Here is a 70,184-nt window from a genome sequence, read left to right on the forward strand (position 1 = left end):
ACCTCCAGGTGGGTATATCTGCCAGCCCCTCCTCCGAGAAGCCTCTCCAACTGCATTTGCCCAACATAGCTCCTTCCCCTTCGAAACCCCATGTGGAGCAGGCAAAATAATGGCTCCCCAAAGAAATCCGCATTGTAATCCCTGGAACCTGTAAGTGTACTATGTTACAAGGCAAAGAGGATTTACGGTTGCAGATAGAATTAAGGTTGCTAATCAACTGCCCTTAAAATGGGGAGATCGTCCTGGATTATATAAGTGGATCCAGTGTCATCACAAAGGCTCATAAAATGGAAGAGGGAGGCAGAAGAGAAGGTCACCGTGATGCAACATGAGAAGGATTCGACTGCCATCCCTGGTTCTGAGGATGGCCAGCAGTCCAGGAATGCAGGCAGCTGGAAGAGGCGAGGACACAGATTGTCCCCAAAGGGAAGGCAGCCCTGCCAACCTCTCGATGTTAGCCCAAGGATATCCTCATGAGACTTCTGCTCTACGTAATTGTAACATAAGAAGTTTGTATTCTTTAAGCCACTAAAGTCAGCTGTCATTTGTTACAGCAGCGATAGGAAACTAATACACCCACACAGAGAAAACCACACCAGCGCCCTGGGACATCTCGGGAGCCGAATAACCTCTGTAACCTTGCCTCATCCGCAGACGCAGTAGAGGCCAGCCTCCCAGTCTGTCAGGAAAGAAGAGAAATGTTGACCACGGTGTAAGTTCTGTGGCTTGTCTCACCTGCAAGGGGTCACTATCATTTGTGGGAAGACAGGTTTTCTCTCCTCCAGATTAAATATTCCACCTCCCATCTAGCAGTATTCTTTGTGTTTCTGTTTTATAAGCAGGTCTTGTGTCCCCACACAGGCTGTCAGGATCCCTGGGGAGCAACTGCCTTCCCTGTGGCCTTAAAAAAAAAATCATTCTTCTTACTGATAATAACAATAAGTATGATTATTCCAGTGGTTCTCAACCAGGGTTGAGTCTGCCCCCAAGGGACATGTGTCAATATCTGAGGACGTGTTTGGCAGCACAACTGGAAGGTGCTGCTGGCATCTAGTGGGGAGAGGGCAGGGATGCTGCTTAGCTTCCCATGGTTCTCAGGACAGAACCGCAGCAGAGAGCTTGCCGGCCTCAAATGTCAGTGGCGCTGAGGTGGAAAAGCCCTGGCTTATTCAGATGCTCACCACGTACTGGGTTAGTTTTAGACATTTTGTGTCATGAGCTCTTAGCCTTGCAACGACTTTCCGAGGGAGCATAAACATTCAAAGGACAAAATTCAGGCTCAGAAAGGTCAAAGAGTTTGTGTAAAATCACACCGCTGGGAAGAGGCCTTGCCGGGACTCCTCACAGACTCCATAGTCTGCTCTCACAGCCAGGGCGGGCCCTCCTGACTGGTCCGCCTTGTGCAGATTGTGGGGGGTCGTCGCTGGGCTTGGCTTCTGTGAGAAGTCCTTGCTGATTAAGGCCTAGGCACCCTGGCGTGTCCCATAAGATCGGAGCTCACACCTTTGCCTACGGGTGTCCTCCACTTTAAGGGCAAAAACACTGCATAGGAAAGTCTGGCATTTCAAAGATATTTAAAAAAACAAAACCAAAAAACGACCCCAAAACAAACAAACAAAAAAACCCTCTATGTTCTATGAAGTACTTCATTCCGTTAACTGGCTATTCAGTCTGGAAGTCAAGTTTGACTGGGCACCACGTGCCACGCACCATCCAAGCGTCGGAACATACTCTCGTGGGCCTGAGGAGTCCGTGGCCCCTGCCCCTGGGGAGGTGGCAGCAGCACGGCAGGATAGTGACCTGAAGTCAGACGGCCTGAGCTTAAACTTGGCCCCACTAGCCTACTAGTTGGGAGGTCTTGGGCAAGTTCTCCTCCCAGGGCCTCGGATTCCCCAGCTGTAAAATGGGGACCATCATGGGCCTGTTCTCACAGGGTGGTTGTGAGCTGGAGTTGCACAGTACCTGGCACACACACCATAAATGTTAGTTGTGAGCACTGCTCCCCATTAACGAGTAACAGGGACAGGCCAGTATGAATGTGGGGACCCTCCTTGCCTGTGTCCATCCCTCCTGGCTGTCTGAGGACTGAGTCAGCTCTGTGCCCTCCCTGGTATGCGGGATCTGGGCACTAAGCAAAGGGAGAAGAACCCCAAAGGAGCAACTCGTTTGGATCAGCACATTAAAATCCAAGAAGAGGGGCTGGGCAGATGCTGACAAGCAGTTTGGGCTCAGTGTCTGGGGAATTTGGATAGTTAAACAATGAGAATAGGGGAAAGAAAACTACAGTTTACATGGAGAGTACTGAGAAAAAGAGAAAGTGTGTGGGAGAGAGAGTTTCCAAATTTTGCTAGGAATCAGAAATAAATTTCTCCCTGACCCCGACCCTCCTACCCACATTGGGATTTCCTAGACAGACCAAAGTTCTTCCTGGTGGCTAGACTGCTTCTAGGCATGTGTCACCAAGCCAAGGCCAGACTATGGGGAACACAGTTAACGTTGGGTCACATTCTCATCACCCCATTGTACAGATGAGGAAACCGAGTCTTCCAGAAGGGAAGTGCTTGCCTGCCCCCAGGTCACAGAAAAAAACAAGGGCACGGCAGCAGCTCAGACATTGGCCGCCTGACTCCAATATTCCGTGCTCCGAAAGGAGCGTCTGAGTGTCCCTTTCATATAAGTGTTGGTCACAGGAATCAGTTTCTCTGGTGCATTCTCGATAGGATTTGGGTCAGAAAGAAACAGCAGGGCTGACACACTTTGCTTAGAGGAAGAGGCACTAAGGCCTTTCCTGAGCCCAGGCCACCTCAGGAGAGTGCTTGGGAAGGCCACTCGATAAACTTTCCTAACAAACCAGAATACTGGTTCAAGAGGCACCCCCAAAGCCCCAGCTCCCTCCCCAGATCTGTTGGCATTGCTCTGGCATTGTCCTCTCCCTTCCCCATCTGAACCCCTGGAATGAGCTGTCATTAGGAGAAGGTGGCCACCCCTCGCCCCGGAACATGAGAGGGGTGGGCAGCCTGCCCAGAGCCACTGATGGGTGTCTCCTTATGCACCCAACACCTGCTCATGAATTGTGCACACTGCCTCCCTCGGGCTCGCTGTCCTGCAGGCAGCCGCTCTGGGCCCAGTCTCTCTGCACTGTATGCTCCAACCTGGTTTCAAAAAAGGAACGTTCAAGTTCAAGTGTGACTGACAGATCTGAGTTCAAGTTATGTCTCTATCATGACTCGCTGTGCTACTCTGGCCAAGTTGCTCAACTTCTCTGAGCTCAGTGGGAGCCATAACACTGTGGATGCTTTAGGGTCCTCGTGAGGACCTGGTGGCTGGGAAAGGGGCCTGGACTGCACGGCCTTGCACAGGCATGTAACGAGCTCCCTCAGTTCCTGCTGCCCACACCCTGTTCTAGGCCAAGTCAGGGAGTGGGGGAGAAGCTCAGGGGACCCTTTTCTCTTCAGTGACATCTGTTTGTTTAATAGAGGGCAATGACATTCCCCAGAACACTGTCGAGGTGTAAATATTTACCCATCAAGAGCTCTAGGGGGACCCTAGTCCTGGAGTGACGTGAGGTCCTGGACAATGTCCCCCGGCTCGGAGGCTGCAGCAGAGGGAAGCAGGCGACGGGGTGAAGGGAGGTGAAGAGACAAAGAGAATCACTCGCTGAGCACCCACTGGTGGCGGCCTTTTCACGGCCCTGGCCTCCCGTGTGCATTGGAGTCCTGGGGAAGGACGTACGATTCTTGCATTTAACTGATGAGGAAACTGAGGCCCAAAAAGGGGAGCCCGGGCCGGATGAGCTTGAGGCTTCCTGACCTTCAACCCTTCCTGAAGCCTCCCAGCCAGGGCAGTGAGGGCAGGTGTTTCTGGGAGGTAGGGGTAGGTTAGGCTAGAGCAGGGCTGAGGAGAAAAGAGCAGGGGGAGGAGAGGGCAGGGAGCACAGCCCTTCTTTCCACGGAGTCCCCCAGACACCCCATCCTGAATGTCTGCCTCTCTGGGTCCATCTCAGGCTCTGCCCTGCCCCCAAAGACCCCAGGTCTCCCTCCTTCTCTCCGTCTCTGTCTCTGTTACTCTGACTCTCTCGTGCTGTCATTCTCTCCTTCTCTATCTTTTGTCTCCATTGCTGTGTCTCTGTCTCTTTCTGTCTCTATCTCTGTCCCTTAATCCCTCTCCTGTCTCACGGGAGAGCATTAAGACATAGCAGAGGTGACTGAGTTCAGGTCCCAGGCCCTGTGAGACCCTATTTCTGTGGCTGGGGCCCCGGGAGGCTGTGTCTGCAGGGAGGCTGGGCTGCGACCCCACATTGTGTCTGGGGACAACTCGGCAGGCAGCCAGAGGCCTTTAGAGAAAGAAGGAGCAGGAGGCCAAAAAGGACCCAGGGCCAGGGCCAGCCTAGCGCCTTCCCCAGGGAGAAGGGAGCCGTCCCCCCCTCATTTCGGCCTTTGATCCATCACAGTTCACATTTCAGCCCTCAATTTCACCACAAGCAACCCTCGTCACTTCTCCCAGCCTCAGTTTCCTCAGTTGCCTCCCTCTCAGGGCTGGGGAAGGCGCTCAGGGAAATGAAACAAAGGAAGCCACTGGCAGGACGTCACGTCACATGCAGTACAGTGAGGACACGTGTGGTCCCACCCCCTCTCTCAGAGCCAGACTCCAACAGCACATAAATATTTGCTGAATGGGAAGGAATTCCACAACTGACGGAACTATTTAAAAACGTTCTATTTGCACAAGAGTTGGCCATGCCGGCACCACAGCCCGGAGGGTGGGTAAAGGTTGGTATTGAACACAAACACACACGTAGGGCCAATCACGAACTGCAAAGTCGATTAAGAGCTGCGCTTCTACTCCTGATGCTTCTTTCTCACTCCACACACAATCCAGAACGTTAAGAGCAATGGACCGTCGGTGCTGAAGCCCCGCCTGTGCCAGGCGTTTCCAAGTGGCATTTCACCGAACCCCACACCCCAGAGGCAGGTGGATTCTTCATCTCACTCACCGCGGAGGCCCCCGCGACAGCCATCCACCCACACACCCCACACACGCACGGGGCATGCTCAGGCCCTGGCACACTCTAGGCAGAAAGTGGAAGATGAGTGAGACAGCGTTCCCCTCCCCTGGAGATGGACAGTAATGCAGAGAGTGACACCAGTGACACCAGTGGGGAAGGATGGTGGGATCCAGGCTAGTGCGTGAGGTGGGGAAGGGAGGGGTGGCTTAGAGGGAACCTGATCCAGGCAGGGGGCTGGGCAGGTGCAAAGGTTTGGAGACCGAGCTGAGGGAGGTTGGGGGCCAGGGGAAAGGACAGTCGCTGGGACGTCTCTGGCTAAGGGGACAGCGGTGGAGCAGGGCAGGGTGCAATGCGCAGCCCACGGGCAGTGCCTATCGCTGCTGCCAGGATCGAGCCTGATCTGAGTCCAAGGGTTTTACACGAAGGTTACGGGACAGGACTGAAGCAGGAGGGGAGGACAGAGGGCAGAAGCCAGGGGCTGACACTGCCCGGGGCGGATGGTGCCTCATCCCATCTGAGCCACCCCACCAGGGTTTCCCTAGAGGACTAGGTGCTGAAAGAGTATCCCTTGGGGGCTCAGACAGCCCCCCAGAAAACCAAAGGGCCTGAATCCCTCTAAGTGGCCTGTATGTGCCTCAATGGCAGCCTTTCTCCTTACCACCCGCAGGCCTCGGTTTCTCCCACTCGGCAGCTGCAGCGGGCGAAGCCAGGTCTTGGGAGTACTTGCATCGGTGTCGAGAGCCCTCACCTGCTTCTGCAGGGGACAAAGGACAGACCAGCTAACCGAGGGGTGGGGGCCAGTGAGGAGATGACAGAGAGCACAACCAACATGGAGATGAAGGAGGACACAAAAGCCACCCCTTAGAGGCTGAGTCCACGTGGAGCCTGCCCTGCAGGGAAGCCATATCGATCTGTCTCCAACAATGGGCCCCTGGCGCCAGCTCGGGCTGCCTCCCCTCCCTCCCCACCAACACGTACTTCAGTTCTGCGTTGGCAGAACTGCCTGGCAAGGGGACCGAGTCTATCTGACTTGCTAAGGCTAACCTCCCCACACTGAGACCCACCAAGTTTGACTTAAATATCCCGGTTGCTGTGGCAACCTTCTCCACTGGTTCTACCCCTGTCATTCTCTCTAGCAAACCGCAGCAGGAACTTTTTACTTCATTTGAAAACTTATGGTTGCCAAGGCAACCCTCTTACAGCACCCTGAGAATTCAGGTGGGCTGCAGGTGAGGATGGGGACGGCACGGTGGGCAGAGGAGGGGTCCAGGGCAATGATGGGTGGTGAGGTGAAGACAGTTGGGGTAGAACAAGGGGGCAGGGAGTGCTTCTGGAAAGAGAGAACAATGGGCCTCCACAAACGCACACATTCACTCCGCCCCTCACTTGCATGTAAGTCATTCATTCACTCACCTGCACACTCGGTCTCTCTAGCACCTGTTGTGTATTTCTGGCTCTTCTGTTCCCTGCAGGCTAGTTGGACAGAGGACTGGGCAGTGCCCTCCACAGGTGGATAGCCCACCTGGAAAAGCACACACAGAATGAGAGCTGGCTTTGGAGTCAGACAGCCCTGGGTTTTCATTAGACTCCTGTCTCTCTCCTCATTTATAAATGCAACCTTAGAATAGAACCTGCTTCTGAAACACTGCGAGCAGCAAACCACACGAGTCCCCAAAAAAGAATTGAGACAGGTCTTCCCCACTTGAGGAGCATGCAGGCAGCAGCGAAGGCTTCAGGTTGGTTCTCCAGTGTCCGGGAAAGGGCTGAGCCCAGGTGTGGGGCTAGAGGGTGGCAATGGGGAAACAGGGCCTGGGCCAAGATGGAGGGCAAGGCCGGGATATCCTTACCCACTGGAGACAGAGAGACACAGGGCCCAAGTGAGGGAGGGACAGGAAGGAGAGAGAAGTGTGTGACATTCTAGAAGGACCTCCCTGCCAGGGATTTCTAGGCACTGCCTCATTTTATCCCAACAACCTATGAGACAGTTTTCTTTCCCCCTGTTTTGCAGATTAGGAAACTGAGGCTCAGAGAGGTGGAATAAGATTACCTAGAAAGTAAGCACATTGAACCAGAATTTAACCGTGGGCTGCATTCCTTCCAAAATCCCTCATGTAATTCTCCATCAGTTCTAGGAGGCGGATTCCATTATCCCCATTCCGCTGATTTGGAAAACAAAGCTAAGCAAGGTTAGGCAGCTCCCCTGAGGTCACGTGGCTCCTACGGGTGGGAGGGCCTGTGCTCCTTCCCAGCCCCTGCTCAGCCCAAACGCCCAGACCCGGAACCAGAGTTTGCCGTTTCCAGTGCAGAAGTCACCCCTGCAGGAGGGAAGCAGGGGGACTGACACAGACCCATCATTTCTGCTCTGCCCTCAGCCTCCACCAGTCTGGCTTCGTGGGGACCTGGGCCTGGCCAGGGGTCAGGGTGTGGGATGGGGTGAGAGTCTTGGACCGAGGCCACTAAGCTCCTATGGCCACACGGAGGGCGGACACCCGGCTGGGAGGCCAGGCAGGCTGCTGTGACAGGATGGCCCCATTTCCTGCTCCTTCACTCAACTGTCAATTCCTGATGTCCAGGCAGCTCCGAGCAGACCAGAAACCCCTTAGAAGTGTGAGGACTGTAGGTGGCAGAGCAGGAGAAGGAAGGAGGTGACCCTGGGAGGTGGGTAGTTGTGTCCCTCCTTCCAGAAGAGAAACCACAGTGGAAACGTCACGTGACACATCCAGGCTCAGCGACCACAGAATGTGCAGGTCTGAGACTCAGCCCGGGTTTGTAAATCCATATCCAGGGGCCAGAGGGGCCACTTCTGTCTCCTCGTCTCCCTCACTCAGCTGGGCAGCTCCTGGCTGCAGGCCTTCAACTGCAGGTCCTGCCAGCGGCCCTCGTCCTCCTCAAAGCTACCAGGCCTCATCCTCCCCAGGAACTCGGCCCCTGCTCTCCTTCCCTCCCAGAACGTTCTTCCTGCAGATGGCTGCTCACACTCCACCCAGAACTTCGCATATATGTCCCCTCCTCACAGAGGCTTCCTCCGATCAACTTATCTGACACAGCCACCCCCTTCACTTAAAATAATCAGCAGGGGGTCAGGGGGTACCAAACAAATGAGACAAGTCAGCCAAGCTGGGGGATGAGTACCTAGGAGTGCATTGCTCCATTCCCTCTAGCTTTCCACGTTTGAAATGTTCCATAATAAAAGCTTTTAAAATAATAATGGAAATTGACATTGCTTCCACCACTCTCAATCCCATTTCCCCACTTTATTTTCCTCCATAGTATTTAACTCCACCTAATGTTGTATCCGTGTCTATTTGACTATTGGTAGGTGGCCCCGTGTGAGCAGGGGCTTTGTCTCATTCACATCTGTAACCCAAGGGTCTGCCTCAGTGCTGGGCGCATAGTTAGTGCTGAATAAATGTTTGCTGAGTCCACGGAAGAATCAAATGCACCAGTGGAGGTGAGTGGGTCCTAAACAACAGCAGTGCCGTGGTTTGAGGTGTGGGGACCTGGTCCTGTTATAATCATAAGTGTGAAATTGAGAAAAGGACAAACTTACCCTTCGCTTAGTCATTCAACAAATGTTTAAGGACCCCCTTCTTGCCAAGTCCTATGCCCGCACTGAATGTGCCCAGCTTAGTCTCCAACTGCGTTGAGGCGTGCCAGGGGCTGTGGGAACCCTCAGAAGGGCACCTCACCCAGGCGTCACGGAGGGCTTCCTCCAGGAAGTGCTCTCTGAGTTTAATCTTAGGATGAGTCGCACTTATAAAGCCAGAGGAGGGGAAGGGGTGTGGTCAGAGGCCTGGGCTTGGAGGGGACTGTGGGACTTCAGGGTGGGCGGCGCCTGGAGGCCAAGGTGGGAGTTTCAGCGGTGGCCTGGGACTCGGGATGGCCAGGGAAGCCGACAGACTTGAAAGGGGTAAGCCCAAAGCAAAGGCTGATTGAGCCACCTGGAGGCCAGGCTCTCCAGACCACTTATCCAGTAAATCCTCACCACTGCCAGACGAGGCAGGAACTTTGATGGTCCCCATTTCTGAGAAGAGGAAATGAGGCAGAGAGAGAGTCAGTCACCTTCCCAGGCCACGCAGCAAGTGAGCGCAGGCTTCCAACCCAGGCAGTCTGGCCCTGGAGGACTCACGCTGCCCCCCCACACACCTGTTTCCCGTTTCAGAGCAAAGATCACTGGGACCCAGAGACACGCACGGCACTGAGAGTGGCTGAGAAATTCTCCCCAGCCCTTGTGGGAGGAAGAGATGGTTCATCACGGCGGGGGGCAAACCAGGGAAAGAGCGTGGTTGCTTTTGGTGGTTTAATTCAACCTGCTGGGGCATGCCCCTGGGTTGTTTACTGAGCACAAAGGCCGCCTTCCCCGGAATTGCCTGGGGAGAGGCAGAGAGGCTAGGGGCCTCACCAGACCACAGGTGCCCTTTCACTCCATGTACTTTTCCTGGCCCACCCCACCCCCGAAAGCCCCGTGTGGACGGTTCATCCAAAAGAGCTACGACCATGTGTAGACCACCCACTCCCTTCTCCCAGGATTAGAGACAAAGCAGAGAGAAACCCTTAGTGGCAGAATCTCAGGCATCCGTGAGGCCAGGGGGGCAAACTGAGGAGGAAACGGGGGTCTGCGTAGGCAGCAGAAAACTCATCTGGGATCCAATATATGGTGATGGAAGGAGAACTGACTCTGGGTGGTGAACATCCAGTGCGATATACAGATGATGTATTACAGAATTGTACACCTGAAATTATGTAACTTTACTAACCATTGTCACCCCAATAAACTTTAATTATAAAAAAAAAAACTCACCTGGGTTGGGAACCCCCAAACCACCGCAGAGGAGGCATGGAAAGCAACACTTCCATCTGTTCTGCTCTTTGCAGTTTACAAAGCACTTTCCCACACAGCCCTGCGTTCGACCCCCACGGCAACCACACAAGAGGATGCCATCTTCCCACCCACAGATGAGAAGACTGAGGCTTGGTGACGTTCCTGAGCATGCAGCAGCCTTGAAAGACCAGAGCTAGGGTTGCAGCCCCCGGCTCACTGCCTCCACCCCCACCCCGACCCCAGCCTATTCTGCATTCGCCCACCAGGGCTTTGCTCCTTTTGCTGCAGACATTGCGCCCAGTTAAGTTCACATCAGCCCACCAAAGGAGAGCACGATGGCCTTGGCCCTCAGCTTCCAGTGTGGTCTTGGTTTTATTTGTTCCAGTGACCCGGCACAAAGAAGCCACTGTGGAGGTGTTTCCTGAGTGGATACAGATGAATCAGGCTGTCAATACTAGGTGCAAGCCTACTGTGTGCCAGGCACGGGGCGAGGGTAAACCAGACACACCGTCATTCTTTCGCCAACAGACGGGGCTCTCTCCTGCCTCGTCTTGCTCGGCCAGCTGAAGGGAAGGCCAGCACCGAGACACACAAAGCCGGGAGTCGGGGACCAAACAGGAGAACAACAGCTTTCTCAGGGCCCTCCCAGCTGACTTCCACTTACATTTCATTGGCCACAGGTGGGTCACATCGTCACCTGAGCTGCAAAGGAATCTGGGAGGTGGGTGTGTTCACTGGGGTACCCCAAACATACTTGGTTCTTTGGGAAGAAAGAGGGACGGTGGACATGGGTGGTGTCACGCAGGGTACCCTGCTCGCTGCGCCATTTGTCGTGCAGGGTCTCAGGTCCCACTCCCCGCCCAAGAACGCAGGACACGGTAAGGCCAAAAGGAACACTCATGGAGCCATAAGTAGGGGAGTAAAACCAATATATTCTCGCTGGTGGCTGGGCTGGAGACACAGGAAGCGGGATCTACATAATCTGCCTAACAGCAGTCCGCGCTTGCCAGCCACCATCTTCTCGCTAGCCCCCATTCCTTCTTGCTAGCGTAGCCACAGCAGTTATATCAGTGGCCAATGGCCTACGGGTTACAGCTGACGGCCAACTAGCCACAGCTGCTGGCCATCTGATCACAGTTGATGGCCATTTACTACCCGAGCCAGCACCTTTCTATGTGAGGCCGAGAGCCTGGAAACTGTTTTTTGGGGTTTTGTCCACACACTCCACCCCTACAGGGTCTCGCCTCACAATCTACGCAACAAGCGTCTTCTGCGAGGGGCCCTGTGCAAGGAGCCTGGAGGTGAATGCACTATCCTGAACACAGCCAGGCTCTCTGGGCACAGCCAGGGTTTCTCAGGGCACCACCAGTACTTCTGGGCACAGCCAGACTTCCTGGGCTTCTTAGGGTACCACCTGTCTCCCCGGGCACAGCCAGGTTTTCTCAGGGCACCACCACAGTACTTCTGGGCACAGCCAGACTTCCTGGGCTTCTTAGGGTACCACCTGTCTCCCCGGGCACAGCCAGGTTTTCTCAGGGCACCACCACAGTACTTCTGGGCACAGCCAGACTTCCTGGGCTTCTTAGGGTACCACCAGTCTCCCCGGGCACAGCCAGGTTTTCTCAGGGCACTGCCACTCTCTCTGGACACAGCCAGACTTCCTGGACTCAGCCAGGGCCTCAGGGCACTGCCACTCTCTCTGGACACAGCCAGACTTCCTGGACACAGCCAGGGCCTCAGGGCACTGCCACTCTCTCTGGACACAGCCAGACTTCCTGGACACAGCCAGGGCCTCAGGGCACTGCCACTCTCTCTGGACACAGCCAGACTTCCTGGACACAGCCAGGGCCTCAGGGCACTGCCACTCTCTCTGGACACAGCCAGACTTCCTGGACACAGCCAGGGCTCACAGGGCACTGCCACTCTCTCTGGACACAGCCAGACTTCCTGGACTCAGCCAGGGCTCTCAGGGCACTGCCACTCTCTCTCTTGGCCTTTCGGGGTACTGTGCTGGAACAACAGCGGCTCACATCAAGGTGCTTACATATTATCAATGGCGGCCAGTCAAGACACAAAAGCAAACATCCGCCAGTCCCACTACATGATGGTATGTTCCCAAACAGTCAAGCGTCCAATAAATTAGGGATGGAAGGCAATTCCCCATAGTCCATAGTCATTCGCCAGGGCTGTCCTGGGGGTGGGGGATGACCTTGACCTCACCCTCATCTCCCACGGAGGACTCAGCAAGTGTTTCCTCCTGGGACTAAAAGTCCTGCATCCGGGCTGCCTCAGCAAGCAGTTCTCAGCCCACAGGGCGGCAACAACCTTCGCTTTCTCCGCTTTCTCCGGCCTCTGCTGGTTGGGGAACCATCCACATCTTTCCACCCCTCCACGGGGATCGAGCTCTCCGGCAGCTGCTCCTCCTGGTCTTCCTCAGACTGAGCTTTCATTCGCACAAACTGCTCCACTGCCCTTCGGAAAGCTTTGGCCAGCACCGTATCCTGCCGACTACGCCAAGTGTCACGCAGGGTACCCTGCTCGCTGCGCCATTTGTCGTGCAGGGTCTCAGGTCCCACTCCCCGCCCAAGAACGCAGGACACGGTAAGGCCAAAAAGGAACACTCATGGAGCCATAAGTAGGGGAGTAAAACCAATATATTCTCGCTGGTGGCTGGGCTGGAGACACAGGAAGCAGGATCTACATAATCTGCCTAACAGCAGTCCGCGCTTGCCAGCCACCATCTTCTCGCTAGCCCCCATTCCTTCTTGCTAGCGTAGCCACAGCAGTTATATCAGTGGCCAATGGCCTACGGGTTACAGCTGACGGCCAACTAGCCACAGCTGCTGGCCATCTGATCACAGTTGATGGCCATTTACTACCCGAGCCAGCACCTTTCTATGTGAGGCCGAGAGCCTGGAAACTGTTTTTTGGGGTTTTGTCCACACAGGTGGGCACCTTGGCCGTGTCGCCTCGTGTGTGATGATGATGAAGATGATGATGAGCTCTATTCTTACTGTCATTATCATTAGGGCTATTCCTGGCCTATTCCCAGCACAGCCCTGCCCCGTGCCAAGAAGGCACTTTCCCCTACCCCAGCCCGCCATGCAGACACACACACACCCCACAGGAGGGCTCCCTGAGTGCCCCCTGCAGCCACGCAAGGCACAGGTCACAGGGCTCTCTGCCAGGCTCGGAACCACTAGAGCCCAGGGCCCCAGGATGGGTCCAGACCGGGTTCCCAGCCTTCCCCTCCACCAGCCACTGCCAACAGGGACGGATGTTTTGAGAGCAGCTGACTGACAGGTGACACATCGTGACAGAGGAATTCTCACTCGAGCCAGGCGGACTCTGGTGGATGCCCTTTGCTCTCTCTGCCTCCCCCTCTCACCACCTGGCAGCCTTCACTCCCAGGCCTCATGCCCCCTCACCCACAAACCCCTCCCCAACCTCCTGTCTCTCTCTCTCTCTCCCCCCAACCCCGCCTCTCAGTTCTTCCAAAGCCAGCCAGGATTCCCTGAGTCCCCAGCAATGACGAAAGCTCTGATGCTCACACATTGAGCCTTTCCTGTCTGCCAGCACCAGGCTGCCTCTGTTGCACCATCTCATTTCATCATCAGAGCAAGCCTAGGAGGTGTCGCTGTCCCTGACTCATTTACAGGTGCAGAAACTGAGGTGTAGAGAGGTAAGGACCTGGGGACCTGGCCCAAGATCGCAGACCTAGTCACGGCAGAGCAGGATTCAAAGCCAGGTGTTCTGGCTCCTTCACCTCTTCTCCCATGGGCACGTCACTCTCCCCAAGGGCTCGAGGAACAAGGGCCTGAAAAAGGAGCAGCAGCTGCTCTTGAGCTCACTGTCCAGTGGGGAGCAGCAAGGACCCACTGCCTGGGTGGAAATGGGCACACCCTCTGGCCATCACTAGGTTGGCAGCTGCAGGACTGCAAGGGAGAAGCCATTAACTGGAAGAAGAAGAAAGTGGGCAGGAGAGGGCAGCCCAAGGGTGTGACAGGGTCCAGGCAGGGCAAAGGGCACGGCCCTTTGGGTAAGCACTTCCTTAAACCTATGCCCCAAGTGCCCCGCTCACCACCATGGAGATGTGAGGGAGCTCAGGGAGGATGACTTCTGAAGGTGTGGGGAAGGCCGGGGACGAGGGCCAGGAGAACAAAAGCCATTCCTCGGCTGGCCAGATGAGGGTGCAGGGGCCGCTTCGGGAATACCAACCACGGCAGCCCCACCGAAGGGAGCCAAGAAGGCACACCCACCCTCGGTCCCCCCCTCCGTGCGTCTCCAGTGAGCCCTGCCTCACACTGGCCAAACCCGGCAGGAAAACAAAGGGCAGGAAGCCTGTTGATGTGTCTGTGGTGGGTGGAATGATGCTCCCCAAGGTGTCCACGAGGGCACCCCAGAACCTTCCATGGCAAAATGGACTTTGCAGGCGTGATTAAATCAAGGGCCTTGAGATGGGAGATTATCCTGGATTATCCAGGTGGGCCCAGTGGAATCACAAGGGTCATTAAAGAGGGAGGCAGGAGGTCAGAGATAGACAGGTGATATGAGGGTCACAGGGTCAGAGAGAGGGGGGTGGGGAGGCTGGAAGATGCTCCTCTGCTGGCTGAGAAGATACGGGAAGAGGCCAAGAGCCAAGGAACGCAGGCAGCCTCCAGCAGCTGGAAAAGACCAGGAAACAAATTCTCCTTCGAGTCCCCAGAGGAACCAGCCCTGAGGACACCTTGACTTTCGCCCAGAGAGACTGACTTGGGACTTCTAACCTCCAAAACTGTTAAGAGAATAAATCTGTGTTGTTTTAAGTCACTGGGTTTATGGTCAATTGTTACAGCAGCTGCAGGAAACCACTACTCCCTCCACATGGGCCAGCTCGCAGGACCAGGCGCAGGGAGAAAGGGGAAGGGCCGCTCTGGAGGGGGAGGGGGAGTCAGCCAGCAGAGGAGCAAGGCCCAGCGGGGGACAAAAGCGTGAGATGGCAAGCCAGCCACTGTGTCCAGAGCATAAGGCACATGGGGGGTGGGGGGGGGGTGGCTGGCGGGACTAGAACCCAGGCCTCAGATTCCAGTCCAGCCCGGAGTTAGGGAGGCTGGCGGAACGAGGTGGGGAGGGCTGGGATGAAAGCCCCATGGAGCTCCCCACTATCCCTCTGCCTGCCCCTCCAGGCCTGGACATCAGGGGACAGGCCCAAGGGCAGGAGGGCCTGGGACAAAGCTGCTGCTGTGTGGACCGAGCTCTAAAATAAGCCCACTCATAGCGAGTCTAGTCAGCACGGCAACACGAAAATTGCTCTGCAGAAGCGAAATCAAGTACTGCTGTCACTCTCACTGTCACCCTCAGTCATCAGAAGGAGCCTGCCACATCCTGGCCCCGGGATAGGCACTTTTACACACAAGCTATCCCACTACGGTCACCATTGTCATCATCACTCTGCACATAGGAACCCTGGGCTGAGACAAAGGCCCTGGCCAGTCACACACGGCCCAAGGCAGTCTGGCTCCAAGTTGGGAATGGACGGGAATTGGTCGGCCTGGACCCAGACCCCTATCTCCCTGTCTCCCAGCCACCCAGACACCTCATTCCTTCTGAGCCTCAGTTTCCCTCCCCACCCAAAGCACTGTCAGGGGTACATACGGGGATAGTTCTGCGTCACTCCATGTGGTAGTGTTGGAGAACAGGACTCTGAGACTCCAGGAATAATCTCCCAGCCTGGGGGCTTAATCTCCCACTATGGGGGCTTAATCCCATGGACCCCGTGGGATTGGTTACCAGTGCTCCCTCCCCCACCCGTGGCGGGCAGCATCAAACAGACTTGACAGACTTGGCAGCTCAGGCTTTCTGTGCGCTCCAAGCTTTCTCATCCTCTTCTCGGGACAGGCGCTGTCCCCTGAGCACAGTGGCCTGACCCAGCAGAGCCAATCAGAGAGCTCCCCTGGGACTGGTACAAGGATACCATGCTTCCCCCAAAATAAGCCCTACCCCGAAAATAAACCCCAGTAAGCTCGTCAGCTAGACAGACACATTTAGTACGTTATGACGATGTTCCAGAAGAAGATGACGTGACTGTATTTGAATAAATGTAGATTGTTGTACATGAAAAAATAAGACATCCCCTGAAAATACACCCTAATGTGTCTTTTGGAGCAAAAATTAATATGAGACCAGGTCTTATTTTCGGGGAAACACCGTATGAGACCCAGTCTTATTTTTGGGGAAACACTGTACTATAAGAAGCTCTTGCCTTCTTGGTGGGGGTTGGGAGGTTGCTGAGTAGGGATTTCTGGTGACCTTGTCCCACATGCTCCCGAGAAGGTGACTGTCAGTCAGGCTTCAGTGACAGACAACAGAATCTATTCTAGCTAATCTAAGCAAAAAGAGGTCTTTTTAAAAGCATATTAAGTTGCTGAGTGTGTAGGAACTGCCCCCAAAACACCACACAATTGGGCCACAAGGGGCTGCGTCTTCTGCCTCTATCAGGAAGCTGTGGAATCTGAGGTCACCGCTCAGCTGCCGGTTCCAGAAGCATGCCTGCTTTGCTACCATCCACACGGCAAAATGGGTGCTTTGTGCCCTCTCGCTCTCCCCACAGAACTCAGTTCCAACTTCTAGTCCACACCAGTGCTCTTTATAGCAGGATTTGTGTCACAGCTGCACGGCTACCTGCAGGAGAGTCCGGGAAACAGAAGTGGGGTTTTCCAGCTTCTGCGTCACAGAGGCATGTAATGTGGAGGGTGTGGCCAGTGTGGCATGTGCCACGTGCCACAGGCAAAGCCTGACGCTCATCATCATCACTGTCGTCAGAGATGGCGGTCACAATTTCCCACGTTACCCTGCAGCTGGAATCGGGGGTCCCAGGTCCGGCCTGGGCTCTGCTGTCCCCTCACTACTTGTCCTCCTGCAAACCATCTCTCATCTTGGGCCTCAGTCTGTTCTAATGTCATTTGAGGATGCGGAGACCTTCCCCGGATACGTCTCTGAGCGGTTACAAATATGAAGGTGATGGTGGGAAGGGCGTTGTGCCCCGTACAGATCTGTGCCCCTGGGGAAGTTCTTACCACTCAGTAAATGGCTTTAACCAAGAGGAAAAGGAACCCAGAGAGGGTGAGATGACTTCCCCACTCTCAGGTCTGCAGGGAGGAACTGTGGAGGACTAGAACTTGAGAGTGGAAATTCTCCCTTAGGCCTCAGGGGGCAGGAGAAGGGAGCATGAGGGGCTGGGGGCGATGGCTCTAGGAGGTGGTGGTAGTGAGTTGTATTAAGTTATTGTGGCTGTACAGCAAATTTCCCCAAAGCGTAGGGACTTAACAACAAGCCTTCTTATCTCCGTTTCTATGGATCAGAGATGTGGGCATAGCTGCGTTCTCTGGTTCGGGGTCTTTTGTGACATTGCCATCAGGGTGTCAGCCAGGGCTGTAGCTTCATCTGAAGGCTCGTCTGGGGACAGTTCACATCCAAGCTCCCTCACATGGCTGTTGATTGGCCTCAGGTCCTGGCCAGCCATTGGCCACAGCCAGGCAGCTCCCAATAAGGCAGCTGGCTCCCAGCAGGCAAGACAGTAAGGCACACAAGCCACCATCTTTTTGCAACTGAGTCTCAGAAGTGACGTCCCGTCACTTGTGCCGTATTTTATTTATTGGACTCGTCAGTAAATCAGCCCACATTCAAGGGGAGAGGATGACGCAAGAGTGCATCCACCAGCAAGTGGGGTCACTCAGGCCACCTGAGTGGCTACCCACCACAGGGCTGGAAGGAGAGGCCCCTAGCACAGGCTCCTGCTCCCAGGCCCACTCTGCCTCTGAGAGGAGGGGCAGATGCAGCAGGCAGGCTGTTCCCACCTCCTTTGCACCAAACGTGCCCAGTGCTAGGTCCTGTAGGTGGAAAAGCTGAAAATAAAGCCACCCCTGGCCACCACCCCTTCCCCTGTGGGGTCAGCCCCATGGGAGGGGGAGGACAAAGATGGGGGGCAACGACAGAGTGCAGGGTTGCACACACAAGCAATGGCAGCAGCACAGCCACCCCTTAGATCAGGCTTTCCCAGTAAAACACGAGGCCCCAAGGTCCCAAAAAGCAGTGGAGTGTCATTTGAGGAGCACCGGGCTAAGTGCCAAGAGGTCTGGGTTCTGGTTCTGGGAATCCTCTAATTGGCTATGTGTCTGTGAGCAAGTCACATGCTGTCTCAGTGCCTCAGTCTCTCTAGCTGGTGATCTAATGTCACCCAGGTCCTCTTGGGCTCCACTGGTCAGTTCTCCATGCAATGGGGACTGTGATTGGATGGAGGCAACCTAGGGGTTTGGCCTGGGCCTCCCCAACCTGCCGTCAAGGCGCCTGCCCCTGCAGCCCTGACCCGCCCACTCCATCCTCTCTCCCTGAGTCCCTGGTCTCCCTCCTGACCCGCCATCTCTATCCTCACAGCCCAGCTGACCCCCAGCCCCCAACGCGCCTCCACTCTCCTCCAGCTCCACCCTCCACCAGCAGCGGCCAAACTGGGCTTGAGGACGGGGCTGAGCTGATGGTGTGGGCCAGGGACTGGACAGCGGCGGGAACTGTCCACCGACGCCTGGGGTTGACCAAGGAAGGGAAAAGACGCTTCCAGACTTTCAGCAGCTGCTTTGACGTTCCTGTCCCCTCCGCATCCCAGCTCTGCTGCTGAGGAGGAGCTCCCTGGGGGCGCTGGGAACAGAAGCGTCAAGGCAGCATCCTGTCCCAGGCTGGGGGGCTTACGTACTGATGCCTGCCACCCCCACGCAGCCAGCCCCCTTGGCTCCATCTCCAAGCACTAGGCCACCTGTACCCACGCAGCAGACCTACCTGGAGGCCCTTCCTCGGGGAAGAGCCCACAGCACTCTGTGCTCTCACAAGGCCCTTCGTGCTGGCACTGTCTTTTCTGGGCCTTTCTCCCCCGAGGCAGGGAGAAACAAGCTTCGCTCTCTGTAGTCCCAGTGTCTAGGAAACACAGTGGACGCTCAGTACACTTAGTTGAGTGAAGTAAAAGAATCAGTAATAATAATAGAAATGCTTATATAGTATGCGCCATGTGCCAGCACCGTTCTCAGAACTCTCCAGCCATGAATGCCTTTCATCGTCGTCACAACCCTGTATTGTAGGTGTGATGAATACCTCCACTATGTAAAAGGATGAATGAGAATGCCGTATGCTCAGTGGGAAGGCACTGACCCAAGGGAAATGAGACGCATAAAGCATGAGACGGTGTGGGGGTGAGTGAGAAGGTAATAATCTGTTCCCTGTCACATGCATCTCTCTCACTTATCACAACTCCCCAGGGATGTATAAGGCCAAAAAAATACTGTCACAGTTCCCATTTTCCTGATCTGTGTCAGTCAGGATAGGTAAGCTTCAACTGTAACAAGCATGCCCCAAATCTCAGTGGCTGAAAACAGGAAAAGCTTATTTCTCATTTGTGCAACATGTGCATCAGAAGGCTGGGAGCGGGGCTGTGCTCCCTGCGGTCCTCACCAAGGAACCCACCTACGATTTCCCAGTCGCTGCTCAGCAGGAATAGAGCTGGAAGACTCACGCACTGGTTCTGAAAGGTTTCCATCCAGAAGTGACACGTGTTACGTTGGCTCCTGTTTCATTGGCCAGAGCATGTCACATGGCTAACTCAAGGAGCAGGGATATATAATCCTCGGTGGGCCCAGAAGGGGGCACGTGGATTTCGGTGTCAAGTACTGGGTTAACTGGGTCATTTGTGGAGTGTCTGCTCTGTGCTGAGCGCTGGGAGGAAAAACAATTCAGCAGAGCCCTCTTCTCCTAGAGCTCACCTTCTTATGGGGCAACAGATAAATAGAAGAAAACTGGAATCCAGCTGGAGTTCTGACAGAGGGGTGCTCCGAGGGCCCGACTGGCCCGGCAAAGCAGGGAAGGCTTCTGAGAAAGGAGAACCCAAGCTGAGTAAGGCTGGCCTTCAAACCCAGATCTGGGTACAGGGGCTTTTGCCCTCCCAAGTAGAGAGGGGAGATTGGCCGTGTTCCCTTGGGAGACCCACCAGCCCCAAGCCCCATGTTGCCGGGCAACCCCAGGGGAAAGGAGTTTAGCCTTGGCGCCCAATGCCTACCCAGGACTCTGGGTACTTCCACTTTTCCTACCACGGGGGAAACAAACATGGGCTCCCACCAGAAGCAGGTTGGGCTTTTCTGGGATGAGGAGTCCTGGAGGAGGGGCAGAGATGGAACGCAGGCCAGGCCTCCCTGTGCTGGCAGGGACGCTCTCTTATGTGCCACCAGCCCCTTCTAAAGCGATGGGGGTGCTTGAAGCTGGGGGACTCCGGGAGCCAAGAAAGATCCACAAACTCACCCAGGGTGTGATACCAGCAGGAGACTGAGGGTTGGGGACTAGAAGCAGCTGGGTCCCGGAAGACCAGGTCACCTAGAAATCCTGAATAATTCTAATATTTGATGCATCTATGCCTGGGAACTGGTCACCTCCAGGGAGGGAAAGTGGGTGTCTGGGGGACAGCTTGGGGAAAAGGGGGGCTGATTCTTAGTTTTATTTTTTCAACTTAAGCAAAAAAATTTAAATATATATTTGACTTGAATACAAATTTGAGTCTAGTGTTTTAAGCCTCTAAGATTGCAAGATCCTCCTAAGACAGTGATTTTGTGATTCTCAGAGGCCAAGGGCAAGGATTTGGGGGTCAGCGGCCTCTGGGTTTGGATCCCAGCTTTACCCAGTGCTGTGTCTCACCCTCAAGATGCCTCAGTCTCCTCCTGTGAAACTGGAGATGCGGACACCTGCTTCCCCTGGGATGCTGTAAGATGCAACGGGATCAAGCATGTCAGGTGTGCCGTCGGGGCCTGGCTCCTGGCAAAGCCTTTGTCTCAACAGAACAAGTGGTGACTATCAGGAGTCCGGAGGGTTCTTCAAGCTGAGTCCGGGCTGCTGTGTCCCCAAGATGGGGGCCAGAGGGTCCCTGGGAAGCCACTAAAGAGCCCAGGAATGGCAAGGCAGGGCCCGTGAGGCCGGCTGGCTGCTACCCCGGCTGGTTCTCTGGCGCCCCCTCACGACCACTGTCCTCATACCCCTGGGAGACCAGGACCGCCTACTTTTATCAAAAATCTCAATGCTGAGGTTAAAAAAAAAAAAAAGGACCAAGGCTTGGGATGAAGTAAGAGAATCACTGGCTGCTCTGGGGTCCCCAATGTATAGCACTTGATGTGCGCAGCTCCCGACAATGGCTTATCAACCAGTCGTTAAACACGGGTACCACCTGGTGAGTGGAAGGTGCCCAATGCCCCCAGAGAGGGGTGTTCTACCTGCGGCGTTTCACGTCATCTGCCCACACCTCGCTCAGTCTGCATTATATCCTTTTTAAAATCTGGAGAAACGGAGGCCCAGGGAGATAAAGTAACTGAACTCAGGGTACACGGCCAGGAAGTGGTGCCCTAGGTGCCTACAGTTTCTAGGATTCAGACTCAAGCCCCTGATCTCACCCCTCACTCTATAAACATCAGTAACTGTAGCTACCATTTATCACTGCTGGCCCTGCCTCACTCCCCAGCCGTATTTCCAGGCTCCACACTTAATAGCTGTGTGATATATTGCCCTCTCTGAACCTCTGTGTCCTTATCTGTAAAACGGGGAGGGCTTTTTGCAGGGTTAACACCAAAAATCCTACATCCCAGGAACCTCAACGTGGGGAAACCAGGACAGTTGGACAACCTGAAAATGGGGTAGAAAAAACACCATCTTGAAGAGTTCTGGTCACAGCTGAACGACTCGTATGGAAAGCTCCCACTGGCCCTGCTGTTTTGACTCATAAACAGTAATACACGCCCTGAATTTTGAGCCCACTTTGAAATGTCTTCCGTAACTTTAATATTAGTACACACTGGGAACAATTACTATGTGCCGGTCCTGTGAGCTTTATAAACACGAACCCATGTCATCCTCACATCCCTCCGTAAGAGATGGGCACTGCTCTGATCCCCATCTTACAGGTGAGGAAATTAAGGCTCACAGAGGCGTAGCAAGTGGCTCACGGTCATGAGCTGGAAAGTGGCAGAGCTGGGGTTGGGACCCATGCCACCTGGCTCAGTCCATGCTGTTAACCACTATGTTTTATTATGTCACATTGTAAGTGAAAAATGCTTATTTTTGATCCATATTACCCAAAATTGTATTAGAAATCACTGTAATGGACTCTTTAGCCAGACCATGTTTTCAAACAAACATCTTGTTTTGCTCCTCAACTTGAAGCTTCCATTACATCATCTATTGTCAAATAAACACAAAACTGACATATTCGCATATTTAAATATAGTATATGAAAAATATAAAAACTTTCACAAGCTGATATTTAGAATGCTGGTCTTTTGCATTTTTTTTTAGATTCAATTTTTTTTCTTAAAGACAAAAGAATGGATTTTAGGCTGCTATTTGCAAGCACTTCTCTACAATAATACATTTCATATGCGGACATCTTTATTTCCAATAAATAAAAACCTGGGCTGGCCCCGTGGCTCAGGCGGTTGGAGCTCCGTGCTCCTGACTCTGAAGGCTACCGGTTCGATTCCCACATGGGCCAGTGGGCTCTCAACCACAAGGTTGCCGGTTCAACTCCTTGAATCCCAAATCCCGTAAGGGATGGCGGGCAGCGCCCCCTGCAACTAAGATTGAACACGACACCTTGCGCTGAGCTGCCACTGAGCTCCCAGATGGCTCAGTTGGTTGGAAGTCGTCCTCTCAGCCACAAGGTTGCCGGTTCGGATGGTGGGCTGTGTCCCCTGCAACTAGCAATGGCAACTGGACCTGGAGCCAAGCTGTGCCCTCCACAACTAAGACTGAAAGGACAACTTGAAGCTGAAGGGCACCCTCCACAACTAAGATTGAAAGAACTGTTCCCCAATAAAAGTCCTGTTCCCCTTCCCCAACAACAAAAAAAAAAAATCTTTAAAAAAAAAAACAAAAAAAAAAATTTAAAAAATTACAAACCTAAGCTGATATAATCTTCATTAGGTTTTTCTTTATAATACTGCCAATGGCACACTATGGATATAAATTAAACAACACATAACTAAGAACAATTAAAACCATGTAAGTTTCCAAACAAGCGGGCAGAGGGACAAAATTATGAGCAAGCTCATCTGGCCTCTCCTCACTCGCTCTCCCATGGATTTGGGGCTGGAAATGGAGGTTCAAGGTAGCTCTCTTAAGACCCACAGAAACCTGGGGTGGAGTGGGGCCAGGGGCACCAGGAGAGGCCAGAGTCAGAAGGCAGGAAAGGTGAGAACAGGGAATGCAGAAACTGTGAGGTAGAGAACATAGAAGCCCAGCCCTCCTAGGGACATCTCTTCATCTATCTTTTCATCTATCACCTCAATTAACCCTCTCAGCCACCCCAGGAGGGAAGGACAGATGAGAAAAGGGAGGAAGAGAGATTAAGCCACTTGCCCAGTAGAGGAACTCATCAACAGAACAGCACATGGCAGGCAAGGGAGGGAAAGGAGATCTGAGAGCAGCCAGGTCTCCAGTGAAGATTTTAGCCTCACCTGGAACAGCTGAACAGCTTGGGAAGCGAACCCCCGCCCAGGTTATACTTCTTGTAGGATTTCACTAAGACTGTAGGCCCGACCCCCTCCACCCTACCCCATCGCGGTGATACCCAGCCTGAATGCTCCCCTCTCCTGGCTGCCCACATGGCCTAGCTGATAACTGCCCCGTCCAAAAAACAAAACAAAATAGCTGGGCTGATGAGAAGCAGCACTCTGCTCACCTCCCTTCCTGCTCTTCACTGTTTTTGTGGAAGCTGTTTCTCCAAATGCCCAAACACTTCCAGGGCCCCAAGCCTTTCTGCCCACTGATCCTTCTGGGGGATGGCCCGTGCTCCCCCACTGGGAATGTTACTAAGCACACCTGCCCTGTGAGCCCCGCTCCCTGCCCCCACCAGCCACAGCCAGGCTAGTTGCTCCACACTGTGCCTGCCAGTACTGCCATCTATCCCAGGGACGCCCCAGGGGATGGTGACTCTGTCAGGGCAAGTCATCTCCCAGGACCAACACCTCCTCCAGGCCAGGACTGTACCCGTGCTGAATCCTGACCCTGCCCTCATTCACTTGAGGCTGTTTCCCCAGGTGTAAAACAGACGACCACAGTACCATCAGCCATGCCTGCTGGGACATTAAGTGCCCAGTTTACAATGTGGAATGATGGGGCCCCAGGTGAGTGCACTCCCTGGACAAAGATCCCTTCTCCATCTCCAAGAAATGCAAACTGCGATGCAGAGTTAAAGCTGTCTGCTTCCAACACTCCCCAAGCAAGGAACAAAGGACCAGGTCTGCAAAGGGTACAGCCCATGCTCACAAGTCTCCACCTGAACAAGATTAAGGTGGAGAGGAACCGGAAATGCTCACATGCTCTCAGGAAGATCGCCATCCAAACAAGACCAAAAACTTCAAAAAGTTCTCCTCAGGCAGGCCCGGTGGCTCAGGTGGTTGGAGCGCCGCGCTCCCAACGCTGGTTGCTGTTTTGATTCCCACATGGGCCAGTGGGCTGCGCCTCTACAGCTAAGATTGTGACCATCTCTCCCTGGAGCTGGGCTGCCGTGAGCAGCCGGAGGTCGGGTGTGCTGCAGTGGGCTACTGAATGCTGCCGTGAGCGGCCGGTGGCCATCGTGAGTGGCCCGCAGCCATCGTGAGCTGCCGTGAGCAGCAGCCGACCAACTGCCTCAGCCGGGGGGAGCGCAAGGCCCGTATGGGCCAGGGAGCTGTGTCCTACACTAGACTGAGAAACAATGGCTTGAACCAGAGTCGGGGGGCAGAGGCAGAAGGCGGGGGAAGTTCTCCCCAAAAGTTATCAAAGAAATGGGCTTTGAACACCGGTGAGTCAGAGGAAAGTGTATTTAGCCCCCTCTCTCATCTCTCCATTTCCAAAGAGGTACTCGGAGAGCTTTACGCAGCTGGAAATTACGGCTCAAAGGTAGTTGTGATTCAACAATGGCCACGCTGACTGACGCACCGTTTCCTGTTTGTTTTTAGGAAAGATCAAAAACCTGACTTTTCTGTTCCTCATGACGGTCTTCATTTTTACGTGGTTATTTTTAAAGATTTTATCTGCTAATAATTTAGTAGAATAACACGTTTGCAATGTATTTCTAAATTCCTGTTTTTCTTGAGGCTTTATATTACTAAATGTAATGGAAGTATAAAATATTTTACCTCACATTTTTAATTTTGTGAATTCTAGCTTTTTAAAAACAAAATATACGGATATCGGTATTTCAGTATCAGGCAAAAGAATGACCAAAATACCGGTATTCGCTTCCTCCAGTTATCAGTCACTAGCTCTCTGAAGACCCAGCCAGATGGCCAAGATGACGGAAACGGCAGAAGCAGCGGGCTTTCCGCAAGCTCACCCGCCGCAGCTGGATGTCCTATTCGCAGGGGACGCAGCTTACAGCGCCCGGCTGTGGCGGCAGCTGAGCCCCGGGCTGCAGAGGAAGCCACACTCGCTGCTCAAGCGCGTGCCCAAGGCCAAGAAGGAGGCGCCCCCCAGGTGGTGAAGGTGCCCCCACAGGACACCTCGCGGCCTGAGACGGTGAGCAGCACGGTGGGCGTTTACAACGGCAAGACCTTCCACCAGGTGGAAATGGAGCCTGAGATGATCGGCCACTACCCGGGCGAGTTCTCCATCGCTAACGAGCAGGTAAAGCACAGCGGACCTGGCAGCTCCCCAGCATCCGTGCCACCCACACCTCCCGCTTCAACCCCCTCAAGTAACCTGCTCGGCCATTAAAGGCACAGACTTTAAGGGGGGGGAAATTACTGTTACTAGTGCTTTCTACCATTCAAACCTCACAACTCAGGGTGATGAATTCTACGCCCTCTAGTTTACTGACAAACACAGGCACAGAGAAGTCAAGTGTTTCACCCAAGGCCACACAGCACGCGGGCATCCTCCCAGAGAGAACCCATGCACAGAATTCCAGCACCTCTGCTTTTACCTACTTTGCTCTATGCCTGGTGGGAATCCGTCCCTGAATACTAAACACCATCAGTCTCTCCACACTGCTGGGTCCTCCCTGGGCACTTCATTAATAGTAGCTCATTTATCCTAACACAAACAGTGTCAACCCCGTTTACAGACTAGGAAACTGAGGCACAGGAAGATTCAGTGAATCCAGCCAGTCTGACTGCAAAGCCACCAAACTGCTGGGAATAGCAGAGGCTGGTCAGACTCACCCACTTTACAAATCACTTCCACACACCGTGGATCTTGCTGAATTGTCACCAGCGAAAAACAGACCTCTGTCACCGCCACAGAGCAGCTGAAGAACCTGGAGCACAAAAGTAAGCCTTGCCCAGGAGCCCAAGTGGCAGATACAGGTCAGAAACTCAGGTCTGTCTGGCTCCGGAGCCTGTCCTGCCCCCCACACACACCCCACCATGAGGGCAGGACGGGTGACAGGCCACCCAGTGCAGAGGCCCACACACACGCAAACACACACAGCTTTATTATCTCGATGCTCTCCAAAAGCACATGTCCTGGACTTGCATTTGGGGCAGAGCCCAGCGGCAGGAGGCAGGTGGGGTGGCTCCTTCCTCCAGGGGCAGGGAGGAGGGCGTGAGGAAGTTCATGGAGGTGGCGGTGGAGGCGACACTCGGGCTGTGGACACAGCTCACTTAAGGCGGTACAGGACCTTGCGCTGCATGCGATGCTGGACCTCGCCCCGCCGCAGCATGAGCTGCAGGACCTTGTAGACAGCGTGCTCTGGGTACTTCTGCAGAGAGAAGGACAGATGCAGGAGCATGCTCCCCAAGGGCACCCCAGGACACCCACCAGCATGCCCGCTTCGCCGCAGAGCCAATGCATCACGCTGCTCACAGGGAACTTTCCATCAGACCCGCCTCCTCTGATCTAAGGGCTCACCCTTCCTGAGTGCTACCATGTGCCAGGCGCTGTTCAAAGTCCTCACGGGCACCAGCTCGTCCCGTCCCCACTGGGGCCATCACATTTCACAGGGGAGGAGACTGAGGCACAGAGAGGCCAAGTCACCATTCAGTCACACATCAAGTGTTAGAGCATCCATCGGCCTCTAGAAGCCAAGCTCTTGACATCCCCAAACCTCTGTAAGCCTGCGTCTGCTTACCTATATGTTAGAATGGGTGTGGTACCACCTACATACAAAACTGCTCAAAGGATCAAAAGGAGAGGAAGTACATGAAAGGGAAGCTGAGACCAGAAACTAGTATTGTTCCTGAGATTTTAAAGATGATGACAAGTTCTCCAAAGCATCTGTTAAGCCAGCTCTGCTCTACGGGGTCAAGAGTGCCATCTCCAATGAGCGGGGAGACCTCACCTCCTGGCTCTGCCCCTCCCGACCCCACCAAACCCAGGCAATGGGGGGAGGGTCAATGGCAAGGGCTGGGGGAAGCGTGGGTGTAGATCCAGCAGAACCTCAGCCGCCTGTCCTCTCCTACAATAGGATAGAAAAAGCACCCCGCCCCAGACTGAAACAGTCCCAAGGGGAGGAATGATGGAAGAGGCCGGGGACGAGGGAAAGCCTGTCTGCTAAAGAACTGAACACCAGTGCGGAGTGGGTGGGAACTGGGCCAAGGGCAGCCACCAGGAGACCACCTGCACCCTCCCCTCCCCCCAGCCGGCCCCAGGGAAGGCCCACCTGCTTGGTGAAGTCCTGGACGATGCTGTGCTCCGACACCTGGGAGCCAATGGCAAAACGGCGCTTGAGCTGCTTTTCGATGCGGCTCAGCATCTCCTGGTCCTCCTGGCTGGTGAATCCCTCCACCCCTGTAGGCATGAGGAGGGAAATGGGGGGCGGATGCCAGGGAGCTGTCAGACCACAGCGGGAGGCTTGGAGAGACGGAGGCCTCTAACCCAAGGCAGAGCAGCCGGAGCCAGGCTCAGAAGGGAAAACTAGAGGAAGAGGAAGAGTGGGCTGGGAGAATGAGGGCCTGAGATACGACGGCACAGACCTAAAGTCGGGACAAAGCAAACACATGGGGAAGCACGCTCCAGGCAGAGGGAACAGCAGGTGGAAAAGCACGAGGCAGGCACACCCCTGACTGGCTGAGAACCCAGTCCAGGTCCTGGGGGTCCCTGTAGGTCACAGCCTGGGTTTTGCTTTGCTTCTGGGGAAAGGAGCAGCCACTGGAAGGCCGAGGAGGGACATGAGCTGACTAGTGAGAAAGTGGGTCACACGTGGACCCATCCAGCTGGACAGGCAGCAGGGACAACTGCCTAGAGAAATGGACCTCAGCTGGAAGCTGCAGGGGAACCAGCAGCGACCAAGGAGGGAGGGCAGGCGGCCCTGGAGACATCTGTGAGGTGCTCCGAGGAGCACGAGGCTCCCGATTTCCAGCTGCTACTGCACCGTGGGTCTCCCCTGCCAACCAAGGCCTGCAGAGGCCTTGTTTCAGCCAGGAGAGGGTGAGGCTGTGCTCAGAGAAGCCACTCAGAGGATGAAATGGGGAATCTAACTCCCACACAAACTGCAAAGCCCAACTCACATTTCACTACCCCAAATCCCCACTGTCCTCTGTGCCCTCAGTATCCCACAAAGCCCTCTATGAGCAACTGTCTTATGTGACAGGAAGCGCCTCGGAAGAGACTGGCCTTCACCCAGGCTGGGAGGAGGGGAGCTCAGATAACTCCTAACTCCCCCTCCCACATCCTCTGGCTCCAGCCACACCGGCCCTTGAACATGCCGAGCCTTGGGGTCTTGTGGTCTTGGCACTCAGCCTGCCCTCTTCTGAGGGTGCTCTTCCCTGAGGGAGTCACTTTTCCTCACTTCACACCAGTCCCTGCTCAACATGACCTCAGAGAGGCCCCCCGTCCTTCTCCCACACACCTGGCCTGCTGGGCCTCTCCCCTCTGCACTGTCACTCCCTGAACTTGATCTGCCTGCTGCTTTGCTCGTCTCTGCCCACAGAGAATGACAGCCCCACGCACAAGGCAGGGACTTGGAGATCTGTTCACTGTCAGACTCCCAGCACCTAGGACAGAGCCTGGCAAATACTGAGCACAATGAAGAATCTGCTGGGTGAGGGAATGAATGGATCCCGGAGAGCCTGGCACGTAACCAGTGCTCCTGAAAAGTCTCGAAAGGCTGAGCCTGAAGCAGGGCCCCTCTGCTGGCCCAGGGGCTGAGCCCTGCATTCCAGCTGAGCGGTGACCTTGGGCATCCTGAGAAGGCCTCTCCGTGTCCGTTTCCTCATCTCTCAGACAGGAAGGACGAAGTGCCCAGCCTGGCTCCCTGGGGCCAGCTGTACATGAGGGGAAGAGCTGTGAAGCACGAGCTCCACAAACGGGTGCTGACTACTGTTCTTAACCAACAATAAAACTGACTATTCATGAGCAACTGGCTCAAGACGATTGTGTTCAAGGGTCTGGAGAGAAGCTGCTTCTCATCCTGGAGGAAAAGGCCGGGGAGCAAAAGCAGAGAAGCAGCGCGCAGCCCAGCCCACAGAGCCCCAAGCCGTGTCCCCAAGTCGCTCACTCACCTGACAGAGTGCCCGACAGGGCGGCATCCAGCGTGGACACCTGGAACAGCCTCAGGGCCTCCCCGACGTCTGCCTCCGTGGCGAAGGGCTGCAGCTTCATCTTGCTCAGGGCCTCGGCTATGCGCACGATGGCCTCCAGCTGCCTGGGTGGGGCAACAGGACACCAGGGTGGCCTCAGCCCAGCGCCCTCCGCTGCCCATCCTGACATCAGGGCGGTAGTACCTGCTCCCGGTAGTAGGGGAGCTTACAGGGGAGACTGCTGGCTGCCCCAGGACCTGTCTGTTTCCTCAATAATGGAACCCCAACTTTTATCCCAGCACATGGCACCCAGCTAAAAGGCCTTTCACAGCCTCCCTTGCATCTAGGTGTGTCTGTGACTGAGATGTCGTCAGTAAGTTCTTAAGTTCAAATGCTTTGTGGGAATTTTAGGAAGTGTCCTTAAAAAGTGGGCGTCCTTTTCCTTCCCCTCCTGCTGCCTGGAATGCAGAGGTGATGGCTGACGTTGCAGCAGCCATCTTGGACTCTGAGGAGAAAGGTGAGCCCGAAGGAGCCCAGATTGCTAACGACACTAAGGAACCATCACACCAGTCCTGGACTCCCTACCCTCAGATATTTTTACCTGAGAGAGAAATGAACTTCCAATTTACTTAAGCTACTTTATTTGGGTTTTCCATTACACAGCCAAATCTACTTCTACCTAACCAATGCTAAAGGCAGGATTCAGACCAGGTAAGTCCAAACTCTTTATCACTACACCAAACTGGATAAACTCACAAGAATGAGGCGAGTTAGGAGCTGAGAAAACTGAGGCCGAGAGAAGGAAAACAATTTCCCTGCAGTCACACAGTGGCCTAGAGGCAAGGACCCCGGTCTCCTGGCTCCCAGGCCTGGACCTTCCCTCACCCTCAGCCTTCCCCACTATTGGGGAAGACAGATGGAATTCAGGAAAGAAGGTTCTAGGTTTTCCTAACCTTACACCAACCAAGAAATGCAGATAGGGAGCCCACTGTTTCCACTCCACAAGGAACCCTCCTGCCCAGCAGGCCTCGCCGAGCGCCTGCGCTGTGTGGTTCCGGGGCCCGGGCCGGGGTGCCGGGCACAGCCTGTAACGTGAGGGCCGTGTGCCCAGCCCTGCCCGCCTGCTCACCGCACGGTGATGGGAATGCCACAGCGGCGGTCACGGTCCCTCTCGTGTTGACGGGCGCCACTCCGCATGATGATGTACCGGTTCTTTAGCTTCTCCGCAGCCTCTGCCGACAGCCGGGGGCCACATCTCCTGCAGAGGGGTGGGGAGCGGCCGCCATGGGACCAGGAAGGAATCCTGAGGCGCCCACCCTGCCCCGAGCCCTCGATCAGCTTATAAACACATGCTTTCCCACCACGGGCTGGGTGCATCATGTGGAAGAGATGTAAACAGAATCTGGGTCATGGGCAAGTGCCAGAGATCAACAACGAGGGAGAAAAAGTGGTGCCTCTGTCAGCAAATCGGTGGAGGAAAGCCAGGCCCAGTGCAGGAGTGAAGACTGCCCCCTCCTTCCTGCTGGATGACACGTGGCTCTTGTCATGAGGTGGGCATTGCCTCATACACAGTACAGAACGATGGCACCAGCACAAGGCACAGGGCCCACCCGACGGCAGGCTCACGGCAGGCCTCGACCCCAAACTTCTATCCAAAACATTCTGAGGGTGCGATGCTCACAAGACTCGGCAATGACCGCTGTCCAGGGGCAGGGGCACGTCTCTCTCCCGGGAGGAGGGTGGGCAGCAGGGATGGCTGATCAGGAATTCCCCGGCCTACCCCCCATCCCCACAGGTCAACTGTCAATGATTCAGGGGAAGCCTCATCCTGAGGACGAGGAGATGGAGGCCAGAGGGAGGGAGGAAGCTCTCCAAGGCCACGAGGAGCTCAGAACCTGAGGAAGACCCAGGAAATGCTGGGCACTGCACCGCCCATCACCCCAGTGGAGGTGGCGAGTTAGGGACCCGCCCGACTGCAGCACTTTACCTCCCATCGGAGAGGCACTAGAAGATTCCTCCACCTTGGGTTTTACCTCCGAGAGACAACTGAGGTGAATGTCAAGAATCTTGGCATGGTGGTTAAAAGCACAGCCTCTGGAGCCAGGTCCCTGGGTTCAAATCCTGGCTCCACTAACTCCTAAATGTGACCTTGGACAAGTTACTTAACCTTTCCTTGCCTCAGCTTCCCCACCCATACAGTGGAATAGTAATACACCAGCCTCCTAGGATTTGGGGGAGGGCTCAAGTTCACGTGCCCATAAAATACTCCAAATAACACCTAATTACTCTATGTATGATTGCTATTATCGGCGATCTGTAAGAGTAACAATAATTAAAGTTTCAGCTGCCATTTACTGAGTGCTTACTTGATGCAGGGCTGTGCCAACTACTTACTCATCGACTTGTGCAATCCCTGCAAAACAACCCCAACCCGGGGAAATCAAGGCTCGGAGACCAAATGACTTATCCCAGGTTACACAGTGGGGACAGGCGCTACCAGAGCCTGTGTCCACAATGACCACACGGCTCTGCCTCCCCAAACATCAGCCGAGGGGGATCGTCGATACCATCTGAATCCTATGCCCTCATTTCAGAGATGGGGAAACTGAGGCTGAGAGCCCGAGTGACCTGTGTAAGGTCAGGAAGGAGCAGAGTGGATTTAGCAGAGCTAAAACTAGAAGAATGGCATCATTTCAGGGGTCCGGCGTGAGGAGAAGGCCCAGGGAACAGGGTTCTCGCCCACCCCAGGGGAGTCGGGCAGCCCCACCCCACAGGGTCTGCGCCCAGGACTCACGCCCGGCAGTAGGCGATGAACTTCTTCAGCTTGGCCAGGTCGATCTCACCCTCCACAGCCTGCGTCTGTGTCAGTGCACTCACGTGTAAAGTGATGACATGTTTGGCCAGCATCTGGGGGGCGAAGGGAAACTGGGTCAGCCTGTTGGTCCTCCAGAGCCTGGGTCTCAGTACAGAGCAGGCAGGGACGGAAGGGCTGGTAGAGCTAAAACAAGCAGAAAGGAGGAGGCTCCCTCTTTCCCTAGGGGCCATCAGCTGCTAAGACAAAATCCCAGAGCTGCCAGGGCCTCCTTTGCAACCCGAGGGGAGCAGCTGCCGAGGATAAGCCAACCCCACAGGAGGCCGGGCAGAGCGACAGAGACAGAGGAGCCCTGATGACACCAAGACCCAAATCCAGCTGGGCCTCAAACTTCTGGGCTTGTCCATTGCATAAGCCACAAGTTCGTCTCAGAAATTGACTAACCAGAACTACATGGGGTTCTACCACTTGTACCCAAATGTCAACTCCATGTTTCATATGGAAGGGACTGAGGCCCAGGGGAGAATGACCCCAAATCACCCACACCCCTAGTTCGATGCTCTGCAGTCCCCAACCGCCAGCTCCTTGGCTGCCCGCTCACGGGCCCTCTCTGATGGTCAGGCCGTAGTCAAGCCCCTGGTGCGCCCGGCCCAGAACTGCAGGCCTGGTGGGCCCGGCCCATGCTCCCTGCGGCCCCCGACACACCATGTCCCTCTCCTCGTTGTGCTCGTCCTTGACAATGAAGATCATGTCGAAGCGGGACAAGATGGTGGGCATGAAGTCGATGTTGTCCTCCCCCTTCGTCTCGTCCCAGCGGCCGAACACCGAGTTGGCAGCAGCCAGGACGGAGCAGCGTGAGTTGAGGGTGGTGGTGATCCCGGCCTGAGTGGGGACAGTGGGGAAGCAGATGACAGATCCGAGAACCCAGGGCGTGTCCACTGCGTGTGAATGCACCACCTGTGATCCCAAGCTGCTGCTGCTGCCGGCAGAGGCGTGTGCACACAGGACTCGGCCCCAGCGCTCAGCGCCCTGCACACGGCTGGGCACAGGCTTGTGAAGCCGAACAAGCTTGTCAGGGACAACAGCTCACCTTGGCGATAGAGATGGTCTGCTGCTCCATGGCCTCATGGATTGCCACGCGGTCGTCTTCTCGCATCTGCATGGGGGAGAGAAACGTCCATCGGACCCAGGCAAGGAGGGGCAGCGCAGTGGCAGAAGGAAAGCTACAGCAGCAACCATTCCGGAGTCCCGATTCCATGTTGGGCCAATAAAAGAACTGGGTCACCTCTAATCCTGGTGACAACTGTGTGGGCTTGGCTCTCCTCTCCCCACTCTCCAGATGTGGAAACTGAGGCCAGGGGAGGTCAATCTACTGCCCAGTTACCCTATAGCGACAGTTAGGAACTGACTATATGTCTCCAAGTCAGAGGTAGTTTCTGCTGTTCAAGCACAGGACGCCACGCCCCAGCCCCACGTCTCCTAGGTGCTCCCCACCTTTCACCCTGTCAGATAGCCTCACCTTGTCAAACTCATCAATACAGACGACCCCGCCATCAGCCAGGACCATGGCTCCGCCCTCCATGATAAAGTTCCGGGTCGAGGGGTCCCTTATCACCGAGGCTGTCAGGCCAGCAGCGCTGCTGCCTTTCCCAGAGGTGTACACCTGAGGGGATAGGTGGAAAGACGTTATCAGGGCCAACACAGCTCAGCTCCATTCTCTGACCCCAGGACGTCAACAGGCCCCGGTTGCCCAAGGTCACACACTACAGCTGGCCGCAGAGTACAGAACTCAGGGCGCCTCCCTCTGGATGGGGAGGCCACCGCGGCCCCAGTCTAGCCTGGAAGTTCTCTGCGGAGGGGAGTTCACATCCATCACTCACCTGAGCCCCACCACCGCCCTGTGAAGCAGCCCTTAGGAGTCCACTCGCATAGGAGCAAACTGAGCCCAGGAGGAGTGACACTTCCAGTGGCCTCGGAGCTGGATGGACTCCTGACTCCCAGGAAAAGGCTTCCTCAGCCCGAGTCCCTCATCACCTTTGTGTAGACTAGCAAGCCACATACAGCCACTGAGGCCTTGAACTGTGGTAAGTCCAAACCGAGATGTGCTTAAGTGTAAAATACATAGATTTTAAACTTAGTGCTGAAAAGAAAATGTAAGCTATCTATCTCCGTAACATTTTTTATATTAAGCTACATGTGGAAATAATGTTTTAGATATAGTGAGTTAAGCGGACTATTACTCAGATTAATTTTACCTATTTCACTTTTTAACGTGGCTACTGGAACCTTTAAAGTCATACCCGTAGCTCACATGTGGAGTTCACGTGCATTTCTACTGGCCAGCCTGGGCACCATTCAGACCAATCCCGAGAGCACACCTCCCACCTGTCCCACGGACCACAGCGGGCACTCTCACCCCACTCTGCTCCCCAGTCACATGCATCACCGCAGAGCCCTTAGCTTACCAGACACTTGGGTTCAAAGCCCTGTGGCGCACATCCTGGCTGTGGGACCTTGGCCAAGAACCCTTAGCTATTCTGTACCTATTTCTTCATCTATAAATGGGTCACAGAGCTCACCACAGAGTTGTAGAGAGCATTACATGAGTAAATGTGTGTCAAGCACTCCAAGCCGTGCCTGGCCCTTGACTTTAGCCGTAACTGTTATCAATATTAAGATTTAGTGGACAAACTGAAGCTCAGGGAGCTTAGGTGACCTGCTGCTCAAGGTCTACAGCCATTTACGGGCCAAGCGGGACCCAGCCCATCCTGCATCAGTCCAGCACTCTGCCCGCCACCCCAAACCTACACCCACCTGTTGGTTTCGTTCCCCTTCTCCTGTGGCCCCACCACAGCCAAGAGGAATGAGAATGTCTGGGTGAGCCTGCCCACCGAAGGGGTTCTGGGGACCTACTGGCCTGCCCTGCAGCCTTCTGCCCTGCTGGGGCAGCCAGGAAGAGTAACTCGTCCCAGCACTTACCCCGATGGGAGAACACTTCTCCACAAACTTCAGCAGCTGGGACTTGGCTGTCCCCGGGTCCCCCAGCATGAGCAAGTTGATGTCTCCTCGGCGAGTGAGTCCGTCAGGGAGCCTAGGGGAGGACAGGCAGATGCGTGAGAACCCACCAGGGGCTGGGCTCGGGCTGGTCACAATGGTGGGCTGGCTGGCAGTCAGCCTCCTGAGCCATCATGGGCGTCAGAGCAGATGGGGAGGCAGGGGCTCTGGGCTGAGACCACATTTATACCCAGCTGTGTCCCCTAGCCTTGCCCACGGCAACCTGCCTCCCAAAGAGGGGAGGGTCAAAGGAAAAGGCTCTCAGGGCTGGGCACACACAGTGAGCATCTGATGAACAACATCCCTCGCAGCGGGAAAGGAAAGCAGGGGAGCCGCCAGTGGGCTAGGCACGATACAGTGGAAGGGGCACCAAGCAAGTCGGCTCCAGCCCCACGTGTGCCTGTAATTAAGTCCCTTTCAGTTTCTATGCCTCAATTTCCTCATCTATAAAATGGGTGTGATCCTAGCTTTGTCACAGGAACTGACTGGGTTTCAGACCCATAAAAACACTTAGAAGAAGGCCTGGCACATAGTAAGAATTCAGTAAATAGTAGCTGTGAGTACTATTATTTTCTATATCTCTTATTATTTTATAGTTTCAAAGAACACATGATGCCCTGTTAGGTTTTTCACCTGTCTTCTTCATGTGGACACTTGGTTTCAGAGAGGTGGTGTTGCTATCCCAAGGTCACACAATAAGTAGCACAGTTGAAATTCAATCCCTGGTCTCGACTCTAGGGCCCAGAGCTCTCCCCACAGCCCCTGCCGTGCCCCCCAGTCTACCGCCATTCAGGATTGGCGGGAGGGTGTCTCTTGGAGAGAAGAGCATGAATTAGCCCTCAGCCAGCTGACAACGAGCCCGCAGCTTGGGAAGGTGCCTGGGAGTCGCAGGCAGGGCCGAGGGTCCTGGGAAAATGAAGAGCATTCGTGTCCCGACCATCTGGCAGCTGTCTGTCTGTGGGCCGAGGCTCTGTGCCTTCCTCAGACCCGGGGGGCCTGGACACCCACCTCTTTCGGGAACCCCCGAAGAGCAGGCAGGCGATGGCTTTCTTCATGTCCATGCCGCCAAAGATGGAGGGGGCGATGCTCTTGGAGATGACGTCATAGACGTTGGGGAGGGCGGCCAGGCGCCGGAACTCCTCCTCCTCCTGTGGGGTCACGGTGCCAGCAAAGGTGCGGCCTGCAGGGCAGGAGGGAGGTGCTGAGTGCCAGTGAGGGCGAGCCTGCTCCAGCCCACTGCCCCCTCAGGGCAGGGCTTCAGTCGGGCAGCACAAGCAGCAGCACAAAGCGACAGCACGGAGCCCAGGTCTCCACCTCAGGAGGGGGCCTGTGTCCCAGGGTCCAGAGTGACGGGGAGGGGTGGACGGGGTGTGTGAGGAGCTAGAGGGCCAGAGGGTGGAGGCCCGTAAAGGGCCCTGGGAAGTCTTCCATCTTGCAGAGAGGGGTGACCCAGCATCTCAGCCAAGGAGTGACGTGGTGCCTCTGGTTACAACAGCACCACACACCATGGCGACTGCAGAACAGAGAGTGCAGGGGCGAGGCCAGGCAGGAGGCCCAATGATTCAGCAGGGACAGGGGTCCCACAGCCTACTCACCGGAGCCACCTGTGTCCACCTGGATGCCCAGGACACGGATGTAGGAACTCCTGATGCCCACGCCCACCCTGTCGCGGCCCTTGCCAGAGGTCAGGCCGAACTTCTTGATGGAATAGATGCCCATGATGGTGACCCTGTTCCCAGGGACCACCTTGTCACATAGGTACCTGAGGACAGCGAGGACGAAGAAGACGGTGAGAGTCTGTGGGGGCAGCCAAGTTCCTTGTCACACGGTCCAGCTCAGCGTTTCGAGCGGAGGCCTCCCAGCTAAGCAGGCTCCAGACCCCCCCACCCCCCAGGCCCGGAGAACAGGCCCTCCCTCCTCCCAGCCCACCTGTGCTCGACGGGCCAGCTGCCTGAGGACCGTGCTGACGGTCCTTGGTCATGGTGGCGGCCTGCCCCTCCCACTGCCTTAGCAAGCTCATTTGTCATGCTGTCTCGGTCAGAGGACGCTCAGTGCTAGCCCACCCCCAGCACTCGGAAGCCCCATCTCCATCTTATCTGCTGTCAGCCTCGTCGCGGGGCTCCCCTTAGCCATCTCAGGAGGAACCTTCCTCTTCAGGCCCTCCCAGTCTCTCCGCAAGGGCCACTCCTCTGCCTCTTTAGGGCTTCATGAGCTCAGCCCCATAATTTTGCCTCTGGACTTTTATTTCCTCTTTTAAAAAATAGGATGTCGAAACAAGGAAGTCTCCAAGTCCCCCTAGCCAGAGCCACTGCAGCGTGGAGGGGTGAATGGGACATCTGTACTTTGCTGTTTAGAAGCTTTGCTATTTAGAAGCTATTTAGACCTCAAAGAAGTCGTCACTGTACCTCTGAGCCAGAGGGGATGATAACGTGATCTGATCTGCCATGATTGTCATGAGATCAAGCGAGGTGCGTTAAACACCAGAAAGGGTCACATCCAATAAAGGACCATCACCGTCACTGTTTAAATTCTATGAGTGGATTCTACGAATACTCTCTTCCCATACCCATTTCTTAAGCTTTGTGAATCACACACCACTTGGAAAATAATCTAATACCAAGTATCTAATTTATATTAAGGAATTATGTGAAACGCCTGACATACATTTTCCAGTTCAAATTTCACAGCAGCCTGATGAAAGCTCAAGGGCTGTCATGATCCCCATTTTACTGATAAGGAAACGGAATCTCAGTAAGCTGAGTCTCAGAAAGCTGGAGTGTCTGACTTCTACACCTTCCACTGCCACTGCTGAAACTAATGGAACCTGTGTCTCCCCAGAAAAACGCCTATGGACAGAACACCTGCCTGCACTGTCAGGGTGTGCCAGCCCCGGTGGACAATCCTAGTCAACCTCTCCACGCCTCCCAACCAGGTCACCGTGTGGGGCCAGGCTCCAGCCTAGCACCCTCTCCCCTTCCCCAATCACTCAGCAAAACCTAAGGAAGAATCTTATCAGCAAGTCTGGGACAGGGGCGGGGACGGGGTGTCAGGCTGGGAAGGGGCTCGCACAGCTGCTGGTTACCTAGCTGTGCCTCCTAGTTCTAAGGGGTTGGAGAGATTCTCCACACAGGCTCAAAGCTCCTCCACTCAGTTAAAGAGCCTCATCTGCAGTGGGGGGCTGACATGCCCCCGCAGATCACGGGAAGATGAGATGAGTGGAAACGTATGGGAATCACCGGGCACAGGCAAGCGTCCTGAACCCACCATCCGCTCCTCTCCCTCCCAGCATGCTGGAGGGTCCACAGCCGGGATGCCCACCCTCGCGGATGCCAGCGCCCATCCCCCTCACCTGTCGCAGTAGAGCTGCACGTGTCTGGGCATCTCGCCATGGGGCACTGCGTCCGGCAGCTCCTGCAGCTTCAGGGTCTGGAAGTCCACACACTTACACTTGTCTGGCATGATGAAGTATGGGTCCAGCGGGCACTGGGGGTGTCCAGCCTGATCCCTGTACGGGGGCAGGAGAAAGGGTCACCAGAGCCACCTTGAGAACCTGGAGCCTGGGGAGTCCATCCCAGGAGTCAACAACAAGACATGGCCAGCAGCAGGTTAAAGGTTGCCTGCATACGCTGGAAAAAGACCCCGAAAGGAGGGTGGCTCTGTGGGGACCACACACCAATTAGGAGTGGGGAGACCTGCTCCAGGCCTGACTCTTCAATGCACTGTTCAAGGCAAACAAGCCCCCTCATGTGGTCTCCATGTCCCACGACCTTACTAAACCCCCACTCAAATCCCAGGATCTCTAGGGAGGGTCTGGGTGCCTGCAGACCATTCTCGGAGTCTAGGCCTCTATTCACCCTTATGGAATGAAGGCATCATTCAACCGTTACGGCAATCACAGCAAATCACCCATGTGCCAGGCATATTCTAAGTGCCAAGGACTTCCTGATTGTTTAGATGCAAGATGGAAAGAAACATTAAGACCAGGATTTGGGCCTGAACACCTGAAAAGATGGTGTTTCCATTTTGGGGTGGGGTGGGGGACTGCGGAAGGGCAGGTCTGGGGATGGGATGGAGTCAGTTCAGTGCAGGTTGTGGCACATGCTCACCCTGCAGTGCCCATTAGACACCTCGCGGAGGTGGCTGGCAGGCAGCCGAACTGAGTCTGGAGTTCAGTGGAAATACACATTTGAGTGTCTCTGCATATCAACAGTTTTTAAAGTCTGAGACCACCTAGGGAAAAAGTGTGGGGAACAGTGTGGCCGAGCCCTGGGGCACTGAAACATTCAGGTCGAGAAGCTGAGCAGGAACCGGCAGGAGCCAAGGAGCAGCAGCCAGGGAGAGGGTGGATCCTTTAGATCAGGGGGCCGCTGTTTTCTGTAGGGGCCGCACGGCAAGTATCTTCAGTTTTGTGTGCCAAGAGGCCACACACTCCCTCTGCAGTGCATGGGCGGTCACAGGCAACGTGTAAATGAGTGGCTGTGACCCTGGGCCCTCGGATCTGGCCCAGCACGACACCGTTTGCTTCAGAAGACTCCACACAGACTCCCTGCCCTGGAATGCTCTACTCTCCCAACAGTGGGTTCCCCGCACAGGTTGTCTGGGCGTCCTGGTTGGGGGGAAGTCACCAAATGCAGAGGGACACCTGGCCAGACGCATAGCCCTGAGCCCCAGGGCGTCAGCTCGGTGCCTCTCCCCCCAGGCCACCCCTGCTCCTGCCTGTCCCCTGCAGCGTCCTCATCCTGCAGGGCCCACTCAGGCGGCTCGAGGCCTACTCACGCGTTGCACTTCCTGGGCAGGGCGTAGCCCTCCAGGCCGGGGCGCATGGCGATGTTGGTAAGGGTGTTACGGCAGCTGCGGCACTGGATGGAGATGCGCGTGGCCTTGGCACGGATCCCAGAGGCCGCGATGATGATGCCGGGGATCTTCACCAGGTGGGACATCATGTCCGACTGCAACAGAGCCCCCGGGAGATGCTTGGTTAAAGGGAGCCAGGGACACCAGAGATTAGCGTGTTTCCCTGAAAATAAGACTGAGCCAGACCATCAGCTATAATGCGTCTTTTGGAGCAAAAATTAATATAAGACCCGGTATCATATTGTTATGTAAGACCCGGTTTTTGCTCCAAAAGACGCATTAGTGCTGATGGTCCGGCTAGGTCTTATTTTTGGGGAAACAGGGTATGTATAAAAATGTTTCTTTTTTTTTTAATGCATACTGAAATATTTAGGGATAAAATGTCATATCTATAACCTACTTAAAAAATATTTTATCAAAAAAGAGAGAAAGCAAATAAGGCAAAATGCTAACAGCCATTAAATCTAGATGAAAGTACATGGGATTTGTTACATTATTCTCTACCTTTGTGTTAATATTTTATAATAAAAAGGAAACAACAACAAAAGTTCCTTTCATCTCTTCTCCCCAGTCTCAGTGGTTTTCCTGGAACAGACAAGCCAAGCTACAAGTTTGTATGCCCCTCTGCAAAGCCTGGAGACAACAAGGGGAGAAATAGAAAGGAGGCGGGCTCCTCTTTGGTCAACGAGGCAAGAGCCACATGTGCTTGTCATGGCCCAGGGGGACATTAAACTGTTAAAAACAACCAGAGCATGTTCTTTTGGAAAATAATATACCAAGCTGCAGGTACTGTGGCACTCCAGAATTCCAGCGTTGGAAAGCACTGGGATTGCCTCGGCCCCTGCCTCTCAGCCATGCCAGACAAGTCACCCTTCTTGTTATAGGCCATTCGCTGTATTTTCCAGTGAGTGTGACACCAGGAAGCTTGTCCCTGGGTGGCACTGAGGCTGCCTCTGATACAACAGCTGCCCCACAAAGCAAGTCCAATGTCACTTCCACAGAGAGGCAAAGCGTGTGCTACTCAGTTTGTTTCAAAACAGGTCCCAGAGCCCCTCCCTGGTTCTGGGAACGCAGAGATGAAGCCACCATGCTCCACAGCCTCGAGCCCACAGCCCTGCTTCTGAACAGACCTACCATCATGCTAACGACAACAGGCGTCACAGGGACCCGGACAGAGCTGCAGGACAGCAGGGATTCGAGCAAAGACCAGAGCACAGCCTTGTGGGTGCAATGCACGATGAGGAGGTGACATGAGCTGAAGGGGTGACATTTGGGTACTACTGCAGAGTTCCAGCACAGCCACGTGCACCATTTCGTTTGATTCTCACAACCGTACAACAGAACAACCTACGTCACGACCATCACTTCTCCTCACTGCTCTCCTGGCTTCCACTCCTGCCTATTGCATACACTTTCCTTCCATACAGCAGACAGAGGAACCTTTTGAAAATGCAATCAGCCTGTTCTTCTACATAACCCTCCACTGGTCTCCTGTCGTAATTCAAAAATGCAAGCTCCTTTCCACAGCTGGGAAGACCCGGCCGTCTGGCCTCTCCACCCACTTCTTCCCTTCCTTTCCCCATCCTCACTCCCTGGGGTCCGGCCACACTGGTTTCTCCCTGTTCCTTGAAACATGCCATGTCCCCACCGCAGGCCTTTGCACGGGCTTCTTCCTGAGTCTGGAATGCTCCTCCCCTGGCTGCTGCGTCACCCAGACTCACTCCAAACCACTGCCTGAGAGAGGCCTTCTCCCACCACTATCCGCCTTCCTCGGCCACTGTCACATTGCCTGTTTTCTTTTCTTCATGACTCAGATCCCAGTACCTGAATCACATCAGTGCTCCTTGTCTGTCTGTTTCTCCCTGTGGTCTGTTTCTCCCTGTGGCCCCACGGGAAAGAGATCCTGTCTGTTCTTAACAAAGCTCTAGCCCAGCACGTGGAGTGGAGCAGCCACTCAGTACTTGTTGAATAAAAGAGTAATGACGGCATTAACAGACATGCGCTGCCAACCTCTCCTGCTTCCTCGTCACTCTCCAGCCACGCCGGCTGGCTTTCAACACGGCCTGGGACATCCCAGGCCCTCCTCACTTCTCGGGCTCTGCACTCGCTCTTACCACCTCGCTCTCCCCCAGCTGTTTGCATGCTGCTCGTTCTCATCCTTAGCTCTCCACTCAGATGCCACTTCCTCAAAAATGCCTTCTCTGTCTCAGAGGGATCCCCACATGACTCATCCCCCTCTTGATTTCTTCCACTGCACTTACGACCATCTAAAATCATCACGGGTGATGTTTTCTGGTTTAGTCCCCGGGGCGGACAGGAGCTTGTTGTTCAGCTCACCGTTTTCTCCAGGACCCAATTCAATGCCTTGAGCACAGGGGGAGCTCAGAAAACATTTGTCCAATGAGTTAATTTTACAGAAGAGAAAACAGGCTCGAGTGAGCTGTTCGGGGTCACACAGCTGGCACCCAAGTCTGCCTGTCTCGAAAGCCCCTCTGTACCATGCAGCAGCCACTTCCTGGCCTCTAAGCAAACCTACCTTCAGGCTACGAATGCTGGACGGGCTGGCGTCCGACTTGAGAATGACCTGGACGTCCTGGAGCACCTCCTCACCGACAGGCCGGGGCCGGGTCACCTCGTCAGCCACCTCCTTGGCAGCTTCCTCCAGCTAGACAGGAGGAAGGGGACAGGCTGTTGGTGACTGGAGCAGGGCCAGCCCTGGGGGGTTCAGAGACAGGGTCCCACTCACCAGCTGCAAATGCTCGGCTGGCTGCTTGTACAAGAAGTCAGCCAGGTCCTCATCAAAGCTGGCCAGGTCCTCCATTTCCACCTCGATCCAGTACTCCCCCAGGTTGTAATGCCGCTTGAGTTCATCCCTGGAGGGGGCAGGGGGCAGAGTGAAGGTGGCAGAGAAGAGCAACCAACATTGGCTAAGGTGCACCTGCACCCTCAACATGCCCTCACCATCGCCAACACTGCTCGACCACGTCTCTCCCCAAACACACATGGAATTCCAGGTGGTTCTGCAAAGGGTCCCTGTTGTCACACAACAGCCTAGCAGACTGCCCCCACCCACTGTGTCGTTCCTTAAGGAAAGAAGAGTCTGTGAGACTGTGCATCTCTGGGACTGTGTATTTCTATTTAGTCTCCAAAAGAGGGTTTGCGGCCGATGACGAGTAAGATTCCCCACGAGGGGGACAACTCAAGCCAGGCGGAACCCCATGGAGACCCCTGATGAGCTGCCTTAGAAAGATTTGGGAAGGGGCCTTGTCTCCCCTTCCCGCTGCCTGGGAAAAGCGTCTGCTGGCTCTGACTTTTCCCTCTCACCTAATTGGGAGAAAGGTCTTGAGAGCGATAAGATTAAGCTCTCTCTGTTCAGCTCTGTGGAACAATTTCAACATGTGATATATGTCCCTTAAAAGAGTTGCGTACCTCACCTCAAGGACTTTCTGCTTCGGCTGTTTGGAAATCAACATAATTGGTTTGGGTTGTTTCTATAACGTGATAAATGAGTCCCACAGACCATGCCAAAAACACTGCTACTCCCTTGTGTGCTTATCAATAAAAACCTCCAGTCTTTCAGAACTGTGAGACCCATGGCCTTCTGAGACTTAAATGCATTAAGTCTCTGTATGTTTCTTTCTTAAAACTTAACCGAAAGCCGCCCCTTCTCGCACCCTCATTGCCTGTGTTGCGCTGGATGCGACAGGTCCCTACTGCCAGCAGAGGCAGCCTCCAAAGAAAGCTCTGTGGAAGGCTATCTCAACCCTCAACGACAGGGGTCCACGCACAGGTCAGTCTGGGAGACTCTCACTGCAAATCAGTGCTTCCACTGCAGGACTCTCTTGGGAAACTAACAAGGCACACGCCGCAGAACTGGGGAGGCACATGAGAGTAGACATTGTGTCTTGTCAACCATCACAGATTCTTTTCACAGAGCATTCCACAGCACGACGGTACCAAACACATTTGGGGACCACGAACCTAAGCACAGCCGGCTCCCCAGCCTCACCTCAGGCCTCATCCTCTTCCACCTTATGCTTGGGAGCCATATAAAGCAGCCTGTCTGGCCCAGAGAGCCCCTTGCTATAACAGGCCACCCCGTACCTCTGCCCATGCAACTGCCATCTGGAATGCCTCCCACACCACGACTCTTCTCTCTCCTCTCGGCTCAAGGGCCACCCAAAACTTTGGCTCCTCTGGAAGTCTTCCCCAACTCCTCTTTTACACTCCTCCCTTGAGCTGACTATCACTTCCTAATTTATGCATCGCTCCCCCGACCTCTTGGAAGGCAAGGAGTACGAATTTTTTCGCGTTTGTTATCTCAGTGTCTAGCAGTGGGCACATGGGTGATCCATGTTAGCTTGTGTGTGAATAAATGGAAGCAGAAATGGCTGCGCCCATTTTACTGATGAAGAAACTGAGGCCCACAGAGACTGTCAGCGAGCCTGGACCTGCAAACGCATGTGTGAAGGGCCTACAATGATTCGGCATGATGTCACAGGTCGTACAATGACTAGAAGCAGGGACCTAGCCCAGATCGGTCAGTGCTGTCGCACCCGGAACAGTGGCTGGCATGGTGCAGGTACTCAATCCATAGCGGCTACAAGAGAGGAAGGAAGGAGTGGAGTGAATGGTAACCCCCACGTCCCCTACCGCAGGTACCCAGGGACACCTAGGTTAGGGAAGCGGCCCTGACCGTGTGTGTATGACCTGTGTATGACACGTGTATGTGTATGACAGTGTGTGTAAGGACGTGAAGAGCACACCGAGGGACAAGAAGTGGAGAGCGCACCCCGGGGCCCACGTAGCTCCAGCCGGGCGGGCGGCGGCCCACTCAGCAGACGCCGGGCTCAAAGGGTAACTGCGGGTGCAAAACGCAGGGAACCCCACGCCCCGGGGTAGTGGGCGTAGGGCCGCGCCCGAGGAAGCGCTGCGGGACCGCAACCCGCGGCCCCGGGACGGGGGACGGGCTCGGTCGTCCTGTTTCGCCCCCCGGGCCTCCCCCGCCTGCGACACCACAGCTGCCCCTGGACACGGCCCGCTCCGCGCGTGCCCCGTTCCGCGCGTGCCCCGTTCCGCGCGCGCCCCGCCCCGCGCGCGCCCCGCCCCGCGCGCACCTGTACTTGAAGGTGAAGCCGGTGCGGTCGGTGCCCACGCGGTACTGCCGCAGGAACTCCTTGAAGCGCCGCTGCAGCTGCGATTTGCGGGCCTGCCCCTCGTCGGTCGCGTTGTCACCCCCGAAGCTGTCGCTGTAGAAAATGCCGAGGTCGTCGAAGCCTGACATGACTGCAGCTGGCGGAGAAAAGGAGCTGGAGCGGAGTGGGGGCAGCGCGCGGCCACCGGCCTGCGTCCTTCGCTGCGAACGCGAGGCGGCTGTCTCGACTCGGGGGGGGACCCGGACCCCAGGTCTCCCGGGGGACAGCCCTGCCCGCCCTGACTGCGCCCCCGTCCACAGCCCGCCGACCCCCGTGGGGCTGGCTCCCGGGTCCCCGCCGCCCAGTGCCACCGGCCTCACCGCTCCCCTCCCGCACTCCACCGACGCGGAGACACAGGCACCCGACACTCTCCGCCGAGTTTCGCGGGAAAAACGAGACGCCGCCTTCGGACGCCGCGGCTGCTGTGCCCCAATTGGTTAGCCGAGGCCCCGCGGCCATTCATTGGACCGCTCTGCGCCCTCGAGCCCCGCCTCCAAGGCCAGTAGCCGAAGCGGATTGGCTGAGGGGCTCCTGATGGCAGGACTCCTGGTCTCCTTCCGGGCTCCATTTTGTGTGGCGGGCAATTTGGCGCGAAATTTATGACGGGAAGGGGAGGGGTGGGGCCTGGCGTAAAGATGGTGGCGGCGTGGGTTGTCGGCCGAGGGGCTGTGCGGGCGTGCTGAGGACCCCTGTGTGCTCTCCTCGAGCCTGTGTAAACTCTCTTTTAAAAATAGCTCCTTTCAGAGCCAGGGGGTGGAAGGACCAAGGCTTCCGAAGCTTTGCGTCCCTAAGAAGTGCACGCCTGCTGGGCGCCAGCCCGCTGCCCTCCGGGGGCGGCCGGGGGCGGGGCCGCCTGCACCCCCGCTCCGTGTTCTCCCAGGGACGGACTCTTCTAAAACGTGGAGGTTCATCAGGCGCAAGTCACCTCTGGTCTCCTTGACGCCTCTGGGAACAAAATCCCCAACTTAGGACTCAAGGGTGTTTTCTGAGACCAGAAAAGGAGAACTTTCTGTTGGAATTGTCGATTTTAGATTACTTGGAAATGCTTCAACTTTGCGAAAACTCACGACCGGGTTCCCAACTTAGCTTGAAAACATGGGAATATTGGGCAAAGCGCGCCGCATTCTCAAGCAGCAACCCGGAGTGCATCGTTTTCTTTTTTTTTATTTTTTTAATTTTATTTTATTTTATTATTTTTTTCGTTTTCCTGATTTCTCCCCGCCTGCGCGCAGTGACCTGGAAGAGCTCTGTTGTCGGCCACACGCGCGCAAACGTGTTTGCAAACATATTTGCACGTGCGCCGGGGGTTTGCACCGTGCACACAGGTGCCGGATGACTGTGGACCGCGTTTCTCGTTACCCTGCACGCAGGTCCCTCCGGGGAGACAGGTTTCATCCGTCCTGCTGCGCAGCGATTCCGTTTTCCACGGTGTGGACAGCACGCGAACTGTGGGGCCGTCTTCCCGCGAGCAGAAGCCAGGCGGTTCCCCTCCCGCCCCGCCCCCCCGTCTCCCTCCTGCGCCACAGTGAATGTCGCGCCCCTTTCACAGGACACGGAACGGGGCCCGAGGTGGCAGAGCTGTGGCTGCTGTTTGAAGGCTGCTGGTGGCGCACGCGCCGTCTCTCCACGGTGACGCCTGCTGCCTGGCCGCCGTCCAGAAGCGCCCAGGGGCCTGGGGGAGGCGGGTGCAGAGTGGCCCCGGGTTCCAGAATCAGAACCTCTCCGGTGGGTGCCGACTTTGCCCCCATCCACCGACTGGTGCTCGGACACCCCTGGAGTGGGTGTAGCGTTCTCATTTTGTCAAGGAATAAAGGAGACTTGAAGTGACTTGTCCGAGGTTCCAGACGTAGTGACAAAACCAGGGCCGGGGACAAAGGACGTCCTGACTCCCGGGCCTCCCCTACTGGTTGTCTAAGGAAAGGCCTGTCCCCTGTGCCCCTCAAGACACCTTCAGCGAGGGACTTCCGTTTTCTCGGATTGGGACCCTGCACGTTAAATACGCTAATGGCTTTCAGGAGTTAAGGGAAAGGCGTGGGTTACAGAGCTGAACAGACCTGGGGGAAATCCTTCCCGCCCCTCAGAGTGGTGCTGTGAGGACCACGTGAGATGGGTGAGGGGACTCCCAGTACAAGAATCCCAAAACCCCGACCTCCCTCGTTTTCCTAATAGGGGCTAGTGTGCAATGTTGGCATTTTACATGCGTCTCATTTGCTTCTCAAGACAGGCAGGTGAGGTAGGTCTCACTGTATTTGTCACAGGTGACACCACTGATCCCCCAGAGGGGTCGTAACTAACCTCTCTGCAGGCAGAGAGGAGCAGCGACAAAGCCGAGTAGCAGGGTCTTGAACCCAGGGGTCTCTCGCGAGTCCCTAAGATTCACTGGACAAGACTCAACTTTTATCCCAGAATCTGAAAATTGCAGCCTAACCAGGCAAACCTGTCCTCTGTAAAGGTGAGGCTTGCGTCCAGCAGGGCTCACCACAAAGATTCACCCACCAACTACTTAAAGCTCACCCCCCATTCTCAGAACAGAACACAACATCTAAAACAGGCTCCTGCCACCCACACCTTCACCCTTTCTCCCCACCAGACATTCAAGAAGCAAGTGAGGAAAAGGTCGGTTCCCCAACGTAAGAGCCCAAGGAAAACACTTCCAAGTTATATCAGGCAATGTAGTTTATTATTTCACATACAAATTAGGGACCAAGGCCACAGTGCTGTTAAAAACACCCCCCCCACCCCAACCACCCTGACCCTGCTGTAAAAAAAAAAAACACAGAACACAACAAAGTGCCACCACAGTTCAGGCTGAGCTGGGAACCAAAAGTGGCTTCAACAAAAACAAGACAAACACAAGACACAACATCTTTCCACATTTATATGAAAATTGCCATGGCCCATGAGGAAAGCGTCCATGGCAAGTCAACAAGGAGACCGTGACCCCAGGGCCTTTGGAGCTTCAGGACAGCGGCTACTTCTGGCTACTTCTGGGCTCTGCTGCAGGAGTAGGGGAGGGGATTGTTCTGCGGGCTGGGCAGGACCCCTCATCCCTCTCTGGAAGTTCAGGTCATTGGCTGGATCTGCTTTTGGTTGGGAAGACACCTAAGTATCCTTCTTCCTTTCCAGAGAGGGAAGGAGGGTGGGGGTGCTGACAGCCCCCCATGCCCAAGGGAAGGAAGCCAGCTGAGATGTTCCCTCTAGAAAGAGGGTCCTCCGCTGGACAGAGTTCATGGCCCCAGGAGCCAACACGCGTGCATTCACATGGCATAAAGCCCCATGGCAACCGTTGCCACCAGAAAACTGAGTGTGAGGACCCATCGGACTAGTGGTGACTGGGAGAGGACATTGAGCTGGGACTTCCCTCTGGGGGTCTCGATGGGAGTAGCGTCTGAAAGAGAAAGGGGATCAGTGTCAACCACACAGATGCAGAAATGTCCGATGTCACAGAAAGACACAGCACAAGGGCCTGAGCAGTCTCTAGTACAGTCCCACTCAATGCCAGGATTCTACTACAGCACAAACAGGTAGCCCTCGAGCCACTGCTTGAATACCTCCAAAGACAAGGAGCTTACTATTTCTCCAAGCTGTCTATTCCTCACTTTTCAGCCAGCCCACCTTGTGAGACCATGCCCTCCAGGGGCTCTCCAGGGGACCACACTTTGAGAACTGGTGCCATTAGGGCAACTACGCCTCACCCCACCAGGTAGCCAGTCCTACCAGGACCGGCCACATTCCAACACACGGAGGCACAATCCCACCAATAGAGGGGTCCACATGGTCCTGGCACATGTGGAAAAGCCACAAGGCAGGGGGTCAGGGTGGAACCACGAGCCAAGAAGGCTTCATGGAAGCTGCCAAGCAGGCAGTGAGCTTCACCTCTCCACTACACCCATTCCCAAAGCCACACTCCCGCCACGCATGTGTCAGGTTCTGTGGATGTCCATTTTGTGGAGCATTTGGGTCTCTCGGGACGTTTCCCAGATATTTTCTCAGCAGACACAGCCTCTGAATAACTCTGAAGCACATGAGGGAGGGCCTAACGCAACAAGACCCAGAGGCTGTGTGTCTCCCTAGGAAGCGTCCCACAGAGATGTAACAGTTAGAAACAGTCCCAGCCCTGCCTTGCATCAGAACTCTCTGTTCAAGAACCTTTAAAGGGCCCCAAAAGGAACCTAAATTAAGAGGACTTTGCCCCTGACTTCCCAGGGTCTTCTCTGTGAGTCTCTACTTTTGAGCCAATGAACTAGAACTAGCTCAACCTCCCTTGGTTTGGGAATTGGGAAAACTGAGGTAGGGAGAGGTGCCCAGACTCACACACTGGAGGTTGAAACCCCATGCCCTTTTGCCTGCACCCCACTTCTCATTTAAAACATTCAGAAGACAGGAGAGTTAAAAGATACTGGAGTCAGAATGCTGGGCCATATACGACCCCCCAACAGAGCCCAGAGGAAACGCTGCTCCCCAGAGGCCCTCACCTTGCACCCTGCTGCCCGCCCGCTGGCGAAGCCCTGTCTCCTGCGAGGTGCTCTGGTCCTCAACTTTCCGGGTCAGCCACTCCTGCAACTCCTCGAACAGCTAGAAGACAGAAGACACACAGTGAGAGATGGCACTAGGCTCCAGCTAACGGTGGGATCTGAAGTTGGTTTTAAAATATTTAGGACATAACAGAATCATCTTACAATTGAACGTTCGTGTATCCTTTGACCCGGCTTAAGAGAGATGTTACACGTACATTGGAGTCGCCTGCCTGCGATCCCCAGATGCTCCCCAGTAACACCCACCCTGAATTTAGGGCTCACTGTCACCATTCATGGCCTTTTCCTGTGTCCCACCCAAGTCTATGCAGCTTTCTGCACCCTGCTTTCTTCACCAATTTTCTTTGTGAGAGTCATCCTTGGAAAGTGTGTTTCACGGTGTTTATTAGCGGAGGTTTGCAATGAGGGAGCAGTAGCTACCAGAGGGTTACGCGCCTGGACCAAGGCTCACCAGGAGGCAAGAGCCAGCCAGCCAGTCGGGCTCTGGCTCCCAGTCCCTCAGAGGCACAGATTTTCTTGGAAGATTGACCAGGTTTGGTTTGTTGTTTAGGGAACTGCAAGGGAGGGGTGTCGTCCCATAACAAACGCTTAGACCAGTGTCTCCCAAGGCCCCAGGCTGGGAGCAGGGAGCCAGGAGGCCATGAGTGGCTGCCCCAGTTTCCATAGCGCCTCCAGGTGGGGGGAGAGCAACGGGTTCTACAACATGTGGGTTAGAAGGAACCTCACCCCCCACTCAGGACACCCTCCCCCAGCTCTGCCCAAGAACTCATCCTTCTAGGCTTTCTCAATGCCCACCTTCCCCCTGGGCTTGAGGTACTTGTAGAAAGATGCATTCCCTCCTCCCTGGCTGGGCTGAGAGGCCCTGGAGGGCAGAGGCCACATCTGTGCCACCTGTAACCCCTGCAGGGCCAATCTGGCCAGACACAAGTACACACACAGCTTGAGTGTCGTCACAGAATGTTGTCACCGAGTGCTACAACTGTGGCGTTCACACCCCTTAAGGACAGTAGCTAACATTAGAGGACTGACCCCGTACCAGGCCCTGCTATGGGGACTTTACTGGTATAAACCCACTTAACCCTCACAAGATCTCTAAGATGTATATACGATTCTATCCCCATTTTACAGATGGGGAAACCGAGGTACAGAGGGATTAAAGGATTTGCCCAAGACCCCCAGCCACTAGGTGGCAGAACTAAAACCCTGGCTCCCGTGTCTCTGCACTTGACCATAAGTCCCCGACCCCCTTCCCTGCTATAAGAGAAATGTCCCGTAGAGAAGCAGCTGGGGGAGGTGGCGGCAGCGGCCTGGGCTGCCAGACCCTCACCTGAATGTTGAGCAGGAACGCAGTCTTAGCTTCTTCGATGACCCTCTGCCTGACCTTGGGGGTCATCTCCAGAGAGTTCATGCGGGAGCGGTAGAGCTGCTTAAACTTGGTGGCACTGGCGATGTTGGGGAAGGTGAAGAAGGCCAGGCCCTCGCCAGAGCTGGGCAGATCCAGGGCCTTCTGAGAAATCTTCTTGAGGACCTGGCCCCCAGACAGGTCGCCCAGGTAGCGGGTGTAGGCGTGGGCCACCAGCAGCTCGGGCTCTGTGCGCCCCACCTCGTGGAGTCGCTGCACATAGCGCCTCATGGCCGGTGTGTAGGGGATGGCCTCCTGCCAGCGGGGCCCGTACCAGAAGGCCAAGTCCTGCTCCAGGGCAGCCCTCCGGTGCAGCTCTTCCGGGAAGTAAAGGGGGGTGAAGACTGGATTCTCCTTGTTGCGCTCAATCTCCTCCTCCAGGGCCTCGTAGATGTGGAACAGGGAGGCTATCACCAGCTGAAAGCAGAGCGAGCAGGTCAGGCCTCCAGCAGAGTACACAGAGTACAAGAACCCCTGTCCAGCCCCTTCACTGCCACCATCACAGAGGCCCTCGGGGGCTCCCCCCTCCTGCTAGCCCTCCAATCCTCTCCACAGCAGCTGGAGGAGTGTCACATGAGAAAAACTCCAGTGTGTACTTTGAGCCCCAAGCCCTTTTCCCCCTCTGAGTAAAAAGCATGTGGCCGTAATCCTCATAAAAACCCAACAGAGCCGCTGTCGCCATGTTACAGAAAAGCAAACCAAGGCTCAGAGAGGGTGAGAGATGCTGAGCTTGTACAGCTAGTCAGAAATGAAACTGGAGTCAAGCCCAGGCGTTGCTAGGGAGCCATCACAGCTCTGGAGCAGGGGGAGGCCTGGAGGAAAGTGCTGACAGGAGACCGGGTGCCTCTGGCATTTGACCTCCGATGACGGCAGCAGGGCCCAACTCTCCTTCTTAGAGGCCCACTCTGAACTCTGCAGCCTCTGGACGCAGCGCTGGGGGGTCAGGCGCCGTGCACCTTGGCTCAAGGGACTCCTGTTACACATTAACACTCTCGTTTGAGTGTGAAGGAGGACAAAGTTCCACTTGAGGTTTTCAGGTTATTTCTGAATCTGAAACCTTCACAGCAGCCCCATTTCTCAATGGGGCAGAAAGCCAGGCAGCCTGGTCCAGAACAACCAGGGCTTTTGCGTGTGACCAACCTGATCTAATCTCCGCTCAGCCAGTCGGCAACTGTGTGACCGCAGGTGAGCCACTTACCCTCTCTGGGCGATCTGAGGAGTGAGTGACTCTGTGCAAGTCACGCCTTCGCTCCCTCCCCTGACTATCATCTGACCACGTTCTAAACGGGGCTGGCGTGAGGGTCAGTCAGGATGACACAGGGAAAGAAGCACTGGGCGCAACCTGGCACTCAGCACTCAAATCAGAGGCCGTGGGGACAAATGCCACCTCCTTCAGCATAATCTAAGTAAGCACTGGGTCCTCTCACAGAGGTCCTCTCACAGACCTCTGTGTACACTTTGAAATTAGTGGCTTAGAGGCAAGATCCAAATCTAAGGTGGCTGGGGATGGGATATTCCAGAGGTCACATTGCGGCAACTGGGTGTAGGTCACCTTTTTGAGGGCAGGGAGGGAGAATGAGGAAGAGGGAGCAAGGGTTAGATCCAGCACCCACAGGAGGTAGCCAGGGGCCCCACCCCCTCTCCTCCCACCTCAGAGCTGCACCTTAAATCTCCCTTCACTGGAGCACCTCTCAAGTTAGAAGTAAGGAGGACCCAGTTTGCAAAAGGGAGGGGTGTTAGGAGGGGTGGGATACAGCTCTCCTCCCCCACCCTCCCTCCCATTCGATCTGAACAAGCCTTGCCTCATGCCAGACACTTGTCTGGTTCTTTGTCAAGTGCTTCCCTTCTATTTGCATGAATTTCACAACAGTGCTAGGAAATAGCAAAGTCTGTGCCTAGCTTAAAGAGTGTGCTTAAGAAAACGCTGCTGTTGAAATCCCACTTCACAATGAAGGAAAGATGCCTCAGGGAGGTTAGATGAGGTGTGTCCAGTCTTACTGTTAGGAAATGGTTGTGGCTAGGGCTCAAATCCATACTACCCCTTGCCTTCAGAGGCAGATTAGAATTAAGTCAGAAGGACAAGCTCTGAAATGAGACCAGCCTTGGCTTGACTTCAGCCTTTCCCATTTACTTAGTGGTGGTGTGACCTTCCATTTGTTACTTAACCTCTCTGAGCCTTCCCTCCCTCCTCTTGCTTATCAGGGTTGAAGCACAAATTACATTTCAAGTGTGTAAAACGCCCGGTATGGAATAGGTGCTCAGTTCACAGCACTGCTGCCCCAGTCCCTCCACAATACTGTATAGCAGGCCGTGAACTAGCTGTGTGACCTTAGGTAAGTCACCTCCCCTCTCTGGGCCTCGATGGCATCATCTGTACAATGATTTCTCAGACATGCCCATCTTGTCCCTCAGCATCCCTGGTCCCAGTCCCCACAGAAACCACTGGCCTGGGCCTTGGGCACACCCAAATTCGTCAAACACCCCCCCAGGGCTCCCACCAGGCCACATACCTTAAAGCCTTTTCGGGTCACCTGGCCCTTCTGAAAGTTCCTCATGAACTCAGCGTTCTCCGCCTGGGTGTGCACCTCCTTGGTGGCCTCCTTCAGGGCTTCTGACAAATCCTGGGGCATGCTGCAGAGGGTGGGGAGGAAGGGTGAGCAAGCAGGTGACTGTCAGCAGGGTTCTTCCCAACACGGAGCCCCTGAGGGGGCCGCTGTTGGCAAGCCTTCAAAAGATTTCCGTTTTATCACAAATCGTCCAGCCTCCCATCTAGTAATACGCAGGCCACATTCCCAGACTTCACTGCAGTCCCATCAACACTCTTCAGTCACTAACACACTATGTAATATAGTCCCCAAATTAACCGGGAAATCCTGACATGAGTTATTCTCCACAGAGGGAAGTAGGAAGCAGCACAACCCAGGGAGAAGCCGCAGTGGGCAGGGTGAGCATTCAAATTCAATGTTGTGTTGATGGGCTTTTAGAGCCAAGGTTTAATTCATTTATTTTGTTGAGATTTCAGGTACAAACTTCATGACCCTTTATACTGTTACGCTCATCACAAAAGCATTTGGGTTAAAAAGCCTGACTACAGCTCTGCTTTACTCAAAGAAAACGTTTCTTTCTGGAAGTATTTCTGTCATATACCCTGATGGGCATCTCACAGAATTGTCGTATCTCCTCCTTTCTCTCCCACGCCCCTTCCAGAAACATCATCCCCTGTTCTATACATGCGGGCCAAATTCTTGGGAGAAGGGGAGGGGACCAGACTTGGACATGCCAGATGACCAAAGTTCACACCCCAGCTGACACCAGTTAGCCAGGAATCCTGCACTTGCAGCCTCCCGTCTCTGGAAAATGGGGACCCAGTAACCACGGTGAAGTCTTGACAGCTAATGAAAGCTGGACTCGGCCAAGAGTGGGCTCTGGTAAGAGAACCACACACTCTCATCCAGGCTCCAGCAGCCCAAAGGATCTTAGATTAAGCAGAGAGCACCTCCAAGCACACGGAAACGTCCAATACGCCCCAAAACAAAGTTGGATACCATAGCGACCCTCCCAGGGGTCACCCCACCCCCCGAGTCAAGGTGTCCGGCATGTAAACCACCTTGCATCCCTCTAATTACCCCAGGAGCACAGACAACACTGGAATCCAGCTCCTCCTTCCTCCCAAGCCCAGGCGACTGGCTGTTGAGCGACGTCGCTTCCCGCCTCTGTCTGGGTCGGTCGGGAAGGAACGGCCGGGGCTGCCCTGCCCGTCGCCCGGCGTCCCCCTGCCCCAGCGCCCGGGGCTTGCCTGTCGAGAAGCGGGCTCTCCATCCTGCCGGTGCTAGGCTTGCTGGGTGCGGGCTCCGGGGCTCACTCGGACGTCCACAATCGAGGAAAGAGGCAGACGAGTGACTGCCGAGCCCTGCCGCCCCGTCAATTTATCTCCGGGGCGGATCACGTGCCCGCGCCCAACAGCTGATCCAAATTTTCTGACCAGAAGTTGCAACACCCGCGTGAGCCGGCGCCCCGCCTGCGGGGGAGGAGGGGGGGCGGTCACATGAGCCTCGGAAAACAAAGCCTTTTAAACGACGTGCATAAATAAATAAATAAATAATCTCTTCTGGAAATCTGAGCTGCTGTGTGATGTGTCCCCTTCCAGAACCCCCCACCCCCCACCCAGTGATGACACTTGGAGCACCCGAGAGTTCCAGAGAGCTGGGAGGCAGCGCTTCTCAGAGCTGGAGGCTGGTGGGCAACACAGGGACTTACCCCATCCAGCCCCAGCCTGTAGACACCCAGGGTGCCCAGCCTGCACCCTAAAAGTCACCTCCTCCAGGACCTTCAGCTGACAGCCTGCCTCCTCACACTCCTTTCAAATGTAGGATTAGGACTTGTGTTTGGAGCATGCGGCTTATAGTCTCTACTAAGTGCTAGAGGCTATAGTGTTTTCATGGTTCATCTGTACAACTACCCCGTGGAGTAGATGACTCCCATTTTACAGACAGGAAAACTGAGGCTGGGAGGGGCGGGTGAAATGGCATGCCCAGGGTCACACACAGAGCAGGAAACTGGGACCCAAACTCTGGGTGAGTCCCTGTCTCTGCCTTCCTCCCCCAGTCTCTCTTAGCACTTGGTTCACAACTTGCCAGGGACAGATGCTTGTCACCTAAACTCCCTCCCAGCTTAATATGTAGGGTGCTCTTCCAGGGCTGGGCAGGTCTGACTCATGCCCAGCACCCACTTCAGGCCTGGAACAGAGCTGGCCCTTGCTGATCTGAATTAGTTCTACATGAGACTGCTCGCTTAGGACTGCAAAAGCAGGTTACTGGGTAGGCCCAGATGACAAAACAAATGAACTGGATGATTCCTAGAGTCCCTTCCCAATGCCACACTTCTGGATTATCAATTAAAAAAAAAAAAAAAGGAAAGAAAGAAAGAAAAGGTGACTTTGTCTCGTTACAAGGACCGTTCTTTGGAAATTCAGGGAGCAAGTGCCCACCTCTAAAAGAACGCAAGTATAGGATTGAGGTGGACTGTCAAGTATGGATTCCCCAGTTGGGGAACTGAGGTGGCTGAGTCCTGTGGACCCTTCCACCCAAGCACATCAGGAGTCTCTGATCCTTGGAGAGAGTCTGGGGGAACCAGGCAGGTACAGGTGGGCAGTGGGTCCATCCTATCCAAGGTCAGAGTTCTGTCCCATGATCCGTCCTCTTCTAAGATCACTTAGACCTGAGTGTCAGCCACCAGGTTATGTAGCAACCTGGGGGCTGCTGAGCTTTCCAGATAGAAGGGTTATAGCCCTTGCTATAAACCATATAGCCACCTTCTGTTTCTGTGAACAATAACAATACTGTTGAGACAAGTGAAGAGTTAACAGGAGTGGGCTTGTGAGCTGGCAAGATGGGATGGGCAAAGAGTTAACAGGAGCAAGCTTGTAACCTGGCAGGAATGAGCTTAAACATTAACCGCTTGGCTCTGAATCCCCGGGCTAGCACTGCAGGCTGACAAGCACCTTACATACATCATACCGTGTTTCTCCAAAAATAAGACCTAGCCGGAAAATCAGCTCTAATGTGTCTGTGGAGCAAAAATTAACGAGACCTGGTCTTATTTTACTATGAGACTCAGTAATATAATATAATATAACATAACATAACATAACATAACATAATATAATAATACCAGGTCTCATATTAATGTTTGCTCCAAAAGATGCATTAGAGCTGATTGTCTGCTTAGGTCTTATTTTCAGGGAAAGAGGGTAGGCGGGAACAGAACAGTTCCCAATCGCAACAGCAACCCCCTGCAAGCTGACATCCATCATAGATGGGAACAGGACAGTTCCCAGGAGAAGACAATTGTAATGGCACCCCCTGCTCACCCCCCGCAAGCTGACAAGCACCCTACATCCTGCTTAGAAAAATATAAAACCCGAGCACTCCTTCTCATCAGGGCAGCTGTCCCTATTGGGCAAAACTTCCCTTTGCCAGAACTGTCTCTCTGACTTTCAATAAATCTTTTCTTACTCTTGTAGTCTCATAAATGTTTTTACATTCTGCAGATGACCAGGGGTTAATTCTATACCAAGACAAATACTAATAGCTAATATTCACTGAGCAGTTACTGTGTGCCAGATACTACACTGAACATATGCATTAATTCATTTAATCCTCATATCTCCATAAGATTTGGTACTACCATTATTCCCATTTTACAAACGAGGAAACAGAGGCAGAGGGATTAAGATAAGGGTTCCAGGTAGTCTGGTTCAAAGATTTCAAAACTTCAAAACTTCTCAGAATGCAGCAGGGGGTGAGACAATACAAAGGCACATAGTTATTCCCACTAAGGTCCAGACAGCACCTCCAAGGTTGTCTTGGAACGGCTGGTTTTGCTAGTCAGAACTGGTGCTGCTAGATGATTTCAAAAACAGTTGCCAAGAACTTTCTAGAAATGAGTACTATTAGGAACCAGTGGCCTCATTAGAATGGAAGATCTAGGAAGGCAGAGACCTGGTCTGCTTTGTTGTGTAAATCTCCAGAGTCTGGGACCGTTCCTGGCAGGTAGCAGACAATCAGTACTGGATGAATGAATGAATGAATGAATGAATGAATGAATGAATGGATTCCACAGATCTCTTTCTGGTAAAAATGGTAACATTGCTAGGCCGGAAAGGGCTGGAACCAAGCCACAATTACAAATTGCAATTGTAGCCAACCTTTACTAAGCACCTACTGTGTGCAGAATATCTCGTTTAATCCTAACAACAGCCCTGCAAAGTATCAATCACTTTAATCTCCATATTGTCCACATAAACACTGAAGCCCAGAGAGATTAAGTAGTTTTCCCAAGTCACAGCTAGTGACGGCAGAGCCAGGACTCAAACCATGGCACTGCGGCGCCGTAGCCCGTCCTCCTGATCCCCACACACAAGCCCTCTCACTGAGGGGCCAGTCTGTCCTCTAGGTTAGGAGATAAGAGTGGGAAGGCCTGAAAATTCCCCATCAGCAGCTCCAGAGACTGCCAATTCAGGAACCCCAGAAGGTAAACTCATGTGATCTGACCCCTTCTTATTTAACATGGGGGAGCAGAGACGCCAAGAGGAGAGTGACTTGCCCAGGCTGCGCCTCCATTGGACACAGAGCCTTCAGCAACCAAGTGTTCCTGGCCCCAGTCCAGGCTTGCTCCTCATTCCAACTGGGAGCCCCCAACTTGGCTAGAACAGACTCCACCCTCCACCCCACCCCCACCCAAAGACAACCTCAGGGCAGAGGAGGCCGGTCAGAGTTGGTCTGGTTCTCTCTGCCCCACTGTTGAGCTTGCAGCTTTTCCCCATGCTGAGTCAGTTTCCTGACTTCCTCTGCCCTGTCCTCAAGCAACAGGAATGATCCACACGGTATTCTTTCTCCTGCTGTGGTCTGCTAAGAGCCCCCCAAGGATGTCTACATCTTAATCCCCAGAACCTGTGAATATGTTACTTTACATGGCAAAAGGGATTTTTCGGATGTGATTAAGGATCTTGAGATAGGGAGATTATCCCGGATTGTCCGTTTGGGCCTAATGTAATCACAAAAGTCCTTGTAAGGGGGGAGGCTGCGGAGTTACAGATATAGATGGGGTGTTACAGAGAAGCAGGACAGAGGACTGGAAGATGCCTGCTTTCAAGATGAAGTTAGGGGCCACGAGCCAAGGAAAGCAAGTGGCCTCAGTAGCTAGAGAAGGTGAGGAAGTGGATCGTCCTTAGGACTCCAGAAGAAATGCAGCCCACTTTTAGGACATCGGACCTCCAGAATCCAGAGAATAAATGTGTGTTTTAACCAACAGTGCTGGTGGAATGTCATGACAGCAATAGGAAAGGACACAGCCTCCCTCAAGGCCTGTCTTCCTCATACCCAGGGCACAGCCTCAGCTCTGGGAAGCAGGAGAGAGGGATGGATAGAGAGACCCTGGGAGGCTCGCCCTCAGTGGCTCCTCTCTGCCGTCTCCCAGCACAATGCCTGCCACTCCCTTGTTAAGCTTTAGTCTGTCAGAGAACCCACCAGCCTCTGGGCTTTCCTTTCAGTCAATGCTTAAGCAGCTTGGAATGGGCCATTTTGTATCAGCACTGGAGATAACGCTGGAGAAGCTAGAAGCCCACCTTGACAGCAGGCACACTCAGGAGCCTTGTTTTGGGCAGCAGGGAATAGGCCCCCCCAAATCAAGGACAACTCAAGGCCCCCAGGTGGGACAGACGTGGCATGGACAAGCAGCAGCGTGGAGGTCAGTGTGACTGAAGCAGAGAGAGGGAGGGGTCAGGCGGAACAAAGCAGGGTGAGACAGACAGAGCCCGCATGCTGCAACGACATTTTGTGAGCAGGAGACACTGCGGGGTTTGCAGCAGAGGAGTGACAGGACCTCACTTCGGTTTTGCTGGGATCAATGGTGAGACTGGACTGAAGAAGGCCACCGACTGCAGTAATCAGGGGAGAGGTGATGGTGGCTGGGACAGGATGGGGTGAGAAGCGACCTAGGACATCCATATTTTAAAGGCAGAGCCATCAAGGTTTTCAGAAGAATAAGGGATGGGATGTGAGAGAGAACTGGAGTCAAGGATAACTCCAAAGCTTTTAGTTCAAACAGCTGGGAAGATGGAATTGCCAGTTTACTGGGATGGGGGAAGCTCAGTCCTGGACAAATCAATTGAGATGTATGGGACAGGGCTTTGCAAACAACGTGATAAATAGGAGGCTTTGTCCTTTTCTAGAAGTTTCACTTCCTCCTGACTGCCTTGAAAGCTAACCTTTCACCGACCACCCAGAGGGAGGCTGAGAAAGCAGCTAGTGACTCAGCAAATCAGTCTGCCCTTCCTCTCTGAGAGTCCCCCCTCCCAACCATGACACAGCAGAAATGCAGCCGCAGGAGGAGAATGAGGAAATCCTGCTGAGTACTCCACAGCCGCCCCGCAGCCTGGCGCCCGGAAAACAGAAGTGGTTGGGCTGCAGGGAGGCCGGGCTGTGGCTTCCAAGGCACTAATAGAGAAGCAGAGGCGAGGTCCCGCTGAGGCTGGGGGTGCATGGGGGTGGGGTCTCTCACCTCACTTGGATGGCATTCCAGGATAACGGGGAGACCTCTGTCAGGTGTCCTCAAGCAGGGGGCACCCCAGGTAAACAAGGCCACATAGGGTATCCTGACCCCACCCACTCCCCACTCAGACCCAAAAGGACATGCCTTTGACCCAGCAGTGGGGGTGGGGGCCGTGATGATGTGCAGCCTAAATGGAGCACAGCTTCCCTCAGCAAGGCAGACAAGCTCAAATGAAACATCCTCAGACTGGATGGCAAAACACTGAAGCTTTCTGGGTTGTAAGCAAAGTTGAAACCCCACGACAGACTGGGAGAAAATGCTTGTCATGTAGGGTCCCAGCTCCTGCTCCCTACACAGGAACGCAGGACATGGTGAGGCCTAAAAGGAACACCCACTGAGCCATAAATAGGGGAGTCATACCACTATAGTCTCTCTGGCGGCTGAGTTGGAGACACAGGAAGCAGGAGTACCACGATCCGCAACCTGCCGTCCACTTCTCTGCCAACCTGCTAACCCACCCACCCGCACCCCTACCCCTAGCATAGCCATGGCAGTTATATTAGTTGCTGATGGCTAACCGGTAACAGCTGGTGGCCACCCAGCCACAGCAGATGGCCAACTGATTACACCTGATGGCCATTTAATAACTGAGCCAGCACCTTTCCACGGGAGGCCAAGAGCCTGGAAACTGCACTCTGGGACTCTGTCCCCACACTGCTTGCCACACATTAACAGATGAAGATGAACTTTTCTAATAAAAGAGCTCTCCAAAGCAGTAAGAAACAGTCACCAGGAAATGTTAACATTAATTCAGGGTGATTAGCATGAGCCTCCTGGGGGGGCTGGGAGCCCCAAAAAGACTAGAAGAGGGCCGGCCTGGCTGATGATGGAACACCTGTCCATTCTTTAACTCCTTTACTCCTCTTGCCCCAGATTTTGCAGATAAGGCCCCTGGCGTGGCTGCACCACTCCTCTGGGCAACACCCTTCAGTAGCTCCCCACTGCCCTTGGGATCAAGTGCAAGCTCACACCTGGCCCTCTGCCCTTGGGTCCTGGCCACCTCACCAGCAAGAAGATCTCACCCCACTCGCTCCTTTACATCACGTGTGCCAGTTTCAGAAATACTTACCACCCCCACCCCCAACAACCATCAAGGCATACATCCCTCTGGACCTTTGCCGGGGTGGTCCCTCCTGCCTAGAACGTCCTCTCTTGCCCCTTTGCCAGGCTAGTCATCTTTCGAGACCCAGCCCAGGAATGGATAATAAACCTCCACGAAAGAGCTAAAACCCATAAAACATATAGAATAAATCATACAGGAAAATCTTAGTGACCTTAGATTTGGCAAAGATTTCTCAAATACAACACAAAAAGCACAAAATAGAAAAGGAAAAAAAAAATCAACCCATGGGATTTTCTCAAAATTAGAAACTTTTGCTCTTCTTCCAAAGCCACTGTCATGAAACACAAGAGGCAAGCCAGAGACTAGGAGAAAATATGTGCAAACATGTAACTGGCAAAGGACTCCTCTCTAGACTATGTAAAGAGCTCTAATGCTTCACCGATAAGAAGGCAAATAAGTGAATTTTTTAAGATGGGTAAAAAATGTGAACAGACAATTCACCAAAGATATATGGATGTTAACTAGGCACAGGAAAAGGTGCTCAACTTCATAGCTCATTAGGGAAGTGCAAATTAAAAGCACAATAAGATACCACTACACACCTATTTGAATGGCTAAAATTAGACTATTCCTACTGTTGCGAATTCAGAGCCACTGGAATTCTCACTGCCGTTGGGAACGTAAAATGATAGGGGTTCAGAATCTGCCACCCCAAAACGCGCCACTTTGGCATAAGGGTTATTTTGAACGGATGACGACTGAGAAACAGCAAATGACAAAAATGTTCTCTGCCTTCCACCTCATTTGACAAAAAGTGGGGTTCGACTGTTAATCACCTGAAACAACTCTAGACTCTTAGCCCAGAGATGGCGCCCAGAGGAACGGACACGACACAGGTTCCCAAATTGACCTGGATATTCCATTCATTTGCCCCACATATTCTCCTGCCACAGCTTGCTTCCTTTTCCTTCGTGTTGTCACTTCCCCACAAATGTATTGTTCTTTGTCAAGAGACAAGCCATTCCTTTCAGTTACTCATCAATGAGTTTCTCCCATGTGTACGTGTGCTGCCTGTGTTCATAAACTGCTTGTTTCTCTCTTGTTAATTTGTCTTTTGTCACTTTGATTTCTAGGGCTCCAGCTGGAGAACCTAGGAGGGTAAAGGAAAAATGTTTTTCTCCACCCCTACAGTACAACCACTTTGGCAAAACAGTTTGGCAATTAAAAAAAAGAATTTATTGGGGAATATTGGGGAACAGTGTGTCTTTCCCAGGCCCCATCAGCTCCATGCCAAGTCGTCGTTTCAATCTAGTTGTGGGGGTGCACTTCACTGGCGCACGTGGGAATTGAACCGGCAACCTTGGTGTTAGGAGCACTGCACTCTAACCACTGAGCAAACCAGCCAGTTTGGCAATTTTTTGAGGCAAAACATACACCTACCTTGTAACCAAGCTATCCCACTCCTAGGTAGTTACCTATGAGATGCGAAAGCATATGTCCCCACAGACTTGCACATGAATGGTCAGAGTGGCTTGCTTTGTAACAGTCCCAAATGGGAAACAACCCATATGATGCCCATCAGCAGATGAATGGATAAACAAATTGTGGTACAACATACACTGGATATACTCAGCAATAAAAAGAAATGAACCCCCTCAGCTAATCTCATAATTAATGGTGAAAAACTGAAGCCCTTTGCTCTACGTTCAGGAACACGACGGGGCTGTCCCCTATCACCTCTGCTTTTCAATATAGTGTTGGAAGTCCTTGCCAGAGCAATCAGGCAAGAGAAAGAAATAAAAGGCATCCAAATTGGGAATGAAGAAGTTAAAATATCACTCTTTGCAGATGACATGATGCTATATATAGAAAACCCTAAAGACTCCACCAAAAAGCTATTAGAAACAATCAATGAATACAGTAAAGTTGCTGGCTGCAAAATCAACGTACAAAAAGTCCATTGCATTCCTATGTACTAACAATGAAATCTCAGAAAAGGAAATACAAAAAACAATTCCTTTTGCAATTGCAGCAAAAAGAATAAAATACCTAGGAATAAACTTAACCAAGGATGTGAAGGACCTATGTGCTAAAAACTGTAAGACATGTTTGAAAGAAATTGAAGAAGACACAAAGAAATGGAAAGATATTCCGTGCTCATGGATTGGAAGAATCAACACAGTTAAAATGGCCATATTACCCAAAGCAATATACAGATTTAATGTGATTCCCATCAAAATCCCAATGGCATTCTTTAAAGAAATAGAACAAAAAATCATCAGATTTGTTTGGAACCACAAAAGGCCCCGAATAGCCAAAGCAATCTTAAGAAAAAAGAACAATGCTGGAGGTATCACACTCCCTGACTTTAGCTTGTACTACAGGACTACAATAATCAAAACAGCATGGTATTGGCAGAAAAACAGACACATAGACCAATGGAATAGAATGGAGAACCCAGAAATAAAACCACATAAATATGGACAGATAATTTTTGACAAAGAAGCTAAAAACATACAATGGAGGAAAGACAGCCTCTTCAATAAATGGTACTGGGAGAATCGGATAGCCACGTGCAAATGAATGAAACTGGACAGCTATCTGTCACCATGTACCAAAATTAATTCAAAATGGATCAAAGACTTAAGCATAAGACCTGACACAATAAATTGCATAGAAGAAAACATAGGTACTAAACTTATGGACCTTGGGTTCAAAGAGCATTTTATGGATTTGACTCCAAAGGCAATGGAAGTAAAAGCTAAAATAAACAAATGGGACTATATGTAACTTAAAAGCTTCTGCACAGCAAAAGAAACCATCAACAAAATAAAGAGGCAACCAAGTGAATGGGAGAAAATTTTTGCAAACAGTGCCTCCGATAAGAGGCTAATATCCAAAATATACAAGGAACTCATGAAACTCAACAACAAAAATGTGGCCACACAACAGCCTAGACATCTGTCCCCCCATGCCTTTCCCTAAGGAAGGAAGGATTTGTGGAACTGTGCCTGTCTGGGATTGAGTTTATTACACCTTGTGTCTCTCCGCCTGGTCTTCAGATGATGGGTTTGTAGTCAAAGACGAGTAAGATTTCTCACGGGAGAAACAAACCTAAGCCAGACGGGACCCCATTGACCCCCAATGAGCTGTATGAAGAGTGATGGGAAGAGGCTTCAGTCATTCCTTCTGCTGACTCTCGCCTCTCCCTCTCACCTAATTGTGAGAGAGGATCATTAGAGCGATAAGATCAAGCTCTTTCTGCTCAGCTCAAGGCATTGTTCTACCTCAAGAGAGACTTTCCCCGCCCCAGGGAGGGTCATACCACACCTTAGTTATCATGGGACTGGATGCCTTGGCTGTTTTGGGACAAATAAGTGGATTTTGAGATCATTCTATGTGGTTTAAGACCAGGCTTTAAATCCTAAAATCCTTAAATCATGTGACTTTGTCTAAAATCAATAAATACTGACAGTTGGCCTGATTCGGGGCCCCAGTCTCTGATACTGCTGGTCCCCTGGTCCTCTGTAATTTAACTGCATTGAGTCTCTATTTATTACAGCTTAACCCAAAGCCGCCCCTTCTCGCCTCTCCATAGCCTTTGTTGCGCAGGACGTGACACAAAAAAACAGCCTAATTGAAAAATGGGCAGAGGACCTGAAGAGACATTTCTCCAAAGAGGACTTACAAATGGCAAATAGACATATGAAAAATTGCTCAACATCACTAATCATCAGAGAAATGCAAATAAAAACCACAATGAGATTATCACCTCACCCCAGTCAGAATGGCTTTCATCAACAAGACAAATAGTAACAAGTGTTGAAGAGGCTGTGGAGAAACAGGAACCCTCATACACTGTTGGTGGGAATGAACACTGGTGCAGCCGTTATGGAAGGCAGTGTGGAGGTTCCTCAAAAAATTACAAATAGAATTACCATATGACCCAGCAATCGCTCTCCTGGGTATCTACCCAAAAAATCTGAAAACATTTATCCATAAAGACACGTGTGCTCCAATGTTCATTGCAGCTTTGTTTATGGTGGCCAAGACATGGAAACAATCAAAATGTCCTTCGATAGGTGAATGGATAAAGAAGTTGTGGTATATATACACAATGGAATACTATTCGGCGGTAAGAAAAGATGATATAGGAACATTTGTGACAACATGGATGGATGTTGAGAGTATAATGCCAAGTGAAATAAGTCAGACAGAAAAAGCAAAACCATATGATTTCACTGATATGTGGTATATAAACCAAAAACAAGAAAAGAACAAGACAAACAAATGAGAAACAAAAACTCATAGACACAGACAATAGTTTAGTGGTTACCAGAGGGTAAGGGGGTGGGGGGAGGGAGATGAGGGTAAGGGGGATCAAATATATGGTGATGGAAGGAGAACTGACTCTGGGTGGTGAACACACAATGGGATTTATAGATGATGTAATACAGAATTGTACACCTGAAATCTATGTAATTTTACTAACAAATGTCACCCCAATAAATTAAAAAAAGTAAAAAAAAAAGAAATGAACCATTGATCCACGTAACAACGTGAATGAATCTTGAAATGATTATGCTGAGTAAAAGCCAGACCAAAAAAAAAAGCTTACATTCTAATTACACTTACATAAAATTTTATGTAAAATGTACATAGAATTATATAAAATTTTAGAAAATGCAAGCTAATCTAATCAGATTAGTGATTACTATGGTAGTTGGAAGGTGGGGGGATGGGATTAAAGGACCATGAGGAAACTTTGGGAGTGGTAAATAAGTTCATTATCTTGATTGTGAAGATGGTTTCACCTGTGTACTTATTAAAACTCATCAAATTATGTACCTTAAAAACGTAAAGTTTTTGTATGTCAATTATATCTTAATAAAGCTGTGAAACAAACTGAGCCCGGGCTTCCCTGAAGTTCTTGCCTTAACCTTATGGGGCCCTCCACTGAGCTCCCTGTGCCTCAATTGCCCCCACCCTGAAGGTAAACACCAGGAAGGCAAGAAGGATCGGGTGGGGTTCACTTTCCTATGCCCAGAGCCTGGCACAAGGTGGACAGTCCCTACATATTTACTGCATGAGGCTTAGCAGGGTTATACTCTGCATATGGTCACACAGCTCACCTGGGATCAAGACCAGGTGTGTCTGCCTCTAAAACATACACAAGTTCTACAACAAGCAGGTGTCCAGAGACCCTGGGCCTGACGCAATGAGGGGGTAGAAAGAGCAACAGCTGTCTCACTGTACGGCCTTCACTAGCACAGGTCCAGTGACTGAAGACCTTCGGCCAGACCAGGCAGGGATTCCATGTTTGGGAGCTCGGGCTGCTAGGATGGCCTGTCCAACATGGAGCATAACTGGGGCTCTAGGACCTGGTTCAACCTGATCTAGGGACTTCTAGGGTAAAGCAATAAACACTAAGCCAAATAACTGCAGTCCAATCAGATATCCGTGACTTGTGACTGACGTATGTGCACTTTCACCCCTCTAAGCTTTATTTCCTTGTCTGACAAAAATCAGCTCAAGGGAACTTGGTGAGGACTAAATCAGTTGAATATATCTGTAAGAAGCTCAGCATGGTGCTTGGCCCAGAGGAGCCTCAGGAAGCATTAGCTGCCCTGTTTGGTAGCAGCGCAGTATCCATTTCCTCTTTCACGATTCTGCCAGTCTTTTCCTATCTGGAAATTTCTAGATGGTTCTGTGTAGGGCGGGGCCACTAACATGTGACAAACCTTGCTCTCATTTGGAAGTTTTGAACCGCAGATTCCTCAACTTTATTTTTTTTCTCAAAAAGTAAACTTCTTTGAAAGAATTTCAAATGTCCAGAGAAGTTTGAAGAATAAATACCTAGTATAGAGAATTCCTGTAGATCGTTACTTGGATTCACCAGTTGTATTTTGTGACACGTTTAGTCATTCATGCATATTTTTTATAACACACACACACACACACACACACACACACACACTGTGTTTCCCTGAAAATAGGACTGGGTCTTATATTAAGGTTTGCTCCAAAAGACGCATTAGGGCTTATGTTCAGGGAATGTCATCCTGAAATATCATGCTAGGGCTTATTTTCCGGTTAGGTTTTATTTTGGGGGAAACACAGTATATATATAATCCAGGTGGAATATATGCACGCACACACACACACACACACACACACACACACACACACACTTTTTTTTCTGGCTCATTTGACAGTAAGTTGCAGACATCATGTCCCTTTTTACCCCCAAATTCTTTAGCAGCGTGGTCTCTTGTAACCACTGTGCAATTAGAAACACCAGGGAATACAACTTCCATACAAATTCATTATACAAAGCTTTTAGTCTAATTTCACCACTTGTTCAAGGGTTCCAACCCAGATCCCGCTTTGCATTTCGTTGTCCTGCTTCTTTGCTCTCAGCACTGTTTCAAGACCTTGGGGAGACTTCAGGCCGGCTGTTTCGCAGGTTGTCCCTCGTTTGGGTTACATCCTCACACCTCTAAGTGCAATCACAACGCCACCCCCACTGGGCTCTGCGATTTAATGAAGACCCCAACGCAGCGCCAGGCCTGTCGGAGGCTAGTGAGAAAGATTAGTTCCCTAAGACCGGGATAGGGAGGACGACAGCCTGACCCGCGGGAGGAGGCTTGGCTTGGCCAGTAGTCAGCGGTCAGCAGAGACGTGCTTGCCCCAGGGAGTTGCCGCCTCCGCCCGCCCCGACTGCCCGGACTTTGGCCCAAGGAATTTGGCAGCTGGAACCGTGACTCAGCGAAAACAGACCTCGGGACCATGACACAGCGAAAAGCAGCCCGGGACCGTGACTCAGCAGGAAAGGCGCTGCTCGGGGCTCGCGGGGGAAAGGATTACTTAGCAGGCCGGGCGTCTGGCAGTCTCCGGCATTGGGACCGTGGGCTCCTCTTTGCCCCCTGACCCCCGGCTCTTCCCCAATCTGAGCTCCAAGCAGCTTTGTTGAGAGGCTTAAGTGAGCCCAGGAGTAGCAGACACTCACTGGGAACGGTAACAAATGACCAGGAGCGAGTGACTGCCACTCACAGCCTGTCGGGAGGGGGACCCTGCTCGCTGCGCCATTTGTCGTGCAGGGTCTCAGCTCCCACTCTCCACCCAAGAACGCAGGACACGGTAAGGCCAAAAAGGAACACCCACGGAGCCATAGATAGGGGAGTCAAACCAATATATTCTCGCTGGCGGCTGGGCTGGAGACACAGGAAGCAGGATCTACATAATCTGCCTAACAGCAGTCCGCGCTTGCCAGCCACCATCTTCTTGCTAGCCCCCATTCCTTCCTCTGCTAGCATAGCCACAGCCGTTATATTAGTGGCCAATGGCTTACGGGTTACAGCTGACGGCCAACTAGCCACAGCTGCTGGCATCTGATCACAGTTGATGGCCATTTACTACCCGAGCCAGCACCTTTCTATGTGAGGCCGAGAGCCTGGAAACTGCTTTTTGGGGTTTTGTCCCCACACTCCACCCCTACAGGGTCTCGCCTCACAATCTACGCGACAAGCGTCTTCTGCGAGGGGCCCTGTGCAAGGAGCCTGGAGGTGAATGCACTATCCTGAACACAGCCAGGCTCTCTGGGCACAGCCAGGGTTTCTCAGGGCACCACCAGTACTTCTGGGCACAGCCAGACTTCCTGGGCTTCTTAGGGTACCACCAGTCTCCCCGGGCACAGCCAGCTTTTCTCAGGGCACCACCACAGTACTTCTAGTCACAGCCAGACTTCCTGGGCTTCTTAGGGTACCACCTGTCTCCCCGGGCACAGCCAGAGTTTCTCAGGGCACTGCCACTCTCTCTGGACACAGCCAGACTTCCTGGACTCAGCCAGGGCCTCTCAGGACACTGCCACTCTCTCTGGGCACAGCCAGACTTCCTGGACTCAGCCATGGCTCACAGGGCACTGTCACTCTCTCTGGACACAGCCAGACTTCCTGGACTCAGCCAGAGCCTCTCAGGGCACTGCCACTCTCTCTGGGCCTCTCGGGGTACTGTGCTGGAACAACAGCGGCTCACATCAAGGTGCTTACATATTATCAATGGCGGCCAGTCAAGACACAAAAGCAAACATCCACCAGTCCCACTACATGATGGTATGTTCCCAAACAGTCAAGCGTCCATTAAATTAGGGATGGAAGGCAATTCCCCATAGTCCATAGTCATTCGCCAGGGCTGTCCTGGGGGTGAGGGATAACCTTGACCTCACCCTCATCTCCCACGGAGGACTCAGCAAGCGTTTCCTTCTGGGACTAAAAGTCCTGCATCTGGGCTGCCTCAGTAAGCAGTTCCCAGCCCACAGGGCGGCAACAACCTTCGCTTTCTCCGCTTTCTCCGGCCTCTGCTGGTTGGGGAACCATCCACATCTTTCCACCCCTCCACGGGGATCGAGCTCTCCGGCAGCTGCTCCTTTTGGTCTTCCTCAGACTGAGCTTTCATAGGCACAAACTGCTCCACTGCCCTTCGGAAAGCTTTGGCCAGCACTGTATCCTGCCGACTACGCCATGTGTCACGCAGGGGGACCCTGCTCGCTGCGCCATTTGTCGTGCAGGGTCTCAGCTCCCACTCTCCACCCAAGAACGCAGGACACGGTAAGGCCAAAAAGGAACACCCACGGAGCCATAGATAGGGGAGTCAAACCAATATATTCTCGCTGGCGGCTGGGCTGGAGACACAGGAAGCAGGATCTACATAATCTGCCTAACAGCAGTCCGCGCTTGCCAGCCACCATCTTCTTGCTAGCCCCCATTCCTTCCTCTGCTAGCATAGCCACAGCCGTTATATTAGTGGCCAATGGCTTACGGGTTACAGCTGACGGCCAAC

General features: G+C 53.4%; 2 protein-coding genes and 1 pseudogene across 4 annotated transcripts; 1 reads left to right on the forward strand and 2 right to left on the reverse strand.

Moving 5' to 3' along the window:
* The first annotated feature begins 25,210 nt into the window (after positions 1–25,210).
* Positions 25,211–25,577, forward strand: LOC308502588 (small ribosomal subunit protein uS19-like; annotated as a pseudogene). Its single transcript has one exon. The product of its transcript is annotated as a small ribosomal subunit protein uS19-like (transcript).
* A 695-nt stretch (positions 25,578–26,272) lies between these two features.
* Positions 26,273–45,634, reverse strand: MCM5 (minichromosome maintenance complex component 5). 2 transcript variants are annotated; one of them, XM_081059575.1, is made up of 17 exons: positions 45,556–45,634; positions 45,158–45,332; positions 42,787–42,913; positions 42,577–42,705; positions 39,963–40,135; positions 38,536–38,691; positions 36,782–36,948; positions 36,195–36,366; positions 35,112–35,223; positions 33,652–33,795; positions 33,223–33,288; positions 32,838–33,014; positions 32,115–32,227; positions 30,450–30,578; positions 29,303–29,445; positions 27,463–27,590; positions 26,273–26,562 (listed from the first exon to the last, which is right to left on the reverse strand). In XM_081059575.1, the coding sequence occupies exons 2-17, from the start codon at positions 45,322–45,324 to the stop codon at positions 26,461–26,463; spliced, it is 2,205 nt and encodes a 734-aa protein (XP_080915701.1). In that variant the 5' UTR covers positions 45,325–45,332; positions 45,556–45,634; the 3' UTR covers positions 26,273–26,460. The 2 variants fall into 2 exon arrangements, with proteins under 2 accessions (XP_080915701.1, XP_080915702.1); XM_081059576.1 differs by having other exon boundaries at positions 45,158–45,326; positions 45,556–45,614.
* Positions 45,635–47,895: 2,261 nt separating this feature from the next.
* Positions 47,896–55,190, reverse strand: HMOX1 (heme oxygenase 1). Its single transcript, XM_081059307.1, has 5 exons — positions 54,969–55,190; positions 53,683–53,803; positions 51,098–51,589; positions 49,711–49,810; positions 47,896–48,623 (listed from the first exon to the last, which is right to left on the reverse strand). The coding sequence occupies exons 1-5, from the start codon at positions 54,989–54,991 to the stop codon at positions 48,493–48,495; spliced, it is 867 nt and encodes a 288-aa protein (XP_080915433.1). The 5' UTR covers positions 54,992–55,190; the 3' UTR covers positions 47,896–48,492.
* Between the last annotated feature and the right edge of the window lie 14,994 nt (positions 55,191–70,184).

Source organism: Rhinolophus hipposideros (assembly GCF_964194185.1).
Source record: "Rhinolophus hipposideros genome assembly, chromosome: 9".
NCBI lineage: Eukaryota > Metazoa > Chordata > Mammalia > Chiroptera > Rhinolophidae > Rhinolophus > Rhinolophus hipposideros.

Bases quoted from the DNA above. Each gene is read 5' to 3' on its own strand.
- MCM5 (XM_081059575.1), bottom strand. From the start codon at position 45,324: ATGTCAGGCTTCGACGACCTCGGCATTTTCTACAGCGACAGCTTCGGG. The intron at 42,706-42,786 runs GTGAGTGGGACC...CCTCCTGTCTAG, and splicing joins CAGCCGAGCATTTGCAGCTG to CTGGAGGAAGCTGCCAAGGA. The intron at 32,228-32,837 runs GTGTGTCGGGGG...TTCGCCCCCCAG, and splicing joins ACAACGAGGAGAGGGACATG to ATGCTGGCCAAACATGTCAT.
- HMOX1 (XM_081059307.1), bottom strand. From the start codon at position 54,991: ATGGAGAGCCCGCTTCTCGACAG. The intron at 53,804-54,968 runs GCAAGCCCCGGG...CACCCTCTGCAG, and splicing joins GAGAGCCCGCTTCTCGACAG to CATGCCCCAGGATTTGTCAG. The intron at 51,590-53,682 runs GTATGTGGCCTG...CTCTGCTTTCAG, and splicing joins TGACCCGAAAAGGCTTTAAG to CTGGTGATAGCCTCCCTGTT.